The following is a 72,089-nucleotide window of genomic DNA, read 5'->3' on the forward strand; positions in this document are numbered from 1 at the left end:
TGGCATCGACACATAAGTTTAGGCCAATAAAGCAGAATAGATTACATTACCATCTGCAAAACAGATAGTTAGCAGGAAGTTTCTGTATAACACAGGGAACTCAACCAGGTGCTCTGTGACAGCTTAAAGGGGTGTCACAGAGGGAGGTTTCAGAGAGAGGGGACATATGTATACTTATGGCTGATTTACTTTGTATGGCAAAAACAAACAAAACATTGTAAAGCTATTATCAGCCAATTAAAAATAATTGCATTAATTAAAAAAGGGAGAGAGAATAGAGCCCTGAAGTAAATGCACTCATACATAGTCAGTATATTTTCAACAAAGCCATCAAAGAAATATAATGGGTGAAAAGCAAGTCTTTCAACCAATGATTATAAAACAGTTCAAGATCTGTATAAAGAGATGATCCTTACCTCCTCCTATCTCATACCATTTACAAGCATTAATTCAAGATGGATGATGTACCTAAGGGTAAAGGCAAAGAAAATCTAGCTTTAAATATAAACACCTGAGAAATTCCTCATGACACAGTGAGACAGGGGGGCTGGGGTGATATTTTTATAGATAAATATTTTTTAATTGGGAAGTAAAAAACAGCCATTTAAAAAGGGATACATTTCACTTTCTGCCCTTTGATGACACAATTATGACAATGGGAAGGTAAGTCAGAAACAGAGAGAAAATAGTTTCAAAACATATATACAACAGACTGTTATAAGTATAACTGCATATAAGTACAAACACCCAGAAGGGTAAGGCCAGGTGTCCTCTCCTCTCACTTTTCCTCAATAAATAGTGGAAATTTAAAATGATATGCCAGTGAAATGGAATATTGTAGAACCACACAGGAAAAAAAATAATTTCTTATTAATTTAAGTATATACTTTTCATTTAAATCTTAGGTATTTACCCAAAAGGAATGAAAACATATCAACAGGAATTGTAGAATCTATAACTTGTACATGAATATTAATAACATATTTTCATAGTAGTCCAAAACTTGGGGGAAAAATACTCAGCAGAATGGAAAAATAAATTCTGTATTACTGCAATGAACAATACAGTACAATTGTGATAATTAATCACTTATTAAAATATATAACAGTGTGGATAATCCTAGAAACATACTATCTAATGGAAGAAGAGATATATTTATTTTTGTATAAAGTGTATGATTATATAAATTCTAAACTATGACATGAGAAGTCAAAATGGCAGTTACCCTTTGAGAAGGCAGTTTGTAAAGAAGCATACTTCTGAAGTTACAATGATACTCTGTTTTTTTACTTGGATGCAGGATTCAGGGCTTTCTTAATTTTGTAAAAATCCATTCTGCCATAAACTGTGATTTGTGCTTTTATCATTGTCTGTATTATATTTTTTAAAAATTCCAAAAAATTTGTAGTATTTCAGGAATGGTTACATGAATTTGAGGTAAAACTAGTATTTAGTATGACTTTTGAAAATTGATGAGAATTACAGTATCCCAAATATTTTTATTCTAATGGTCATAATTTTATATATAATATCTAATGTTTGGGACATAGTAGGCACATAAAGAACTGCATTCATTTTTGTTTCAATAATGAAATGGAGTGACTACTATCTATAAAACCGAGTATGATATTTATTACTATTTTGACAAATAGGAAAAATATAATGAGAATAAAGACACTTAATAGTGATGAGAGCAATATATTTTCCTTAATGTATTAAATTCTAATATAAAAAGATATATAGATAATAAAACTTGCAGGAACGTCACACAATTTTTCACTTAGTTTTTGTTTTTGTTTTTGCAATAGCAGCTCTTTAAAAGTTGAACCATTTATTGACAATGGCTTCTTTTTTCAGTGCAATGAATTTTTAATCCTAAAACATTCTAAATAACTATACTACGAAAAGTGGTGTTTCCACATGACAATTCCAGGCAATGAAACACTCATTAATTTTCATGATACAATAGTTTATATTCAGAACATATCCTATAGAACAAAATTGAACTGTATACTATTCAATTCCAAATGATCCCAACATGCTTTTCTTTGTCTGTGTATGGTAAGTGAGAAGGATGCAGAGATAACTTTGTCTATAAATATTTATCTGTTTTACGTAGTTTCTGCACTTGTTTTGAAGTATCCAGATATTTGTCTGTAATTTTGCACCAAGAATACATTAACTTAATATTTAAGTATAAATTGAGTGCAAGACTAGTTTTCTGTGATTATGAGTTGGTGATGGACAGGGAGGCCTGGCGTGCTGCGATTCATGGGGGGTCACAAAGAGTCGGACATGACTGAGCAACTGAACTGAACTGAACTGAGGGCAAGATGACTGTGAGCCTGTAAAGTTAGTAAAACTGGTGAAGAAAATGAAGCAAAAAGAATGAATTTTCTTTCTGAAGAATGACTCCCTTACACACCTCTGCCAGTCACCAGCCACTATGACAACATCGCGTTTTGGCAAGTATAATACGTATTCAGTATGTTACATGTTAATTTATATAATTTCTACCTATAAAAGTGTGTATCTTGGATTAGGTTGGACTGCATTGTAATTTTTCTCATTAGAATTAAAGAAAGATATTTTCATGTTACTCTGTTTTTTCATAGCAGTAAGGTTTCTAGGAATAAATTGAAGCAAGCAAGGGAATGGGTATGTTTGATCTTTTAAGCAGACAGGTAACATTAATTACAATACAAATTTTAAGGAAATAGTTTTTTTTTTTTACAGACAAAGTACTACATTTTTCCTTAAAATGGATGTATCAGCTATTTCAGACTGTAGATTCTCCTTAATTTCTGCATTTGTTCACTTAAATCTTCTTAGAGTTTCCAAATTCTGCATATTCAAAAATAAACTTATGAGCCGTCCTCAAAAGGCAAACGCCCCCTCTTTTGTGCTTCCTATCTTATTTAATTTAATAACCTCAAACTCATTTAGCACCTTAAAACCATGATCAATCATCACCCGCCTCTGTGAAATGCTTCCTTCAAAGTGTTGTTGTTGTTTTTTTAATCTCACCAGCAGTTCAGACGTCTTTATAAATGAGTCTGACTTTTCCTCTGATTCATGAATGTACATTTAATATGCACATACTCAATGGCCAATACAACATATGCTTATATTTTCTATTCTCTGGGAAGTCACTGTCTAGTCAGATAGAGGGATCTTTTGCTTTCTTCATCTCTGCATATTCTTTTTTTCTTTCATTAATATTCTCATCATTAGAGAATATAGAATTATGGATCCTTCATCATTATTAAAAAACCTCGTGGGATGTGTCCTGGAAAAGCCAACATTCCCTTTAATTTATGCATATCTTCCCAAACAGTGAATTGTGTGTGTGTGTGTGTGTGTGTGTGTGGCTTATCAGGCTTGGTATACCAGTGGTATCATACAGTGATGATTAAGATGCAGGATATGCCCTGCAGAAATCAATTGTCCATGAGAAGAGAAAAAGTATTAAACAAATGAGTAAATAAAATATGATCAGGTCAACATATTACTTTGTGGGAATATTGTGGAGACCTCTAAACTTGTCTTTGACAGGAAAAAGAAGTTACCCTGGACAAATTGACTTTTAAACTATGAATAATCTGAGTTATCGAGTGAAAAACTGAGGGGAATATGCCTCACTTGAAAAATGTGAAAAGAATTGAATGCAAAAGGAGAGGACTGTTTTGTTTCTCTTACCCCCTTATGGAGCATTATAGATGCTGTTTATCAAGGGCCCAGCATTCAACACCTCAGAGCTGAATCCTCCTTTCAAACAGTACTTCTGTTAGTACTACACAATCCTACTCAATCCTCCCTTTCTAAAATAGTCAGATTTTCCTTTGGCTTTGCTCCCTTTCCTCAAAGCAACCGAGGGGAAAGTGACCCCATTTCAGGCTCTTGGGTTGGGCACTCATTTATTTAAGCGAATTAGCACTTTCTGACCCTCAACCTTAAATAGTCCAATCACAATGAACTTCATTTAGAGTCTCCTTCTGGATGGAATGATGTGCAAATGTGAAGACTGGAAATGGTGTAATGATTTTGCCATCATTGCAAGAAATCAGCCATGGAATGAAGCTGGCGCTGAAAGGAAGAATAGGAAAATTAATCGTAGCCTCCTAATCAAATGAACGTTGAAGGCAAAGTTATCTCTAAACTTTCAATTATGTGAGCCAGTAAATTCCCTTTATCATGCATGTTGAGCTTTCTGGGAAGTAAACTTTTAGTTGGAGATCAACCTGTAAGAAATTTATTATGCTGTATTCATGGGATAAACATCTATGGAAAGGAAGGAAAAAGGCAGGATTGAGCAGAGGAAGAAATTAAGCTTCAATGCTAATTGCTAATTTTTCTGAACTGACTATGTTCCTTTGGATCAGTCCTAAGTTAAGACAAGTAGACAGGATGTGGACTGCCCTAAGGTGATGTCATCTGGGTCACAGCAACTTGGTTGGTCAAGGCAATTCCCAATTCCCAAAGCATTTCTAGCAATTGGGAGACTGAGTCATTTGATCCTAAAGGGGATTAGGTGGTCCATTATAGTGGCTGCTACATTGTTGAGGTCAATTTGTGTTTGGCTTTCTTTTTTATCAGCTATAAACCAAAAGAATCCCCACTGATATAGGCAGCCATTGTGACTTAGAGGAAAGACCAAATATGTGTGTCTATGGACAACTTACTGAATCTCCTGGAACTTTATCTTTTATTATAAATAGAAAATTTTGTATAAGTTAAAGAATACATTATTCAGCATATATCTTGACAAAGCTATGAGAGTCTTTTTTTTCCCCTCTTTTTTTTTTTAGGTGGGGTGAGGTGACAGAGTGTATGTAATGGATGAAAGTGTCAACTGAGGAGACATTTCAGTTCAGTTCAGTTCAGTCACACATTCATGTCTGACTCTTTGAGACCCCATGGACTGCAGCATGCCAGGCTTCCCTGTCCATCACCAACTCCTGGAGTTTACTCAAACTCATGTCCATCATGTCAATGATGCCATCCAACCATCTCATCCTCCGTTGTCCACTTCTCCTCCCACCTTCAATCTTTCCTGGCATCAGGGTCTTTTCAAATGAGTCAGTTCTTTGCATCAGGTGGCCAAAGTATTGGAGTTTCAGCTTCAACATCAGTCCTTCCAATGAATATTCAGAACTGATCTCCTTTAGGATGGACTGATAGGATCTCCTTGTAGTCCAAGGGACTCTCAAGTGTCTTCTCCAACACCACAGTTCAAAAGCATCACTCACATCCATACATGACCACTGGAAAAACCATAGCTTTGACTAGACGGACCTTTGTTAGCAAAGTACATTTGGCCTGATGTCAGATCTCATCTCCACACACTTACTTGCTCTGTCATCTTGGATGTGCTGTTTACCATCTCTGTGGCTCAATTTCTTCATCCTTTAAATAGCAATAACAAAAAAATACATAAAATTTAAGGCCATTAACCAGCTAATACAGGCAAACAATAGTGCGTGGAAAATAGTAAGCTCTTTGTGGTGGTGGTAGTTTAGTCGCTCAGTTGTCTCTGACTCTTGTTACCCCATGACTGCAGCCAACTAGCTTTCTCTGTCCATGGAATTTCCCAGGCAAGAATACTGGAGTAGGTTGCCATTTCTTACTCCTGGGCATATTCCTAGCCTAGGAATCGAACCCATGTCTCCTGCATTGGAAGTAGAACTCAAGCTTCCCTGGTGGCTGAGTGGTAAAGAATCCACCTGCAGTTCAGGAGACCTGGGTTTGATCCCTGGGTTAGGAAGATCTGGAGAAGGAAATGACAACCCACTCCAGGATTCTTGCCTGCAGAATCTCACGGACAAAAGGAGCCTGATGGGCTACAGTCCATGGGGTCACAAGAGTCAGACCTGACTTAGTGACTAAAGAAACAATTTTCTCTGACATATTTTGGCCCATCTATGCAGTTTCAGTAAAGCTGTAAAATGACAGACAATCGCCCAACAGTCGTGCTTAAGGTTTTATTCCATAAGTGTGTCTCAGAGATAGTAATCAAATAATAAAACATGAAATAAATTTTGTACATTAAATTTCAGTACTTTTGGTAGATGTTTCAAAGCTTAATATGGAAATTGAATCACTATGCATGTGAATCTGAAGGGATGGGGGGAAACTTAGTGGGGGAAAAAAAAAAAAAAGAACTGAGAATCTTTACTATTTCAAGTGTGAATTTCTAGATTTGCCCATGGCAAATTGTTGATCAGATTCTTTAATGGCACTTGAAATATCAATTTTTGAATATATTATGAAAATATTCATTGCATTGACAGTTGGGCAGGGAGAGAAACAAGAGTAAATTACATGGAGGTAAAATTTATTCTTAAAATAAATCACAAAGCAATTTCTGCACATTCATTAAAACTCTTGACAGTGCTAATTTAAAGTAGCACTTTATCAAAAACCAAAATAAAGACTGATATATGTGTATATGAATGGTGATCCACATATGTCCACATAAATCACATTGCTAACGTAATGATTTAAAATTGACACTACACTGCTACAGAAAATCGGTCACATTGTTAGATTAATGAGAATATCTATTTTATGAAGAAGTGAAGACACTGTGTTATACTTCTAAAACTTAAGCTGTCTAAAAGAAATGAAATATAATTAATTGAGTTTGTTTCTATCTTAGTTCTTATTTTAAAGATTAAAATTTTCCCTAAAAAAACTACCATTACTGTATCTCCTGGATCTGTAAGGGATTAAGTTTCCTGTGCTTCTTAATCTTTAAAAATTTGATTTAAATTTGACTTTGGTATAAAATATAATTGTCAGAAGGAGATGCTGTAGAAAATTCTTTGAACAAGATTAATGCAATTCTATATTTATTATTCCTGCCTTAAGCATAAAATCCAGAACTCCATGATGACATGTACTATCTCAGAACACACTTTTTAATACATCTATTTTGAGTTATTTCAAAGTTTTCAAAGTATGAGTATTAAAGTAGGAATCTGATTCAAAGTGCAAGTCTCAGAAGTAAGATTTCAAACCGTTTTCTTATAAGGCAGAGATCAGAAGTGGTATGGACAAACTTGGATTCGGCTCAGAACATCCCTTGAGCTTTCTAAAACAAATGTTGTTCAATTAAGAAAGTACTGGGCTTGACAGTCCAATATATTAATGAAATGTACTGTATTTTTCAGTTTCGATTCCTCTTTGAAACTTGCTTTGGATAATTATTTTGCTTGTTATCTCTTTTCTTGAGGATAGTTAATTTTTTTTTTCTCTTGTCTGCTGTATCAGATGAGATTCTTTTGGTTACAAGCAATAGACACCTCAATCAGACTAGCTTGTGCTGAAAGAAAAAGACAAAGAATAGAATTTACAAAATAATAAGGGCCATCTCAGTCAAAGGTGGTGTAGTATAGTTCTTCTGAAAAGGAAAGCACAAAAGAACTGGAATGATAGGAAAGTATCTTAGTCTTCTCTGATGCTATATGCTCTTCAGTCTCTTCTTTGGACATGTGCTCATTTCATTCTCTACACACTGTTTTTTCTCTGCTTTGGTGCCCTGGTTTTAGAAAAATAAAGGCTCTTGTCACTACATAGAATCTCTTAATTCTAATTCCAAATAACAGGTAAGGAGACTACAATGATTTCATTTGAGTTAGGTGTTCATTCAGTGCAGGGAAGAGTGCTATTATTCATTCAACAGAAGTAATAGGATCAGAATTGAAGCAGGGCACTTGGGGGCAGTAGCTGTAGGTAAGGGTAGGTAATAAGCAGTTCTAAGGAAAGGAGACCACAGATCCAATATGCACACAGAAACATTGCCTACATTCACACTGAGAGTGTTCATTTATCTCTATACTTTCACACTAAGAATTCCTTGATTCCAAAATTTTACACTTATAATAAAAACTTACCCAATATGAAAACCTCATTCATATGAGGTTTTAATATGAATATGAATTTTATTATATCTTACTTTTCATGAATTTTTATTATACATTTTATTTATTATGAATTTTATCATGACATTATAATTTGATTCTATAAAATTTAAGAATTCTGAGACCTGTCAACATAAGTTCCTTAAGTACTTTTAATCATAACTGACATGCAAAAAATAATCTTAAATATTTATGAAATGATTAAGAGAAGGTAGTCTTAAAGTCACTGGGTACAAAATATAATTGACATAATTAAATATTATGGAAAAATATACAGGATATTATATAAAGTAGTGAATAGGCTTGTTTTTGTTTGACTTTTATGAACACCCTAAAATACTTGTTTCAAGATGAATCCAGATGCACTGGCATGGATCACCCAGGCTTCACTCAAATGTAACTTTCCATTTTTCCTTACTAGAAGGAGAACAGCAAAAATCCAACCTGGATTTGTTCAACTCCCTCTTCACCTCCTGAGACAATCAAAATGCCTCCAGGATCTCAGCAATACACAGAATGTTGCCAAATGAAAATGTCCGCAGGATTCTCATTCTCATTTTAGCTACTGGCTTTGAGGAGGCAGGTCCAGTGCAAATCCCCTGTTGCCTTCCCTGTGAGTTTTTCATTCTAAGGTAGTTGTGGGTCAAAAGTGGATCCAGCCCTCAGTGATGACAAAAGCAAGATAACAGTCTTTGGAGGATTGAATCAGGACTCTGCAGATTGTATCATCTTCCCCAACTACTCAATTTAAATTTTGAATCAAGAAACAAAAGGATGTGTTCTGTATTATTTTCCTTTTTACTATTAAGTGGTCAGAACCAAATATGCCTTGCTGGCTTCATCTTAAAATGCCATTAGAAGCAATAGGTTTCTTGCTCAGTAGTTGTCCAAGGATGAGAGGTGCTTCTCAAAGATGAAATTCTAAGTCCTGGTGACAGGAAAGAATATGATTGTGTAGGGCACTTTATTTTTCTTTCCATTTCCTGACACCTGCAAATAATTCTGAATAGCATGTTTATCTAATTTGAAAGAAGCATTTTATTCTTTTTTAAAAGCAATACAGTTAACACCTGAAAATATTATCTTGGTCTATGGCTGATACAGTTTCTCAGCTCAACTAATAATTAAAAAGCATGAAATAATTCCATATATGATATATACAGCATATCAAATATAACTATTTTTTCAGCAAGTGAAGGGAATATGAGCAAACATTTGACCGTTTTGAAAAATTAAGTTCTACCATCTAAACAATGCAACTCCTAAGTGAAGACCTATTTCTAAAAATCACTCGGTATGTGAAAGCAAATCTACCTTGGCCAAATCTCTGTCTTATTAACACCAACCATCTTGGTGAAAGAGATACTAAAGTAAATGGCAAGTTTGTTTATACATTATGAGTAAGTCAGAAAAGGTGACAAAATTCAGGACAGCTTAATGCATGAGAGAAGGAATTTATATAAAGACCTATAAATCATATAGGATCATCATGTTGGAGGGTCAAATGAACTTGAAAAAAAAAAAAGAAAACTAGTCAAATTTCCCTGCTTTTGCAAATAAGGAAGCAAAAAGGTTAAACATCTTGCCCTTAGTCTATTGTTTTCTCCTCTATTCCATATGCTTTCAGTTAATCCTACTCTAGGTATATTTGTATAAGGATTTGGGCAGAGTCAAAGCACTTAACCTCTCTAATAGTCAAGTTCTCTTAGTTGTCTAGAATTATGTGTCTCTTCTCATTTCCTTCCAAGTGGGAATCATGATATTCAAAGAAGTAGTAGAATGCTTGTCTCTGTAATAAGTGAAAGCTCCCAGTTAAAGTTATGTTTCACAATAATTACTTCCTAAGATGAAATCAGACAAGGGGGCTTAGAAAGAGGGGAAAAAACAGCTTTCATACTCTTTACTTGACTAGATTTCAGTTATTTTCTAAAGATTGTATGTACAGTGCTTGGGTTTTACTTTATTTTTTTTTTAATGACATAATAATATTGAAGTAGAACCCTGATGATCTTGAATAAAGAAACTCAATATCACCCTATATGAAAAGGAATTTGACAAACAGAATCATCTTGTTCACATGATGATATTTTAAACTTTTTCTTGAGTGAAGCTTTAAAGGAAGCACCAATTTATCTTTCAGTTTCAATGCTATATACAACAAGTCAACAGGCATTTATTTAATTCAAACAAGCTAAAACTGTAATACAATTACCTTTTCTAGAACACTTTCCATGAGTTTGTTTTTCTTTTTAGGTAAATTCTTACTGAGTAACTATGATATTACTAAATCTGTCTTTGTTTCTTTAAATTGAAAAACTAAATGCAAGTAAAACTACTGTAAAGGTACATGGATATTTTTTTGCAAGAACTATAAATCAGTTGTTTAAAAAACAAGCATATATTAGATTAGACATTTGAATCCACTACAAAGATTTTCATACCCCAATAATCAATATTTTAAAAATCAATGAACATTCTCTTAACATTGAGGACACTAGTTTTATTAGTTAAGACATTCCTGGAAGTTTATGAACCTTCATTAAAATTTATTTTTGTCACCTCCTAGAAAAATGCTTTTGCAAAACCGCCAGGTCTTTCTATGGCATCCTGGTAAGTCAGAGACACAGGTTGTCTCATTCTAATCATGACTATTTTCAAATAAAAGCTTCTTCCAGATGTGCTAAAGGAAACAGTAATCAAACCCAAGCCTCACCATCTCTAATATATGCTGCTCTACTTGGAGTTTTTGCCTTTGAATTCTTAATTAAAAAAAATCTTTTAATGAAAAGCAGCCTGAGTGTGAAGCTGACAGGTCTACCCTCGTCCTTGATGCATACCAAAAAAAAGGAGATTTCACTTTTAAAAGAAGCTCCGGTTTCTTGAGACATTTGTATTCAAACATGACTCTCTCTTTCTCCTTCTTTCTCCTGGGAGAACAGCTCTACTCTTCAAATGAAAAAGAAATAATAAAACACATCAGGAACAGCGGACCTCAGACCTAACGTTTCTCTCCTTGTCTTGGAATGTTATTTCCATATAGAAAGCTACTCTAATGGGACACTTGTAAATGGCAGGGAATTTAGCCCTTGTGGAGTCCTCTCCAGAAATTGGATTTTTGCTTAAGCAAACAGCAAACCATGCAGCGGGGGAAAAGCTATTTATTTGGCTGCCTATTGAAGAGCCTTACAAAAATACAATTCAGTCTGTGCTGACCATTGAGTCAGTCAGCATACATTGGAAAACAAAATCCAGTTACTCATGTCAGATAGCAGACGAGCCCTTTCATGTAACAGTTAATCTCCAATACACTTTAATGATATTTTTCTTGATTACCCTTTTCTTAGACATAACAGTGTTTGCAGTTTACTTTCACATTAAGGAAGGTTAAAAGGCTTATACAAGCTGCCAATGTCTACCCGGTCTTTTGAGAGATTATTTAGAATCTTTGCGGTTCAGAAACAAGCAAATTTGTACAGAGGGAAGTTAATCTCCAGTTTACGACATTTAATAATGTCATTCAAAATGCCTCATGACAACACGTTTACCTTCTTAAATCTGATTCAGTTTCTAAACAGTTCTTATGATTTATATGATAAATGTTTCATAATCTTTTCCCTTGCTCTGTCATTTAAGTATCAGACATCCTTCCACACATAGTGATGCTTTTCTTCTTTAGCAAATAACTTCCCCCACCAAAAAATATTTTCTAATGTCTCTGAGTGTCCTTCTAAAGGATAAGAGGACATATCTCTACTGAAGGATCTTTTATTAGGGATAAGAAAGATAAAGGTAATTCTTAAGAGGTGACAGATCTGCTAATTTAAGTTTTGCGAATATTCACTTATACTTGCTGACATTTTGGTGTGTCCTTTGCAGCAGGTAGAGCTTCTTTCACTGTATTTCCCAGAAACAGCTTTTTTATCCTAAAATGATTTCCTCCTTTCTACCAACAATTTCTATAGTCAAATATCAATGAAGAAAATGAACATTTCTCCCTGATTTTTCCTTCTCCTCACCTCCCAGCCTACGAAAACTTGATATTTCACTCTGCACTCTGAAAGTATAGAACAGTGACAGCTTTCTAGTCAAATATGTTTGTGATTTAGAGAGTGGAAGAGCCAGCTCTCTCCTGTAAGTCCAGGAATAATTTGCTCTCACAGAGTTCTTTGTTAGCGAAATGTGTTAGAACCTAGATCATTTTGAACCAGTATGGCTGGTCATTGCCTAAGCATTATGGTAGAATTTCCCAGGCAAATTTTTAGTTCAGACTCCTTTGATTGTAGACATGTCTTAAGTACTTGATATCACTGATGAACATATAAATCATTGTACAGATATTTTGCAGTAGTTTATATTATTTTCTCATTTTAAAGTACATGCATTTTTTTCATTGAAATGTTCATGACTATCCATAGTTAACATGCAAAAATCATAAAAAGTCTGCATAGGAGTATACATTTATTTAACATTATAGCAAGAGCCATAGTTTGAATTGGGAAAGGCAGGAGGAATAGTTCTGTCTACTTCTTTCTTTCCTCCCTCAGAAATAAATAATATCAAGCCTAAGCCTTCACATAATGTTTAAGAAATTTAAATAATTTCTTGTAAACAATTTCTGGCATTTCCAAATTATAATTAGTCTGGTCTAAATTATACGGAATGTAACAAGAATTGTTGTCCTTGTTTTTAAAGTTGTAATTTTATTTCTGAGATAAAGTGTATAAGCAACAATTGATTGCAGAAAAATTATTTGGTAACAAAGCAATAATACATTCACATTTGCTTAGAAATGTTTATTTGTAATTACTGGACTTTTACTTGTTCATAGTAGAGATAATTAAAAGAACAAAACATTATAAGGAAGCAAATAAAAATTACTTATAATTCTGTTTCACTCTTCATCAAAAATATGCTAATTAAAACTACAAAAAAAAAAATACTCCTACATGCCCACTAGAATCGAAGAACTAAAAAAAAAAAAAAAAAGCAGAACAATGTAAAATGCTGATCAGAATGTGGCAAACAGGAAATGTATTGATGGTAGTTGGAAAAACACTTTGAAAACACTTCTGCAGTGCTTAATAAGGTTGATCATAGTTGAGTTCTATGACTCCATTCCTAAGACTCTAACCTATAGAAATGTATAGATACATGCTCTGGAAGAAAGGAACCTTGAGGATCTTCATAGCCTTATTTGCAATAACTAATATTGGAAACTGAGCAAATATTTATCAATAGTAGAACTGATATAAATATACTATGATGTAGTCATAAGATGAAATATAATAAAGTGATGAAAATAAGTAAATTGTAGTTCCACAAAACATAGATACATTTCATGAATATAATTTTGACCCAGTGAAGCCAGACACAAGAACTTGTACATATTATATTATTCCATTTATAAAGCAATTAATGCCAATTCATGGTATCAAAAGTAATGATACTAACTTATTTTTTTTTTCTATGTAGTGACTGAAAGGGCATAGTTGGTTTCAGAGGGTTTATTAAATTTTATGCTTAGGATTTGGGCATTTTCCAACAAAAACAAATGTATTATTTTCAGCCATTTAAACTGCTAAAAAATTTGAACTTTTAACAATATTTTGACATAATCATTGGACTCATAGCATGAATTTTATTGTATTTTTAATTTAATAATGTAGTGTGTATTTATCTTTGTTTTTTTAAGGACACCATTTTTAATGGTTACATGGCATCCAAATATATAAGTAAAAACCAATTAACTTAAAATAATTTTTTTGTGGGTAGTTTGCTGTGCAGTTTCAGTAGCATAAACAATGCTGCAGCTATCATTCTTCTATATTGCTGATTTTCTTCAGGATTAAATCTAAATAGTGTGATAAGTCAAATAATATGATCACATTTGGGGCTTTTGATACATTTATCAAATTTATCTTAAAATATTCTATCAATTTTCACTCCCATCAACTGATAGGAACAAAATTATAAAATTTTAAGATCTTTTGTCAAATGGGCAAAATAATTTCATTATTTTAATTTGAATATTTATTTTCATATAGTTTGACTTTTTAATAAGCTTCAATAGATAATTATGCTTTTTATGTAGCTAACTTCCATGCTTAATCCACTTCCATTTTAGTTGGGAGATGTTTGTTTCTTTTTTACTTTTTCTTGATTTCAAAGCATTCTTTATCAATCATAGTAACACTTTGCTTCTTGCACATATTCTTTCAAGTTACTTTATTGCCCTTTCCTTTTGTAATTTTTTTTTAACTAGAAGAGTTTAAAATGTATAGATATAGTTTGCTGAATTTTTCTTTAAAGTTTTTAAAATTTATTTTGACAATATGTGCATTAGGTTTATCTGTTACAGTTGTCTTCCAATTGCATATTGCTTAAATTAAGGTATGCATTCTTGGCACATAATTATCACACTGGAGAAGGCGATGGCACCCCACTCCATTACTCTTGCCTGGAAAATCCCATGGACGGAGGAGCCTGGAAGACTGCAGTCCATGGAGTCCTGAAGAGTTGGACACGACTCAGCGACTTCACTTTCACTTTTCACCTTCATGCATTGGAGAAGGAAATGGCAACCCACTCCAGTGTTCTTGCCTGGAGAATCCCAGGGACGGGGGAGCCTGGTGGGCTGCCGTCTATGGGGTCGCACAGAGTCAGACACGACTGAAGAGCCTTAGCAGCAGCAGCAGTGTATTACTGAATGAAAGAACTGAAAGTTTTAAATAATAAACAAAGAATTTTATTCAGGAGCAAATGCAATTCCTAATAAGATCTGCAGAAGCTGAGTTTGAATGGAAATTTTATAATTATAAATTTTAATAATTTTTGAAATTACATTTAAGGCTTAGAAGCAAATTTATCTAGTTAAATCAATCACACGATGATTGAATCACTATGTAGTATTCTTCCGTTTGTCTTTACTTGAATTAGATTCAGAATTGTAAATAATGCTTCAGGTGTGCTCTCTGGCTCTACACATGTCTAGATCCTAGTTTCAGACATTGCTGTTAAGAGTAAGTGACTTTCCATTTCCCAGTTAGGCTTTCCTCTGTGCTGGTTGATTCTCAAGTAAGTTGTTCCCAAAGGTCACTAAAGTAGCTGCAGAAGCTCCGGGCAGCTCCAAGCTAACAGCTGAGCAACCTTAGTAGAAAGCTAGTCTTCTTTTTAATAGTACTTGTAAAATCTTGGAGATTATTTAATTCATTCAGCCTGGTTACTTTCCTATGTCTGAACCAGTCCTGTGGCTACAGGGATGCAGATTTCTCATTGCCCACACCTAAATTACATGCAAACATCCAGAAGTCTGGAAGTGGGATCAGACATTAAGAGCCAGATCATGGCTTGAGAGTTGAGAAAACTGGTTCTTTAATGGAAGCCATGTTGCTGTTACATGAGGAGTGAATGAGTTTAGGCATACAAAAAAGAAAAAGACCATGTGTTTTTTATGTATATGTACACACACATATATCTATGTAATTTAAACTATATGTATACAATTTTAATGATATAAAATGCATTATAAATATGTTTATATTTGTAGAAAAATATTTTCAAGTAACCCAAGCAGCTAAGAGTCAGACATGACTTAGTGACTGAATAACAAGAAGCCTCATCTGCTCTTTACTTTTACAGTTGCCTACTAAATAAATCAAAATGCAAAAATTACATTTACTGATGAAGTATCGTCATTAGATTTGGTCTATCATCCTTAATATTTTAGATCTTTATGGGTCATATCTTCCAAATTAGGGTCATATGCAAATTTAGATAATCAGCATTAGATTAATGTCCCCACGCGAGTCATCCAGAAAATGTTGAATGGTACAAGGTTAAGTTCATACAAACTTTAGATGTAGAGCTATATGCCACATCACTAGAGAATTTTCTCCAGGTTGTCACCTATCCTTTCATCAGGACCTCAAGATAAGGATTTAGTACCAATTGTAAATACATCTATATCATTATTAAAGCATACTTCTTTATCATGTCCTATAAGAATACCATGAAATATGTTGTTAAATGCTTTCTCAACTTCAGATTTACTGTGTTTAAATAATCTTTTAGTAGTCTAATTCTATTACCAAAAATACCCTAAGCCAGTCGTGATGCAAGCATTTGGTATTGAATACCATTTCTTGCTTTTCTAAATACTCATACATCATGCTTTTTGACATTTTCACAGAGTAAATTACAAGCTCCCTGGCCCACAGTTTATTTAATCCTAACTTATTCATATTTTAGAAAGAAAAGCCTTGTATATAATTCTTTAAATATTACCTATCTACCAAAAAAAATCACATTTTTAAGTTATTTCAGGACCTTGGAATGCAGCTCATCTGTATCTGAATCCATTTTAGATAGGCTCTTAAGAATAATTTACTCACTTAATTGACTTTCAATTATTCTACATTTTTTATTTGAAAATCTGTTTTGACAAAGAATATTGAGCAAAATTAGTATTGACTATATCATACCATATACCCTTCATAAAGCATCAGTTCTTTGCCTAGTTATTAGTCCTATTCTAAATACTACAATATTTCCAATTGTTACTTGTATTATTATTTACCAGCTTAATTCATTTAAAACTTTGGTTTCCTATTGCCATTTTTACAATCTAGCCAGACATTTCTTTTTATTCCTGAAGATTCTAATCCTTTTGTACCCTGTTGTGAATTTCTTTTTTACTGAGTTCCTGATTTCTTCCTCATTAGGACTTCTAATTGTACTGTGGGATGTTATCAGTAATTTTGTAAGTCTCTCAAAACTCTTGCAGTGGCATCCCTGTCTGAAAAAATGTTATCACTATTTTGTGTGTGTGTAATTTTTAAGAAATCAGATTTAAATATTGATAAATGTAGCTCTCCCCCAGGTTCCCTTACTTGAATACCATAACCTTAAGGTAACAAGTTTATTTGATGATGTACACTAAAGAAAAAGCTTATAGTGCAGTTTCAAGACCTAAATTCAAATTTTTGGTGGGTTTCCTGTTGGCTCTGTGTTCAGGGATATATCGCTGAATAACTAACTCCAGGTCTCAAGTTTTTTTCTCAGTTAAAGTTAAATCATATAGATAATGGAGTATGACAAAAATCCTGTGAGTACCAAAAAAATAAATAAATAAATAAAAGAAAGAAAGAGAACAAACATGATGTAGGAAGGGATTGAGAGCTAGATGAACTCTCCCATTTACTTCCCCAGCTAGTTCTGCATTGCTCAGAATAGGAGTTAACTGGTCATTTTATCTTTATTCTAAAAGGTAGAGTAGTTGGCAAGTCAATAGTTTATTATAAATGCCACTTAATTCAATTTAAAGTAGTTTTACTTCTCTGATCACAAAGTAACATTCTCATGATGCAAAATAAATGTAGACATTTCAGAAATACAATGCAGAAATTCAAAATCCTCTGTAATCTCACTACCTGAGACAGTCATTGCTAATTATTGCTGAAAACTCCCATGTATATTTTGCCTTATTTTTACCCTGTATATTCACTAATAAACATGCTTTCATAAAAATTAGACCAAGTTTAACCATGTACTTACTTACTTGCTTTATTTAATATACCTTGCATATTTTCCCATATCATAACTTGTTAATACACCCAGTCTTTTAAACAAGATTGTTTGCTGCTAGTAACAGGCATGGAAAGTTGAAGTACTCTATTCCACTGGCCAGTTTAGCCCCATGACAATTTAATGACATGCCCTATATAATGTTCCCATGTAAATAAAATTTCTGGTTCTCTATTCTTTATTCTGGTGTTTCTTTTCAGTAAAACCACCTGCAGTTGCTAATAGTGATTTTGGATCCACTACATAGCAGTTTCTTATATTTTGAACTAATATTACCAACTTTAGAGCCCACTTATGACTTCCTAAGACATTGCTAAACCAATCTCCAGTGTCTAATCGCACGGTGGTAGAATAAGCAGCAAGAAGAGAAGATGCTCAGACCTGGTTCTTTAAAAATCCAATCTCATGGAAAATGGCTGAGTTAATTTGTCCCCAAATTGAGATACTCTCTTCCTCACCAGTTACATCACTTCATAAAATTCAATGTTAGGAAGATGTATTCTTTTTCTTTCTCTTGCCTGCCCTCTCATCTCTTACAATAAGCTGATTTTTTTCACTTCAACAAGCCCCGCAACTTCAAAGTCTAAAGCTATTGGTCTCAGAGGCTCTGTTCAGTCACAGGTCACAGATCCTTCCACCCTGTCCAGGCTTGTACAGATCAGCTTCTTTGTAGGATTCCATTGCTTTGATCTTTGATGGATTACTGGCCAGATCAGGATTTCCATGGAAGCAGCCTTTTGCTGTGGGGAGAGAATTTGGCAAAGTGTTCTTTAAAATGTTGTTATAATAGACGGACATATCTACACTTGATAAAGTATTATGCCATATATCATTGGCCTCAATAAATGCCATCTAGATTATAATTTAATAATAATAATGAAAGTGAATTCTATATATTTAGAGAGAAAATACAGTATAGATCCTCATGCCATGCTAGTGTTACTTGACATAGAAAGAGAGTGTTACCCAATACTCCCTGACTGAGTGGAATAACTATTACTTATCTCTATCAAATCACGTCAACACTCCAGTGTCCTATAGGTGCAGAATTTGCTAATTCTTTTATAGTAAAAAATAGATTTAGCCTTTCTAGAACACATTTGTTTACTTCAGTCAAAAAAAGTAATTGACATTTTATTTGACTTTAAATTGCATTTCTTTTATAATTCTTAGTGTTGCTATGTTTTAATTTCCTGGTGGTCTTTTGATTTGTTTTTAGTAGAGCAGAAAACTTGCTTCTTTGTATATTATGCTAGTTTGAAAAACATAATTAAAAATTCATTTCATTCATTTTTCATTGTTTTATATTAAGCATCCCCTTTGGATTTGCATTTTGTGTTTCAAAACAGATTAGTGGAATGAGAATAATGGCAAAAATCTTGTTACGTTTCCAACTGTCCTTAAATTACTTATATTTCTGCCTTAAACATTTGTTGCAGTGGTGAGAAACCACGACATCCTTTATATTTCGTAGTTAAAACAGAAAATATTTTAATGGTTGGGATGAAGAAATATGTCCAAACGTTTCTGCCAGTTGTGGTATTTAAGTGCTGATTCAATTAGCACTAAGTGAATATTCACCAAGAGAGTAAATGAACTTTATAAACTTAACCAAGAGGCAAGTGATGATTAATTCTTTGACTTCATTCTCTTGCTTAATATTAAAATAATTCATGTGCAGTATAGAAGAAGAAGCAATCCATTGGAATTTCCTTTCTTTATGGAAGCTATGGTAAAAAAAAAAAAAAAAAGGTAGTATTCTCTAACCACTGGAGTCAAAAAGCATGATTTTGGCTCTTTTTCTTAGCATCCACTGCTGGTCTTGGGGGAATAAATTACAAATGGTCACTGAGCATGCCTATTAATTTGAAGACTGAATTTGGAAATAGCTTTTATTATGCTATTATCCATAGTATTGAATATGAGAACACCTTTATAATTTTTTACAGCATTTACAGAGAAATCTAAATTTTAAGAATGTGTTCTCAGTCATTTCAGTTGTATTCGACTCTGTTCGACCCTGTGGACTGTAGCCTGCCAGGCTCCTCTGTCCATGGGATTTTCCAGGCGAGAACACTGGAGTGGGTGGCCATGCCCTCCTCCAGGGGATCTTCCTGAACCAGGGATCGAACCAATGGCTTCTCCTGTGTCTTCTACATTGCAGATGAACTCTATACCAATAAGCCACCTGGGGAGCCCAAATTTAAGTATAATACTTAATAAATGAAGTATTCCTAGTGTGGAGAAGTATATTTATTTTTTCTTTCAACTAGTTTCCCTGGTAGTTTTCCATGGAAACTGGATCATTGTACATATTATACCTTAGCCTGGCTATAATCCCTTAAATATCAAAAATATTTTAATTGCATTATATGTTTCATGAAAGAGAGGTTTCTAGATAGTAAAATGCCAAGCCAGATTGCCTCAAGTCACTGTTTCTTTAAACATATTCAAACCTAATGAAAGGGCAAGTTCATGTTCAAACTCTCTTGAAAGGGCAAATTGTATTCTTTTACTTTCTTCTTTTCAACTGAAGTAACATTGGTCTTTAGCATAAGAAGTTTCACGTGTACAACACTGTGTTTTGACTTTTGTATCTACTACACCATACGCACACCAAAAGTGTAGTTTCCGTCTGTCAACATACAGTAGACCATTTTCACCAATTTTCCTTCCCTGCCCCTTCTCCTTTGGTAACCAGCACTCTGTTCTATTTATTTGTTTTGGTTTGTTAATGTATGCATGTTTTCATATTTCACATATGAGTAACATCATATGATATTTCTCTTTTTCTGTCTGAATTATTTGGCTTAGCATAATACCCTCAAGTCCACTCATAGTGTCACAAATACCAAGATGTCATTTTTTTTTATGACAGAGAAGCAGTATTCTGTTAATTTTTGAGGGGTTGGCAGTTAGATTTGACCCAATAGCAGTAACAGTGAGTGGGTGTGAGGTACTTAATATTTTCTGTGCCCCTTTGCTAAGTGCTATACGTCCATCGTCTCCTTTAATCCTTACAGTAACTTTATGCAGTTGATGTCATTTTATATTCACATGTCCAACTAAAAGACTAAAATATAAAAATAAAATAAAATAAAATAAAATACTGCATTTCCAAAGATGATAAGGCTAGTTCACAATGGATCTGGGATTCATATCCAGGAAACGTGATTCTAGATCCTGGATTCTTAACTACTGTATTAAAAGAGGCCTCCCCACCCAGATTGCTCCATATAAAACAGTATCACTCCCTACAGAGCATGCCATCAAGTTGGCATTCTACATCCTCTTATCCTGTCTTTTTCCCTACAGCTTTTATAAGCCTTTGCATGTACTATATTATATATTTAATACTTTGCCTATTTTATCCTCCCTCTGTTGAGTATGGGTCCTTATGGGTAGGAGCATTGCCTCTTTGGTTCTTGGTTATAGCCCATATTCCTAGAACAATGTCTGACTGAAGTAGCCCCTCCTCCCTCAAATCTTTGGGAAATTCCAGCTGGAGTGAAACTGAGATGATTCAAGAATTCAAAGCTCTCAGAATGAGGAGGATGGCATGGATAAAAAGATGACGAAGTGATACAAGAGAGGAATTTCAAGACTAATATCATATGCATGGACAGCAAGTAGGATCAGACCAAAAAAAGGCAAGGATCTTGAGCCAGAGCTAAGAAGTGAGAGTGATAGCTGGTGTGGCAGGCCAGAATTCTGCTTCTTTGGCAAGCAGTATAGATGTTCTAGGAAATCCCTTTGCTTGCACAAGATCTGAAGTTAATGATACTCTTTATCCTAGGTCCTTGTAATCTGTTTGGCCAGCTCTAAGCTAGACAAATTCTTCACCATCCTGAAGAGCTCCCTCTTAGCAAAGCTACACCTTCAGTAACAAGGGCCTCTTGTTTTACACTGGAAAAATCAGAGTTAATCTTCAGTATCCTCTGGTTCTTCTTGAAGTCCTCCTTTGCCAAGGGTCTGACATGCTTCTAGGAATAGATTTAGGTCAGTCACATTCTTTCTTTTCTACCAACACTATTAGTTGATTTCTACAAAGCAAGGTAGAAAGTGTCTGTGGCAATCAGCAATTAGGCTACAATATTTGTCTGAGGTTATAGATTGAAGGACTGATTGCTCTCCAGTTAATATACTTTACACAGTTCCTATTCCAGATATTGACAGGAACTTGAACAAGGACACAAGAGACTATCTTGACTTGCTCTCAATAATGTTATAAGTTAAATTTTAAAAGAAAGTATAGGCAATATATAAATTAGTCACTCCATGATGAAATAGAGCATAATTTCTCTAGGAATATTCAGTGTAAAAATTTTGTTTTGACGGGAGTACCCTTTCAAGGAAATAAATTCCTGGAGTTTGAACTAGGCCTTTAAAAATAGGGTAGAAATCAATAGGCAGAGAACAAGGAGGGAGGCAGTCCAACTGAGAGAGAGCAAGAACATAGTATGAGGGTGTGGATGTTTACTGGCAATTCTTATTAATAATGTCTGCATTTGTTTTAGATTGCAGTGACATAAAGGCATGGTATGGTCCCTTTTTGTTTTTTATGCCTCTAAACTGGTATTGTATATATTATACAAATTAGACACTCAATAAATAGCTGTTGAAAGAATTAACGATGAAAGAAATGTTCAAAAAGCTTAAGAAATATTACATAGTATTTCATAGACCAGTTTGATCAAAACTGAGAAAATAGTTAATAATACTAATAAATTTTATTGAGTCCTTATTTTGAGTCATACACTAACCTGAACACTTGACATTTATTAACTCTTTTAACTCTCAGAAAATTCCTCTATGGTAAGTACTTTTATTATCTCTATTTCATAGTAGAGGAAATGAAACATAAAAATGAAGTAAATTGACCAGGGTCACACAGCAATTACTCGTAAATAGGCAATTCCAAACACTCTATCTTTGTGTTATGTGCTTTCAACCCTGTAGTGTACCTTCTACTTTTTAAATTAATTTGTAAACATGGCTTGGAAGTACTTTATTTTTTGAAAGTCATTGGATGCCAAGTTAAGAGAATTTTAGGGTTTATTGTATTCCTTGTTAAAATTTTATTTCTCTAGCTTTATTGGGATATAATTGATAAATAGAAATTGTTATATACACACAAGCTGGAATCAAGATTGCCAGGAGAAATATCAATAACCTCAGATACACAGATGACACTACCCTTATGGAAGAAAGTGAAGAATAACTAAAGAGCCTCTTGATGAAAGTGAATGAGGAGAATGAAAAAGTTAGCTTAAAGATCAACATTCAGAAAACTAAGATCATGGCATCTGGTCCCATCACTTCATGGGAAATAGATGGGAAAACAGTGGAAACAGTGACAGACTTTATTTTTTTTGGCTCCAAAATCACTGCAGATGGTGACTACAGCCATGAAATTAAAAGACGCCTGTTCCTTGGAAGAAAAGTTATGACCAACCTAGACAGCATATTAAAAAGCAGAGACAGTACTTGACCAACAAAGGTCCATCTAGTCAAAGCTATGGTTTTTCCATCTATGGATGTGAGAGTTGGACTATAAAGAAAACAAGCACCAAAGAATTGATGCTTTTGAACTGTGGTGTTGGAGAAGACTCTTGAGAGTCCCTTGGACTGCAAGGAGATCCAACCAGGCCATCCTAAAGGAAATCAGTCCTGAATATTCATTGGAAGGACTGATGCTGACACTGAAGCTCCAATACTTTGGCCACCTGACACAAAGAACTGTCTCACTGGAAAAAACCCTGATGCTGGGAAAGAATGAGGGCAGGAGGAGAAGGGGATGGCAGAGGATGAGATGGTTGGATGGCATCTCTTACTCGATGGACATGAGTTTGAGGAAGATCCAGATGTTGGTGATGGACAGGGAAGCCTGGTGTGCTGCAATCCTTTGGGTCACAAAAAGTTTGACACAAGTTGGCTACTGAACTGAACCGAAGATGTACAACTTGATGTTTTTGTGTACCTGTGCACTGTGAAGTAATTACCATATTAAACCAGTAAACATTTCCAGAACCTCACGTAGTTACCTGGTGTGTGTGTGTGTGTGGAAATGCTTTTTTAAAAAAACATTTGTTTATTCCCTGTTTTTACTGGAGGAAATTCCATAAAAAGATGAAGTGGAAAGGTACCTTGCAGCAGTATGTACAGTGGGTCGGGGGCAAAGAATGGCTCCTTGGTTTCATAGGCACCATGGATGAAGTGCATGATCCCAGGTGATGACGATAACTGGAAATGCATGAAGGAAAGTGTGATGTGATAAAAGTGGAAGAATATGACTCCAAAATGATTCTTGCTCTCAGAATTGATTGTCGGGGAAAATAATGATATTCTTCTGATCTAGGCAATGTATTTCTTGGGGCCAATTTTAGGAGAAATATTATAGGTGGATAAGACCGTGAGTCTGCAATACCTTCATAAAATCTAAGCAGATGCGAATAGCAGATAGTGCATAAGGAGAAGATTATTCCCATAGATAAAAGGGAAATTCCTGTTCCTTCAGGGAACCTAATTCTTATTTTTAGGAAACTGATCATTACACCCCAGACACAAGAATTGCAGATTAACTAAACAATTTGTTTGTGGAGAGAAAAAAGGAATTATTCTAGGGAGAAAATTCTGGTTAATGAACCATAATTTAAAAGTGACAGTCCACCATAAAGACAATCTGGTCCACAACATAGATTTTTACTAATGAGATTTGTGAGATCTAAAAAAGTTAAGAAACATTTAATGAAAGAAAACATTAGTATTGGACTTGAAGAAGAAGCTAGTTCCATCCTGTAGATTACAGGTAGTCACACTGGAAAACCAATTACGCTGAAGATGTCATGTTTCAACCAGACTCCTATCTTCTCTTCCTCCTTATAGAAGGCACTGTCATGCCCTTCCCACATCCTGTTTCCTGGACAGGACAACTTTTCCCCCAGCTACTGTGATTATTACTGAATGGCTCATAGAAACACTTTTCTCTGGAGAATTACCCTTGCCCAATGGGAGTCACTACACACAGAGATATCTGCAAGTATACTCCCCTCCCTACTCCCCCTACCCCCAACCATGGTGCCCAATAGTCAATATGACTGTTAATGCCCAGCCCCCTCCTGTCAAGGTGGAAAAACTATGGTATTCCTTGTGCTCCAGAGCTCCCTCTGGAATCAATTCTGAGATGAGATTTTCATAATTTCCATATCTTTACTTGGCTTCATTCCTTGCTTCTTTTTTTCTGCTCCTCCCTTTTCTCTATCAGTCTGTGGATGATGGTTTTGCTCTCAGAGCACTTCCTCAGTAGATCACCTACAGAGGCCCCTTGTCTTAGATGCTACTTCTCAGAAGCCCCATCTAAGATGGTAACCAACCCTGAGACTCAAAGCATCACTCCTAGCTGCCAAATTCAAACACAGAACCATTTGGTGATACAATTTGAGCTGTTTTTGTTGGAGTCTGAACAGCTGATCATGGAGTCTCCCCAGAGGCAGCTTGGCTGAAGAGTAGTTCCCTGAGAGCTTGAGGTCAGATGGGAGTAAGTGTGGGTTCAAGTTCCAGTGGGAACAAATTAACTCTGTGTTTAAAATAATCTACTTGCCTCAAATAATTCATATGAGGATAATTAATAGAAAAAAAAATAAACAACAGCAACAGCAATATAGTTTAGCCATATAATATATATAGTTTAGCAATATAGTTTAGTGACTTTGAGCAAAAAACTAAGTAACAAAAAGTAACATTTCTATCTAGGTTATAGTATTAACAAAATAACTATAGCACATTTCAGTCAGTTCAGTTTAGTTCAGTCGCTCAGTCCTGTCTGACTCTTTGTGAACCCATGAATCGCAGCACATTAGGCCTCCCTATCTATCACCAACTCCCAGAGTTCACTCAAACTCACGTCCATCAAGTTGGTGATGCCATCCAGCCATCTCATCCTCTGTTGTCCCCTTCTCCTGCCCCCAATCCCTCCCAGCATCAGAGTCTTTTCCAAGGAGTCAATTCTTCACATCAGGTGGCCAGAGTATTGGAGTTTCAGCTTTAGCATCAGTCCTTCCAATGAACACCCAGGACTGATCTCCTTTAGAATGGACTGGCTGGATCTCCTTGCAGTCCAAGGGACTCTCAAGAGTCTTCTCCAACACCACAGTTCAAAAGCATCAGTTCTTCAGCACTCAGCATTCTTCACAGTCCAACTCTCACATCCATGCATGACCACTGGAAAAACCATAGCCTTGACTAGATGAACCTTTGTTGGCAAAGTAATGTCTCTGATTTTCAATATGCTATCTAGATTGGTCACAACTTTTCTTCCAAGGAGTAAGCATCTTTTAATTTCATGGCTGCAATCTCCATCTGCAGTGATTTTGGAGACCCCCAAAATAAAGTTTGACACTGTTTCCACCGTTTTCCCATCTAATTCCCAAGAAGTGATGGGACCAGATGCCATGATCTTCGTTTTCTGAATGTTGAGCTTTAAGCCAACTTTTTCACTCTCCTCTTTCACTTTCATCAAGAGGTTTTTTAGCTCCGCTTCACTTTCTGCCATAAGGGTGGTATCATCTGCATATCTGAGGTTATTGATATTTCTCCCAGCAATCTTGATTCCAGCTTGTGCTTCTTCCAACCCAGTGTTTCTCATGATGTACTCTGCATATAAGTTAAATAAGCAGGGTGACAATATACAGCCTTGACATACTCCTTTTCCTATTTGGAACCAGTCTGTTATTCCATGTCCAGTTCTAACTGTTGTTTCCTGACCTGCATATAGGTTTCTCAAGAGGCAGGTCAGGTAGTCTAGTATTCCCATCTCTTTCAGAATTTTCCACAGTTTATTGTGATCCACACAGTCAAAGGCTTTGGCATAGTCAATAAAGCAGAAATAGATGCTTTTCTGGAACTCTCTTGCTTTTTCGATGACCCAGCAGACGTTGGCAGTTTGATCTCTGGTTCCTCTGCCTTTTCTAAAACCAGCTTGAATAACTAGAAGTTCACGGTTCACGTATTGCTGAAGCCTGGCTTGGAGAATTTTGAGCATTACTTTACTAGTGTGTGAGATGAGTGCAATTGTGAAGTAGTTTGAGCATTCTTTGGCATTACCTTTCTTTGGGATTGGAATGAAAACTGACCTTTTCCAGTCCTGTGGCCACTGCTGAGTTTTCCAAATTTGTTGGCATATTGAGTGCAGCACTTCCACAGCATCATCTTTCAGGATTTAAAATAGCTCAATTGGAATTCCATCACCTCCACTAGCTTTGTTCATAGTGATGCTTACCTAACATTAAAAAAATAATCCTATAAATATTAGTTGATGATTTTATTTTTAAGACATTACCCTGATGGAATAGGGAGATTTAACGGAGTGGGGAACAACAGAAAAAAATACTTTCTTTATCACTCACTCCACCAAAAAAAAAAAAAAATTTGCTTGCCTTTGATGAGTGAGTAGGTTGATATTTTCAAGCATAGTTTAATTATAAATTTTCCAAAAGCAGCTCAATTGAGAACTGAAACACTTCCAATTTTGGAGAGCAGATTTTATAAATGCAAGTACATGTTATTTTGCTTATTTGTTTGATTTTTCCCAATCTACTAAGTAAGAAATTTTCATCCACAACTAATGGATATTTCTGTGTTTAAGATTCAGAGATGAGAAAACAAAAGTATTGGCAGTAAGTGACCTAAAATGTTAACCTCTGATTTGTACATTGGTGCTACCATGGTGATTTTTTACAGTCATGAATAATTTTCTAGCTTGAATTGAGATACACAAATATTTTTTTAAAGAAAAAAAAAGAAAGCAAAAAAAAAAAACAACACTATCAATGAATATGATATAAGTACTCATCTGGTCAGAAGATTAAATAAAATGTATTTAGAAAAATTGTCATCTAATCAGCTCTCCCAGGTGATTTATTTTTAGTCACCCTATGCCTTTACTATATGGTACCTGGTGCCTGATCAATTATTAGTTTGAACGTGGAGTGCTGCTTTTTAGAGAGCTATCAACCCCCTTGAAGTAAATTGTATCCTGTGGCTAAAATTTGACATGGTTCAGGAAACACATACATAGTATACTCTTCAGCGGTGGGTTGCTATTTCTCAGACCCCTCAGAGGCATTTACATCCTCAGTGTTTGAGCCAAACTTTTCAGGGCTTGAATTCTTTGAAAACTTCAAATGCTCTGTACTGTTATCAGACCGGTGGTGAAGCTGATCTCAAAGTCCACTATTAAAACTCCCCTCAAGGACATTTTCATTAGAACTTTGTACATGGGCAGTTCAAAAGATCCAGCTATTGATTTTTGTTCAGAAGTCCTATCTCCACTTTCATATTACGCAACTTTTTTGACAGACTTTCAAAAACCACAAACTGTAGGCTGCCTGCGATTCCAGCCAGGATTTTATGCTGCTCATTTGATTTCCTCAGGCCACATCCTTCTCGTGTCCTTGTCAACACTGCAAGGAGAAGAGCTGTCTTAGAAGATTTGCTAAAAAGCAGAAGCAATTTCACAGCCATGGAAGAAAAAAATCTGACCTTTCAATGCACACAAAAAATCTCACTTAAGTAAATAACCTTTTGAGCTGTAAAATTTTGTTGCAGCATTCATTTATCAGACACATAGATAATCAGAGTGTTTATCTCTTTTTGCCATTTAAATTTCATAAAAGAAGTCAGGAGCCAACGTGTATAAATTGTAGCAAAGAGCCTCTAACATATGTGCTCAGCACATATTTAATGGAATTATCTATTGGAGAGTAGGTGGCAGAGGCAGCTGAGGAATTAATTATTAGGATAGATATTTTGTATCTATCTGCCAGTGCCATGTGAAATAAGACTTGTCTCCATATTACTTCTGTCACTTTGTGTGGCCTTTCAAAAGTGGCAGTTTCTCAAAAGATAAGAGAATTTAATCATGTGTTTGGTCCTGAACCACACTGTGAACATTTCATGGCCCACCAGTTCATTCCAAACAGAACAATTTTGCTAGAGTGTGTGTCGAGTTCAGTTGTGAGGCAGCTAAGGGAAAGCAGTGAAAACAGGTAGGACCCTTGTTGATTTCAGCTTTCACAAATCATACCAATTGAGCGCTCTTCATCAGAATAAATGGCAGACTCTGTAGGAAAATCTCTGTCGCTTTTTTTTTTTTTTTTCACATATATGAGTTTTCAAATAATATTACTGTTACTTATTCTTAGAGTAAGCTTTTTACTGAGTATTTACTCTTGTTTGGCATTGTTCAATGAATTTCACCTATATTATCCGATTTAGTTCTCATAGCAACCCCTTGAAATAAGTGGTGTTAGATATTCCCGTTTTATGAATGAGGAAACCATGACTAAGAGAAAGGAAGAAAAGTGTTCATAGAGAACAGACTCTGGACACAGCAGGGGGAGAGTCAATTGAGAGAGTAACACTGAAACATATACACTACCATATGTAAGACAGATAGCCAGTGGGAATTTGGTTTGACACAGGGAGCTCAACCCTGTGCTTTATGACAACCTAGAGTAGGTGGGATGGAGGTTCAAGGCCAAGGGCGCATATATATACTTTGAGGTATGGCAGAAACCAGCACAACATTGTAAAGCAATTATCCTCCAATTAGAAATATTTTTTTAAAAAGAAAATCATTCAAAATCTAGTGAATTTTGAATGTGAGGCAAGGTGAAAATTTTGCTCTGCTCGTTCTGTTTAAAAGAAAGAGCCAGAGGATGTGTGCCATCCAAAGATGGATTCCGGCACAAGTGCAGAAATTCCAACTCCGAAAGGAGATCCTGGTTATAATATTGCATTCCACTAGGGGGCAACATAGACTCTTCATCTACTTGAGCCCCTTTGTTTCCAAAATGTCTAAAAGACAAGTGGAACAAAAACCAACCAAACAAAAAAACACTGATAAAAGCACATAAATCAAGCACTTCAGTATTTAAAACAGAAATAATACTTTATTAAAATATCATTTGTCCCTTATTAATGATAAAAAATGTCACTTTATATATCAAAGAAAAATAGTCTTTTCTTATCGATATGAGTGCTTTCATCAAATGCTTTATCTTTTTCTTTCCTGACCCCATTCCCCCCACGAACTCAACTTGCAATCTGTTGTACAGTGACAACCAGACAGTGAAACATGGTCTCATTTGGGTTTTCTTGTCAACCTTTTCAAGGAAGGATTGGGAGTACAGTAGGTTTGCCTCACACAAAACATTGGTATCCAAGGCCAGTTTTTAAATGTCAGACAGTGAAGAGTTCCATGCTGCCACAATTCAGGATGCTAGTGGACACTGGTGAACACTCAGATATGTCTCTTTTAGATCAAATGTAGAAAGCACACTGTTCCTATAAAAAGCTGTTAGCAAGTTCATGAACCTGACAGCTCAGGGCAACAGCTTCCTATTGTAGGAGGAAATGAAAGCGTAAGATACTTGGTTTCCCTGATACTTCTCTCCTATTTGATCCTTTTGAATTCATTTTCATACTCCCCCTGCTGGATTTAATCAGGCCTAAACAAATGAGTTTGGGTGGTTGCAGTCTGTTGACCTGTGGATGACACATTTCATATCAAGTTGCCCAGGAGTTCTGTTCCTTTATGCCTTGTTGAGTAGAAATCAGTCGTTTGAGGCCAACAGCCATCTCACCCCTTCACTACTGTATGCTGAAACTTATAAAAGAAGGGCTAAATTCAGTACTCTGTGAATTAAGCTGTCTAAGTTCTGATAAAATGTCAGAAACAAATGAACTACTCCTGTAAAATATCACAACAGCACTCAGATTGAAGAAATTTGTGAAATGACTGGTTCTGTTGACATTGGGGGACCAAAAATTGACACAGAATATATGAAAGATAGGATTATGTGATAACTAAAGAAAAGTGGTATCTAGCATACTTATAGTGCCTTAAAATACATATTAACACATCTCTCTCTCTCTCTCTCTCTCTATATATATATATATACACACACACACACACACACACACACATATATCTTCAATATTGAAAATAAGCACAAATAGAGATATCTTTATTCCTGAATTATGATAATTACTAGCTTTTTATTGAATAGTCTCTGGGAGTCAGGCTCCAAACTATGCCTTCAAAAATAAAGAGCTGCAAATCTTGTAAGTAGAAGTTGGGAAGATGGTTTTTTCATGGTATGGTTCTTGGACATCTCTTGCCCTAGATCAAGAATGGATCAAGAATGAACAAGTTCATGGTCATGTTTGAGTCCTTCTAGTTCCCACAGCTTCCTGGCAGAATGATGACAAGAGAATTGGGAGGCAGGGAGTCATCAGCTTGAAAATTTTCCCTTGAAAGCCTCCTATCTCATCCTCATAAACCTGTGGCACCATATTTATATACTCATACAATGATTGATGGATTTTAGCCTATTTCTTGTGCTCCTCAGATTTTGGGAGGTCTTCATTTAGCTTCAGTGAGTGTGGCAAATGCCAAAATCCCATTGATCCTATGTATCAACTAGGAAGAACAAGACTAAATATTATAAGACAAATAGAGTGCAGTTTATCCAGGTTTTTCTGTTTCAAAAATTAGTAATACAGAAAGATAGAGAACTTAGCACTTGGAGAGGGAGGAGAAATGTGATATTAATAGAAAAAACTTAGACTTAATGCCCCTCTATTAAATGGGTCTAGATTAGCTCTCTCCATTTTCCTGAAGACAAGATCAACACATTGCCTCATGTAATCTTCAAGCACATTTTATAGGACTCATATTCATTGGAATATCAATAACTATCCTCTTCAGAATGCCTCAAAGAGACCCCTCCTGGCCATTCTATTTGAAAGACCACTACTTTCATGTTTTAAGTGTTTTAAATTATTTGACATGATTCAGATATTGTTTATAAATTGTATGGTTAGACTAGTTCTGAAATAGTGTTTTTGTTTGCTTGCTTTTTTATGTTTTGTTGGATAAGTTCTATCTTTTTTCCCCTTTATTTTTTCTAATTTTATTTAGATATAAGTAACACATAACTTTGTATTAGCTTCGGTGTGCAAAATAATGAATGTGTATATGTGTGTGTGTGTGTGTGTGTGTGTGTGTGTGTGTGTGTAGTCTTCCCAGGTGGCACTAGTGGCAGGTAAAGAATCTGCTTGCCAATGTAAGAGACACAAGAGATGTGGGTTGGGTCCTTGAATTAGAAAGATCCCCTAGAGTAGGAGATGGTAACAGACCCTAGTATTCTTGCCTGGAAGATTCCATGGACAGAGGAGATTGGTAGGCTACAGTCCATGGGGTCATGGACATGACTGAGCATACACAACACAGTATATATACACATATACACATATATACAATACAGCATACACACCAACATATACATATATAAGTGTATATATATATATATATATATATATATATATACTGTACACAGTATATATTACCCCAGAAAACTAAACTGATCACATGGACCACAGCCTTGTCTAACACAATGAAACTATGAGCCATGCCGTGTAGGGCCACCCAAGACGGATGAGTCATGGTGGAGAGTTCTGACACAACATGGTCCACTGGAGAAGGAAATGGCAAACCACTTCAGTATTCCTACCTTGAGAACCCCATGAACAGTATAAAATGGCAAAAAGATATGACAATGAAAGATGAACTCTCCAGTCGGTAGGTGCCCAATATGCTACTAGAGAAGAGTGGAGAAATAATTCCAGAAAGAATGAAGAGATGGAGCCAAAGCAAAAACAACACCCAGTTTTGAATGTGACTGGTGATGGTAGTGAGGTCCAAAGCTTTGAAAACAATATTACATAGGAACCTAGAATTTTAGGTCCATGAATCAAGGTAAATTGGAAGTGGTCAAACAGGAGATGGCAAGAGTGAAATCAACATTTTAGGAATCAGTTAACTAAAATGGACCAGAATGGGCAAATTCAATTCAGATGACCATTATATCTACTACTGTGGGCAAGAATCCCTTAGAAAAAAATGGAGTAGCCATCACAGTCAACAAAAGAGCCCAAAATGCAGTATTGGGAGCAATCTCAAATTAACAGAATGATCTCTGTTCGTTTCCAAGTCAAACCATTCAATATCACAGTAATCCAAGTCTATGCCCCAACCACTAATGCTGAAGAATGTAAAGTTGAGCGGTTCTATGATGACCTACAACCTTCTAGAACTAACACACAAAAAAATGTTCTTTTCATTTTAGGGTACTCAAAGTAAAAATAGGAAGACAAGAGATACCTGGAGTAACAGGCAAGTTTAGTTTTGGAGTACAAAATGAAGCAGGGGAAAAACTAACAGTTTTTCCAAGAGAACACACTGGTCATAGTAAACACCCTCTTCCAACAACACAAGAGATGACTCTACACATGGACATCATCAGATGGTCAGTACCAAAGTCAAGTTGATTACATTCTTTGCAGCCAAATATGGAGAAGCTCCATACAGTCAGCAAAAACGAGTGGGAGCCAACAGTGGCTCAGATCATGAACTCCCTATTGCAAAATTCAGACTTAAATTGAAGTAGGGAAATCCAGTAGACCATTCAGGTATGACCTAAAAAATTATACAGTGGAAGTGACAAATAGATTCAAGGGATTAGGCCTGATAGACAGAGTGCCTGAAGAACTATGGACAGAGGTTCATGATCTTGTGCAGGAGGCAGTGATCAAGACCATCCCCAAGAAAAAGAAATGCAAAAAGGCAAAATGGTTGTTGGAGGAGGCCTTACAAATAGCTTAAAAAAGAAGAGAAGATAAAGGCAAAATATAAAAGGAGAGATATACCCATTTGAATGCAGAGTTCCAAAGAATAGCAAGGCGAGATAAGAAAGCCTTCCTCAGTGATCAAAGCAAATAAATGAGGAAAACAATAGAATGGGCACAACTAGAGATCTCTTCAAGAAAATTAAAGATACCAAGGAAATATTTCATGCAGAAAAGGGCACAGTAAAGGACAGGAACAATATGGACCTAACAGAAACAGAAGATATTAAAACAAAGTGGCAAGGATACCCAGAAAAACTATACAAGAAAGATATTAATGACCTAGATAACCACAATAGTGTGACCACTCACGTAGAGTCAGACATCCTGGTCTACAGTGTCAAGTGGGCCTTAGGAAGCACCACTACAAACAAAGCTAGTGGAGGTGATGGAATTCCAGCTGAGCTATTTCAAGCCCTAATAGATGTTGCTGTTAAAGTGCTGCAGTAAATATGCCAGCAACTTTGGAAAACTCAGCAGTGGCCACAGAACTGGAAAAGGTCAGTTTTCATTCCAATCCCAAAGAAGGGCAATGCCAAAGAATGCCCTAAACTACCATACAGTTGCACTCATCTCACACGCTAGCAAAGTAATGCTCAAAATTTTCCAAGCGAGACTTCAATAGTATGTGAACTGAAAACTTCCAGATGTTCAAGCTGGATTTAGAAAAGGCAGAGGAACCAGAAATAAAGTTGCCAACATCTGTTGGATCATAGAAAAAGCAATAGAGTTCCAGAGAAACATCTACTTCTGCTTTATTGAGTATACCAAAGCCTTTAACTGTGTGGATCACAACAAACTGTGGAAAATCCTTCAAGGGATGGGAATACCAGACCATCTGATCTGCTTCCTCAGAAATCTGTATGTAGGTCAAGAAGCAACAGTTAGATACAGACATGGAACAATGGACTGATTCCAAATTGGGAAAGGAATACATCAAGGCTGTATATTGTCATCCTGCTTATTTAACATATTCAGAGTACATCATGTGAAGTGCTGGGCTGGATGAAGCACAAGCTGGAATCAAGATTGCCAGGAGAAATATTAACCTCAGCTATGCAGATGACATCACCCTTATGGCAGAAAGTGAAGAGGAACTAAAGTGTGTCTTGATAAAAGTGAAAGAGGAGAGTGAAAATCTGGCTTAAAACTCAACATTCAAAAAACGAATATCATGGCATCCAGTTCCATCATTTCATCGCAGTTAGATGGGGAAACAATGGAAACAGTGAAAAATTTTATTTTCTTGGGCTTCAAAATCACTGCAGATGGTGATTTAGCCATAAAATTAAAACTCACTTGCACCTTGGAAGAAAAGCTATGACCAACATAAACGGCATATTAAAAAGCATAGACATTGCTTTGTCAACAAAGGTCCATCTAGTCAAAGCTATGGTTTTTCCAGTAGTCATTTATGGATGAGAGAATTGGACTATAAAGAAATCTGAGCGCCAAAGAATTGATACTTTTGAACTGTTGTTTTGGAGAAGATTCTTGAGAGTCCCTTGGACTGCAAGGAGATCAAACCAGTCCATCCTAAAGGAAATCAGTCCTGAATATTCATCGGAAGGACTGATGCTGAAGCTGAAACTCCAGTACTTTGGCCGCCTGATTTGAAGAACTGACTCATTGGAAAAGACCCTGATGCTGGGAAAGATTGAAGACGGGAAGAGAAGGGGACAACGAAGATGAGATGGTTGGATGGCATCACTGATTCGATGGACATGCATTTGAGCAAGCTCCAGGAGTTAGTGATGGACAGAAAGCCTGGCATGCTGCAGTCCATGGTGTTTCAAAGGGTTGGACCAACTGAGCGACTCAATTTGCTGATATCTATATCTATATCTATATAGTGTTATGATTGCTACAGTAAGTTTAGTTAACATTCATCAGTTCATCTGGTTACACTTTTTTTTTTTTTTTTTTTGCTGTGGTAAGGGCTTAAAAGATTTATCCATTTAGCAATTTTCAAATATATCATACAGTATCATTAGCTATTATCAACTTGTTGTGCATTACATTCCAAGAACTTATTAATTCTGAAACTAGAAGTTTATACCTTATGACTACTTTCTCTCATTTCCTTCATCCTCCACCTCCCACCTGTTGCAACCACCAAGCTGCCAGTTGTTTCTATGAGTTCTTTTTTTTTCCTTTTAAGATTACACATATAAGTGAGATCACATAGTATTTGTCTTTATTTTATTTCTCTCACTGTAATGCCCTCAAAGTCCATCCATGTTATCACAAATAACCAGATTTCCTTCTTTGTTGTTGTTGATTAATATCTCATTGTATAGTATACATATATACCACATTATCTTTATTCATTAATTCGTGGATGGACTTTTAGGTTGTTTCCGTGTTTTGAGTACTGTATATGATACTTTAGTGAACCTAGGCATGTGCATATCTCTGCAACAGTGATTTTGTTTCCTATGGATATACACCCAAAGTGGAATTGCTGGATCATACAGTAATTTTTAATATTTTGAGGAATCTCCTTGCTGTTTTCCATAGTTGTTGCACCAATTTACATTCCCACCAAGCGTGCACAAGTGTTCCTTTTTTCCCACGTCCTCAACACTTGTTATCTCTTGTCTTTTTGCTAATAGCGATTTTAAGAGGTGTGAAGTGATAACTCACTGTGGTTTTGATCTGTATTTCCCTGATGATTAGTGATATTGAACACATTTTCAGGTACCTGTTGGCCATATGCATGTCTCCCTTAGTTTTAAAAAAGAGTCTATTCATTTTCTCTGTCCTTTTTTTTTTTTTTTTTTTGAGTCTTGCCCTTTTAATGTAGGTGTCCTGAAAAGGGTACCAGACATGTATTTGGACTTGAGTAAATATTTGTTAAATCCACTGCAACCCATCATTTGGAGCAATAAAGGAAGGAGGATTGTTATGTGCAGGTCTAGATAGTCACATCTAATATACTAGAAAAGCAAAGGTCAACCCCTTGGCATAAAGAATGGGGGATCTTATGACTTTACATAAAATATTGGCCTCTGAGCCAATAATGATAGTATTAAAGGTTTAATGAACACTTAATAGTGTGCCAGATACTATACAACACATTTTAAGACATTTGAGTACTCACAAAAACATTTGTTTTAATCAGGAGACTGGGTCTTAGGTGAAGAAACATGTCTATAATTACTTGACAGGTGCTTTGTTTGCAAATATTTTCTTCTGTTCTGAGGGTTGTGTTTTTGTCTTGTGTATGGTTTCCTTTGCTGTGCAAAATCTTTTTTAGTTATTTCCCATTTGTTTATTTTGTTTTTATTTTCATTGCTTTAGGAGGTGAATTAAAAAAGGTCCTGCTGTGATTTATGTCAAAGTGTTCTGCCTACGTTTTCTTCTGAGTTTTATAGTGGTCTTACATTTGACTCTTTAATCCATTTTAAGATTATTTTTGTGTGTGGTATTAAAGAGGGTTCTAACTTCATTCTTTTACCTGTAGCTGTCCATCTTTCCCCTGGAGAAGGCAATGGCACCCCACTCCAGTACTCTTGCCTGGAAAATCCCATGAACAGAGGTGCCTGGTAGGCTGCAGTCCATGGGGTCACTAAGAATCGGACACGACTGAGCATCTTCACTTTCACTTTTCACTTTCATGCATTGGAGAGGGAAATGGCAACTGTTCTTGCCTGGAGAATCCCAGGGATGGGGAAGCCTGGTGGGCTGCCGTCTATGGGGTCGCACAGAGTTGGATACGACTGAAGCGCCTTAGCAGCAGCAGCAGCAGTCCAGCTTTCCCAGCACCACGTGTTGAAGAGATTGTCTTTTCTTCATTGTATACTCTTGCCTCCTTTGTCATAGATTAGGTGACCACAGGTGCATGGTTTTATTTCTGAGACACGGGTTGGGGAGCGGGGTGAATTGGGAGATTGGAATTGATGTATGTGTACTGCCACATGTGAAACAGATAGCTAGTAGAAACCAACTATATAGCTCAGGGAGTTTAGCTCAGTGGTCTGTGGTAACCTAGACAGATGGGATGGGAGCATGGGAGGAAGGACCAAGAGAGAGGGGTGTTTGTATACATTTAGCTGACTCACTTCATTGTATAGCAGCAACTAACAACATTTTAAAGCAGTTATGCCCCAATAAACATAAATTTTAAAAAATCACTTGAGTAGCAAATGAGATTGAGTCAGTGCACAAACCTAGGTCTGTCTCCTAAATTATCTCTATCGCCTCTCTATGACCCTGCAGGATTTCCTTTCAAGTAAGATTACTTAAAATCATACTTTTCTCATCTTTGCTACTCACAACCAGTCACAAATTTCTATATAACCTGTTTCAGAAATCGCTCATCAGTTTATTCTGCATTCTGTACCCTTATGGTACACTTCTTATGATCTAAGGCCTCCTTAATTCTCATCTGTGTTATTTCCATAGTGTTATATGGTGCCCTTAACATAAAACCTAACAATGAACTCTTCTATCTCCCAGTTCAGTGTTGGGTTACTTTTTTTTTCTCTCTCTCTTTTTTCTTTCATAATATTCTTGAAACCTACATTTCTTCAAAATATGCTCCCACAAATTACCTTTTCAAATGTATTTCTTTCAACATAACATCACATATTCTAGAATTTGGCCACAGGGAATTTTTCACAATCTGTCCACGTTCTTCAACATGAATTGTTCGTCTTCAACTATGTTCTTTTCATGAATTGGTTTTAAATACCCTTGCATACTGTCTTTACTTTGAAGTCCTCTATTTATCCATCAGAACATGCTCAGATTTGAAGTTTTTAGTTATTTTTCCAAGGTAGCATTATTCCTATATTTCCACAGCACTTTGCACATAATAACTCTAATATATCATCAATGAAATTTACATGTGTCTCCTATTTTCAACAGTCATGTTTTATTCATCTTCTATTCCTGTTAAGTATCACATTACTAGCCACAAAATTTATGTTTATAAACACTATAGGAAAGAAATAATGAGTTTAAGTATTTAATCAAATATTTGAAAGAAAAGAAAGTTTAGTCACTCAGTCTTGTCCGACTCTTTGCGACACCATGGACTGTAGCCTACCAGGCTCCTACGTCCATGGGATTTTCCAGGCAAGAGTACTGGAGTGGGTTGCCATTTCCTTCTCCAGAGGATCTTCCTGACCCAGGGATCGAACCTGGGTCTCACATTGTAGGCAGACACTTTACTGTCTGAGCTACCAGCGAAGTCAAATATTTAATTTCTCTCAAATCCTTTAGAGGAAAAAAAAAAAATAGATTAGTGGTAGAAACTCTTTACCAAGAAAATTTTTACATTTAAAGTTCAGTATAAAAAAAAAGATGAAAATATACTAGGAGGAGTAAGACCACCTCACTGAGTCCTCCTCTTAAACCCTAGAGTGGTCTGCAAATAACCCCGAGATTCTACGCAACTTCGTTTTAAAAAGCATAGGCACGTGACACCAAAATCTTGCATGCATTTTCATTTTTTTTGTTATTGTTTTGGCAGCTCATATTTGAAACCCAGTTCACTTAAAAGAAATACTCCCATTCTTGGCAAAATGCATTCGTGTGATATTCTTAATTTGAATTTCTGTAAAATGTTTTCTTTTCATTACTGACTTTATCATCTTCTTCTGTGTGGACACTTTATCATGGGAATTCCAAGCAATGTACCTGAGAAAATACTAAAACAATGTTGAAAGGATCCTTCTAACATGTACTTGGATCCAATTAGAAAAGTCGAAAGCAATTTGGGAAAGATTTTATGAAAGAAAGAAACCACCTCTGGTGAGTTAAAAAAAAAAAAAAGTGTCTTTATTTTCATAGCTTACTGGTTCAAACACAGTCATTTCTATGGGGGCTCTGGCTGTTTTCATTAAACCTATTTGAGTTTTAATTATCTTTCACTTAAAAGCAGCTGTTGTAATTAAAATACTTCAAAAAAGTTATTTTAAACATGTATAAATATTTTGTCACCTATCAATGTATACAAGTTTTATCCTCATTAATGAAATTAAAAATTATGATTTGCTAGATATGTACTAGGCACTAGGAATCCACTATTACAGGTGCTTCTGGTTGCTGTGATGAGCAAGAAAGCTATCTTCCTTTCTTCAGAATGATTAGAATCTTTTAGAAAAGACTGATATTAAACATGTAACATCTAAAAACACCAAAGAGAAGTACTGTGGAAGTACCTAATTGTGGGAGTCACCTATAATGGAGAGTCTCAGAGCTGGGCTCCCTAAGGAAGTGATATTTTAGGCTCAGGCTTAGAGAAAAATTTCAAGTTAGATTAACTAAGAAAATGGGTCTAGGAGTGCACCAGGGAGAGGGAAAAACAAGTGATAATTCATGACTACATGGATTTGTAATTACTTTAGATTTATGCACAATTTCATTATCTAGAAATGAAAATCATCTTATATATAGAAAAAAGTTTCTCAGACTTGCTAATTGAACCAACTTTTTAATTAATAAATTGTTGTAAACCTTCTATATGTCCAACACTATGAAATAAACTAGAAAATGTGGATAGTTCCTCTTGATAATTACACCATTTTAACATTCCCTGGTGGCTTAGACAGTTAAGAATCTGTCTGCAATGCAGGAGACCTGGATTCAGTCCCTGGGTTGGGAAGATCCCCTGGAGAAGGGAATGGTTACCCACTCCAGTATTCTGGCCTGGAGAATCCCATGGACAGAGGAGCCTGGTAGGCTACAGTCCAAGGGGTTGCAAAGAGTTGGACAGGACTGAGCAGCTTTCACTTTCAACCATTCAAATAGTAATTGCATTGAGGATTGTGAGGCAACATAGAAAACACTTAATTCATAATATGTGGAAATATGAAATGATAGTATACAGTTCCTCATGATTGTATTGGAGAAGGCAATGGCACCCCACTCCAGTACTCTTGCCTGGAAAATCCCATGGGCGGAGGAGCCTGGTAGGCTGAAGTCCATGGGGTTGCTAACAGCCAGACATGACTAAGCAACTTCACTTTCACTTTTCACTTTCATGCATTGGAGAAAGAAATGGCAACCCACTCCAGTGTTCTTGCCTGGAGAATCCCAGGGACGGGGGAGCCTGGTGGGCTGCCGTCTATGGGGTCGCACAGAGTCGGACACAACTGAAGCAACAGCAGCAGCAGCAGCATGATTGTATATAAAATGGATATGAAAGACCCTGGAAAATATATTAAAATTATTTTTGCATTTGTACTAAAAATGTGGGTTTCCATGCCCACAAATTTATTTTCCAACTTTCCACAGTGCAGTAATATAAACTTTTTTTAAAGATTAATGAAAGAAAACATTGAGTTAAGGAAGTTCTGCTTTAAAACTAACTACAACAAAGCAAAGTAAATTTCATTTTAAAATGAACGTCATGAAAGATTTTTTCAGAAACTAAAAATTCCAGCTTCAATAAAAAGAGTAAAAATGATTTATTATGTTCTTTATAATGAATCCAAGTAATGGCATATACTCTATTTTATTGATTTGATAGAGCATCTCATAGAATGGTAGAGCTGGAAGGTTACCTTACGTTAATCTCACTCTCCTCTCTTTGCAGTTGAGAAAACAGAGAAGGTCATATATGCATATTGAACGGGCATTATGAACCTCTGTTTTGGGTTATCAATGAGCCAGACATATTAAATGGAGAAATGCAAAACTGTAAACTCCTTCTCCTATCCTCTTTGAGATTAAAATTTATAACAAGAGGAAAGATATAACACTTATCTCCTAACTCTCATTTCCTAGGCTCTTTTCACTTTCATTTCCATCATGATTGTAAAAATGCATAAGAGTTTTTAGAAAGCAAGCCACACATTTTCTATTTGTCTAACTATCATTTCTCTCATCATAGGACAAACTGGCAATCTGTGCAGAGTGTTACAGATTCCTCACTGCCACAATAACAAATGGCTCTAAAAATGCCATACGAGTCTTCTTCCTGCTCTCCTTGTTGGGAACAAAACCGATACAGAAGGTTTGGGCTGTGAGTCAAGAAAGTAGATAAACAAACCAAACTAGCAGTTGGGAGTAGGATTAGAGAAAATGTTCTCCTGAGATTTCTATTGTTAGAAGAATGGATAAGGCTGCTAACAATAACGGGAAATAAAGGAGTACATACACACAAAAAGGCAAAACTCCAAACATGTTGCCAGCAAATAGGGCAAGAGACAAAATTGGGTTCAGCAGGGATGGACAGGTTTGTTTTTTACCCCTTGAAAAGTATTGGCTCAGCTTGTATTTTTTTTTTTTCCTATTTTCCTCTTTTAAAGTTATATGTTAATTTGGTTTACAGAGCCACTATTTATTCATGGTTTTCCCTCGACATCTAGTTGTTTATGGAGTCACATATTGTTCAGACACAATTTTTTTCCTACCTTTGGCCCTTTTTGAGGCAGGTTAAATGAAGTGGGAAGTTATCATTTACTAGAGAGATTGATAAATCTGAGAGCCAAAAAAAAATAGATAATTTAAGCTCTGTGAACATTTTCTGCAAGATCTCTTTTAGATGATGATAGAGTAATTGTTGATATGTTTTTCCAGATTTGTTTGAATATTGACTACAAATTAGTCAATTCAAATAGGTAGTTGAATGTAGAAAAATCAGTCAAATAAAATATTTGAAATCTTGTAAATATCAATACCAGCACCTGCTAGATTAACATGTAAATTGTATTTTGCAAGAGGTAAGATTCTGATCATTGAAGGTTTTTGTTTCCCATTCTGTCAAATGATGTTGTGGGGTTAGATTATCTGCAAGGTCTTTCACACCCCTAAATTTTGTAATTTTTTAATTAAAACACATTTTGACTACTGCTAGGATAAGAAAATGATTTGACTAGCAAAACTGGATTTCTCACAGCAGGATTTGACATATTCCTCATTGAGTAGCCTTACAAATTTGACCACAACTGCTAAATTTGTAATTTATAGTGCATTTCATGCTATAATATATTATTTCTAATTTAATTTCGTTGTTCACTTACTGTTTTAATGTTTGCAAATACATACTCCTAAGATGTCTTTGTCTTCCCTCTTCCAAAAAGGAGCAATTCAGCCATAAATCAGTTAAAATATCAGTTAAATGTAATTTAAAACAGCAATAGGGAAAAATACAAATTCTGCTTCTTCAGTGAAATGCTCTATAAAGTCATAAATGTATGTCAAAATGCTGAATATTTTAACCAAATGTGATTTTAAACTTCAGAATAATACATTTCTACTACAACTTACAAGGAGTTAAAGAAGTACTAGACCTAATTTATTACCTAAGTTTCTGGTTCTAAAAAGCTCCTGGAAATCACTCAAGACTAACTGTAAAACTGCCCCGAGGGTTTTAATTTCTGTCCTTATAAAGTCTAATGCCATCTTTGCCTTCCATATCCTTTCACTTTCTGAAAGGAAAAGAAATTTTGCAGATTTCATGGAATGGAAAAACACCAATAAAAGGAAAATAGTTGGCAATGTTAAGTCTAAGCAGAAAGCCAAACATTTGCTCTTTTACTTTATCATAGGACTGAATGGGGTAAATCAGGCATTAGTCTCTGAGAAGTGAATCTTTGTTTTTTATTTAGAAAATGAGAAAGCCAGCTTGTTAGTAGGAAAAAAAAATTTAGTAACTTAAGGGGTTATATGGATTATGGGTCGTGTGTATGTGTGTGCACGTGACCTTTCTTCTGGCAACCTGTACTTTTGAACTGAAAGGGAATCCCAAGTTGTTAATGCCTGATGGAGTGTTTCAAGTTTTGCAAACAGACATAAGAAGAGAGTTACGATTTAAACTGAACGTTTCATACTTTTGAGGGTTTTATCCAGATCCTTCACCTTTCTATAATGCAGCTTTCAAAGTGTCAATATAATTAATGCTTCTCCAAAATAATGTTCTTGTTGTTGCCTAAATTACCATCCATTTGCCACCTAACTCTCAGACGTGTTACTTGATCGCCTAATTGTCTTATCCTTTTTTCTGATTTTCTTTCACATCAAGGAGGAAGTGGGCTCAGTTTTATAGACTCCCCTTTGCTTGTCAAAGATATACCTCATCAGCATTTCTTGATGTATTCTCCTTGGTAAAATTGTTAAATTTACTTGTCTCCTTTTTATTATGTAGATCTATCATCTGTTTTAATTTGACAAGATAAAAATGCTTCTTTCTCATCTTCAAAATATTATTTATTAATCCAAGTCCAAGTACACCACATTTTTTTTTATCAGCCAGTATGTGAAGCACCTGAATAAATTTTAATGGCTTAAAGTGTAATCCTTTTGAAAATTAACATCTACTTTATAGAGAAAAGCAAGGTAATATGTTTCATAAAAAGACATTGAACAATCCAACGATGATAGAAGTGGAACTCTCTGATACTATTCTGATATGTAATTTTTTACTGTGATCATTTTTATCTATTATACTTTATTTGTTTACAAACTGGAAAAATTTAAGACTTTTTCTTTATTCCTTCTTTCTCTGATATTTCCTAATAACATGCTTTAGCATACACCTTTTTCAATTCAATCTGTAAGTTTGTATCCTTTGCTTCTGACAAATTATGTTTTATTATTATTTTCTGTTAATTTACTTCATTCCCATTCTAATATTAATAGCTATCCCTTTCGATTTGGCATAGACCTTCCTTGTTAATCCTTTCCTTTCATAGTGGTGGTGTTGTTTTTTTTTTTTTTTTAATGAGACTTTGGGGCTCTCTTATTTTCTATCTCTTTGTCTTTAAGTTCTATTTGGGAGTAAATTTCTATTTTGCTTCTAAGCCTTTAATCTACTTAGATTATATTTATGCTATTATTTTAATTCATACAAAACTCCTTGTGTTGTATTCATAATGTTCTTCTCTATAAAGTTATTTTTGTTGTCATTCATATGGAATACTTTTTCTGTGTGTTTCTCTGAGTAAACTGGTTTTGAAGTATTTAGCTTACCCTGCTTTATTTGGTTCCTCCAGTGTCTTTGAATTTTCTTGTTTTTTTTTTCTTTTCCCAAGTAGGAGATTTTAAATTTTGATAATTGATTTACACTTAACAGTGAAAAACTATATAAAAAGTTGAATCTGCTATGTGCAGGTACAACCCTTAATTACTGGCATGGATTCATGTGGAGACACGGCCACTTTCTTGGGAATCATCCATGCTTTGGTCTCTGAAAAGCTTGTATATGGGGCTTCTCAGCTTCCAAAGAGAAGGAAAGTACAGTATCCTTCCTTGAGGCTAGGGGGGATGTGAAAGCCAGTGTTCCAAGTGTCCCCTGTGTTTCAGAGGTCTTTCTTTGGCGGAAATCTCCCCTTTAGGTCTTGGGCCACTTGGGGCTAGTAGAATTTTCCAGAAAGATTCAGGAATGGGTAAAGTCCTGAGCCTAAACTTTATATATATATTCAATTTCTTCACTTTGGGGCACTTTCCTTACCCACTGACGTGAGGTCAACCAGGTATACTGTGGAAGTCTCTGTGGCTGACTTCAATTCCAAAAGAGCAGTGAGTCTGTGACTCATTCCCACTGAGATATTTCATTATTTTTAAAATCATGTGAGTTCAGGCCACCGGAATGTTACCAAAATATTACTTTGTGGCGACTCTTACTCATATCAGACACAAGATGAGATCAGGTCTCTTGGCTACTGATGGTTTATCACTGACCTGTGAGCTTGAGCCTGTGGGTGAGCTCATGTGTTGCCTGTGGTCATCCATGTTCCCCCCAGAGCCCTGCATCTGTTCTATGGACTCCAATGGTGTTAGGGTGGCAGAAGGTATTCTTTATTTTATTCATACTTTGTCAGTGTCATCAGCCTGCTGCAGAAACTATATCTCATGTCTGGTGGCCTTCTAGTGTCTGTGTCTATTTCCTCCCAAAATACTTAAGGCCATTTTTTTTTTTTTTTTTTTTTTTTACAGTTCTAATCTTTCGCCTCTATCTAACATGGTGAGGTTGCATTGCCCTAGTTTGGTGTTCAACCGTATTGAACAGAAGATGGACATTCCTTGTGCTGATAGCTCTTCTCACTCTGCACATGGGCCCCAACCCTCTCCTTTTTAGTGATTATAGCCAATAGAGCCCAAGAGAAGACAGAGTTGAAAAGAGTGTTTTGTTACCTTTATGCTAAAATGATGAGAAAAAAATATCATTCACACATTCCAATGTGCTCTGGTCAGACTTATACTTGTGTTCATCATCAACAAAGTATCGTTATAGCCTTTGAGAAAGTCAATAATATCTGTTATTCCTGAGCAACACAGTGGGCATGAGAAATGGTCTAACCTTAAATAAACGATAGTAGTAACTTCAGAAGCCAGACGATTTATATTGTTTTAATAGAAAAGCAACAGCATTGCTACATTTTTCACTAAGTGAAATATATGAATTACCCAGAAATGATGTATTTGACAGTCTAGAATATGAATATATGATTCTGGAGTTGAAGAAGAAAAGGTAGTGCCTTAAGGCTATGAAGAATCTTCATGTGTACTGAACGGATAATAAACAAGTATGTGCATGTATTTTCTCTACTCCACTGTTCAAAATATTAATCAATCGATCAATATGGCCTACTTGAGTTCATATAGCTCTATTAAAAATATTGCCCAGGCCCCACTCATATGAGAGCACAAAAACTTACCTTCTTTCCTGAAGGGAGAAAACTCTGTAGGGACATTCACACTCTACAGCTTCCTATGGCATCAGGCTGAGATTAGATTTCAGCAAACCACATTTGGTTCAGCTTCTTCCTCTGCTCTATCCTGTATCCTTATAGATTTCTCCTGAAAATGTTTCTCAATGAATCACCCGCATATGAATCCTCATCTTATAACCAACGGAAATGTACTGTATGACTCAGGCAACTCAAACCAGGGCTTTGTAACAACCTATGCTGTGCTTAGTCACTCAGTCATGTCTGACTGTTTGTGACCCCATGGACTACCTGCCAGGCTCCTCTGTCCATGGGACTCTTCAGAAAAGAACACTAGAGTGGGTTGCCATTGCCTTTGCCAAGGAATCTCCCTGACCCAGGGATCAAAGCCAGGTATCCCGCATTGCAGGTGGATTCTTTACCATCTCAGCCAACAGAGAAGCCCCTTGTAACCACCTAGAGGGGTGGAAAAGGGTAAAAGGTGGGAAAGAGGTTCAAGAGGGAGGGGACACATGTACACCTATGGCTAATCCACATGTTGAGGTATGACAGAAATGAAACCAATATTGTAAAGCAATTATCCTTCAATTAAAAATAAATAAATTAAAAAGGAAGAATCCTCATCTTAGGTTATTCTCCTTAAAATTCGTCCTTGCCTAAGGCAAGGTCTAACCTCTCTTTTACTCAGACATTCAACCAATCCCTCTGTTTCCACCTCTACTCCAGATTTGCCTTAAGCTTTTGGGTCTTGAATCCAGAGTCTTGTCATAGCTCTGCAACACATTTAGCCCACTACTTAGCTCTTCCCACTCTCTTGACACACTTGAAAGAACTTCATTTTTAGCCTTCTTCACTCTGTTATATCAGATATCAATCCATATTGATATCTCTCAAAATTTGTCTAGCTTCTATTATCTGGTTTTGCTTCCTCTGCATTATTTTTCTGTGATTAAAAAAATATCCCTTATTTTAGTGCGTCTAGTCCTATTTGATACAAACATCTCTGATTTTTTAAAAATATATAGTTGTTAAATTTATGTAGATCTTTTATAGTTGTTTCAACATAGTTTCAACATTCATCAGTTGTTTCAAAATTCATCAGTTCAGTTCAGTTCAGTCGCTCACTCGTGTCCGACTCTTTCTGACCCCATGAATCGCAGCACGCCAGACCTCCCTGTCCATCACCAACTTCCGGAGTTCACTCAGACTCACATCCATCGAGTCAGTGATGCCATCCAGCCATCTCATCCTCTGTCGTCCCCTTCTCCTCCTGCCCCCAATCCCTCCCAGCATCAGAGTCTTTTCCAATGAGTCAACCCTTCGCATGAGGTGGCCAAAGTACTGGAGTTTCAGCTTTAGCATCATTCCTTCCAAAGAAATCCCAGGGCTGATCTCCTTCAGAATGGACTGGTTGGATCTCCTTGCAGCCCAAGAGACTCTCAAGAATCTTCTCCAACACCACAGTTCAAAAGCATCAATTCTTCGGCGCTCAGCCTTCTTCACGGTCCAACTCTCACATCCATACATGACCACAGGAAAAACCATAGCCTTGACTAGGCAGACCTTTGTTGGCAAAGTAATGTCTCTACTTTTGAATATGTTATCTAGGTTGGTCATAACTTTCCTTCCAAGGAGTAAGCGTCTTTTAATTTCACGGCTACAGTCACCATCTGCAGTGATTTTGGAGCCCCCAAAAATAAAGTCTACACTGTTTCCCCTTCTATTTCCCATGAAGTGATGGGACCGGATGCCATGATCTTCGTTTTCTGAATGTTTAGCTTTAAGCCAACTTTTTCACTCTCCTCTTTCACTTTCAACAAGAGGCTTTTTAGTTCCTCTTCATTTTCTGCCATAAGGGTGGTGTCATCTGCATATCTGAGGTTATTGATATTTCTCCCGGCAATCTTGATTCCAGCCTGTGTTTCTTCCAGTCCAGCATTTCTCATGATGTGCTCTGCATATAAGTTTAATAAGCAGGGTGACAATATACAGCCTTGACGTACTCCTTTTCCTATTTGGAACCAGTCTGTTGTTCCATGTCCAGTTCTCACTGTTGCTTCCTGACTTGCATACAGATTTCTCAAGAGGGAGGTCAGGTGGTCTGGTATTCCCATCTCTTTCAGAATTTGCCACAGTTTATTGTGATCCACACAGTCAAAGGTTTTGGCATAGTCAATAAAGCAGAAATAGATGTTTTTCTGGAACTGTCTTGCTTTTTCGATGATCCAGCCAATGTTGGCAGTTTGATCTCTGGTTCCTCTGCCTTTTCTAAAACCAGCTTGAACATCAGGAAGTTCACGGTTCACATATTGCTGAAGCCTGGCTTGGAGAATTTTGAGCATTACTTTACTAGCATGTGAGATGAGTGCAATTGTGTGGTAGTTTGAGCATTCTTTGGCATTGCCTTTCTTTGGGATTGGAATGAAAACTGACCTTTTCCAGTCTTGTGGCCACTGGTGAGTTTTCCAAATTTGCTGGAAACTGAAAGTTGCATTTACTGTATTTTAGCAGCAATTGCTTTCCATCTTAAACAAAATGTTTTAGAAGTTGAAAAGCTTATTTTAAGACTGATAAGGAAGAGCTTACTAAGAAAGTGACCTTAAGCCGAGTTCAAAAATGAGGGATAAACTATTGCTACCTGGGATAGGAGACTTGCAGATAGAAGGAACAGCAAGTGTGGATTTCTGAGGTGACAGTGGTCCTCGAATTTTGTAGGAATAGCCAGGGGAGAGTGTGCCTGGAGCACAGTAAGAAAAGGGGAAAATATAAAGATATGTATGGTCAGACATGACAATAATGATAATGGGGTTAGTATTGGATGGCACAAATAGCCTCATAGATCTCAGGAACACCAGAGTCCTAAGGCTTTTTGAAATAAACCTAATCTAACCTAACCATTTTATAGCACTGCAATATAGGAACAAAGAGGAAAACACAGTCATACGGTTTTGTTTTTCTTTTTTCTTGAAAGATGTATTAAATATAACTAACTCTACTTCCACATAGGATTCCCAACAAAATCACCTCTCCTATTTAATTTAGTAAGGAGCCTCCTTTGACTGAGCTTCCTTGGTGACTCAATCAGTAAAGAATCCACCTGCAAAACAGGAATCTAAGTCAGAGATGACTTAGCAACTAAACTACCACCACCACCTTTTTTTGACTATTCAGAAACAAATTTATCTGACAATCTAGCTACAAAACATATTTGCTTTTTGCAGTTCACTTTAATTTTTAGTACAGTGGCCTTTTTCAGCAAGAGCAAAACCATATAATGTGCACAGTCTAATGAGCACTGATAAATATTACATTCCCTTACAGTGAACAAAATCTTGCCCCCTGCTGTTTCCTTAATAGCTTACATTAGCAGGCCATGATTACTGCAGTTTCATTGCTCTTCATCAAAGAAACGGCTGTGATTGTCTTTTTCCCACACTCTGCATATTCATTCATCACAGAGACTCTGAGCTGTAAATATAAGGCATTTCTATTACTAAATGGCACAGTCGATCTTGTAGTAACTGTCTTCCAATTTAGCAATGTATCCTGAGGTCTTTTTTACTGAGATCATTGGCAATGGTATTGTGTACTGTGACAGTCTCTACAGTACATGCTTTATATGCTTTAATTCTTCATTTAATTCTCACAACCGATCTACAAGTTACACATTTTCATACTAATTTTGCAAATAAGGAATGTAAGGTCTTAGAGAAGGCTGAATGCCAAAGAATTGGTGCTTTCAAATTGTGATGCTGGAGAAGACTCCTGAGAGTCCCTTGGACAGCAAGATCAAACCAGTCAATACTAAAAGAAATCTACCCTGAATATCCATTGAAAGGACTGATACCGAAGCTGAAGCTCCAATACTTTGACCACATGATGTGAAGAGCCGACTCATTGATAAAGAGGTGGGCAAAGATTAAGGGGTAGCAGAGGAAAAGATGGTTAGATAGCATCACTGACTTGAAAAACACGAGTTTGAGCAAACTCTGGGAGATAGTGAAAGACAGGGAAGTCTGGGATGTTGCATACAGTACATAGGGTCGCAAAGAGTCAGACAAGACTTAATTACTGAATGATAACAACAGCAAAAACAAGGTCCTTAGAGACTTAGTTTGGTACAAAGTCACAAAGATTTTACTCTTTCTCCAAACCCACACTTTCCGGTCCTCCATATTGCTGTATTCCTATTCAATTCTCAAGACTTTCTTCTTTAGGGGGTGAATTCTTTAGAATAGGAAATGTCAATTCTAAAGTATCCCGTTCATCTACATCCTGTAATTTTGGGTCATATCATTACTCAATGGGAAAATGGTTGTGGAATCCTAATTTGGGCCCAAGAGGCTAAGGGAAAGGGGTATCATATTCAAAATTAGATTGATATTGATAATGAAGCAAAAAACTAAAATAATTAATGTACTATGTCAATCAAAAACTTTTCTTCAAAATTTTTTTTTGTGAATTATACCAAAAATAGTGAGTTTTTCCTTTTTATCTTTACTTGTGGAAAATCCTTTCTGCTACTCTTCAGATTGTTTCCAGAAATAGTTTCTCTATATTTAGTCATAAATTTTGGTATCTGTAGAAGGAGACAAAACTGGGATTTTTCTTACTCCACCATCTTGCCATGCCCTCTGTCATGATCAGTTTCTGAAGTTCACTTTCTCTAAGTCACAACTGGAATAAAACATTTCTCCAAGAAGAATTGATTTCTCGTAACTTTGTGTGGTATGTAGAAAACAAGACCTGGGCACTCAGTATATTCACTGATACTGAGCTGTCATTGCTCTGGGCTTTTTCAATCAACAGGAGGAAAAATAAAATACATTGCCAGCACTATGATTATCTCTATCTATATGTAGACTATTTGATGAGGACAAAGTATTTAATTTTGATAAGATTTAATTTAAGGTTTTCTTCTCTGTGTCCTGTCCAAAAAAGTATATTACTCACAAGTCATGCTGACATTTTCCAGTATATTATTCTAATAGGTTTATGATTTTAGACCTTATGTTTAAGTCTATATCCATCTCTAATTAATTCATGTTTGTATATGGAGTAAGTGGAGTTGGAGTTTATTTTCTTACAGATACCGTTATTCTAGAATAATTTCTTGTAATTTTGTTGTTGTTGCTGTTCTCCATTGGATTGCTAATGTAGTTTTATTAAAAATATATATATATATATATATGGGAAGTTCTATTTTTAAACTTTTCATATTGTGTCATTGATATATTTGTCAAAACTTGTTACAGAGTCACACTACCTTGATTACTGTAGCATTATAAGAAGTCTTGAAATCAAGTAGTGCAAATTCTCAAACTTTATTCTTTTAAAGATTACTTTGGCTAGTCTAGTTTCTTTGCATTTACATATAGATTTTAGAGTGAGATTTTTCACTTCTAAAATACAGGCTTGAAGGGATTCTAGTTAGAGTTGAATCAAATCTACACATGATTTTGGGAATATATGATATCTTAACAACACTGAGTTTTCTTCATTAACAATCTCTCAGGAATGTTTTTTAATCTTCATTGTAGAGTTCTTCCATGCCTCTTGAAATTTCTTTCTTATTCTTTTGTTTATTTATTAACTTTTAAAAATAGCACCTTTTAAAAATTTAATTTTCCGAATTTTTGCTGCTTGTATATAAAAATACAGTGGATCTTGTATATTAAATGTGTATCCTGCAATCTTGCTGAATTTCAGTTCAGTTCAGTCACTCAGTTTTATCCAATTCTTTGTGACCCAGGGACTGCAGCACTTGAGGCTTCCCGGTCCAACACCACTCCAGGAGTTTGCTCAAACTCATGTCCATCAAGTTGGTGATACCATTCAACAATCTCATCCTCTGTTGTCCCCTTTTCCCACACTCTGCATTCATTCATCACAGAGAGCTGTAAATATAAGGCATTTCTATTACTAATGGTCTTTTCCACTGAGTAAGTACTTTGCATCAGATGGCCAAAGTATTGGAGCTTCAGCTTCAGCATCAGTCCTTCCAGTGAATATTCAAGACTGATTTCCTTTAGGATGGCCTGGTTGGAACTCCTTGCAGTCCAAGGGGATATAAAGAGTCTTCTCCAACATCACAGTACAAAAACATCATTTCTTTATTGCTCGGCTTTCTTTATGGTCCAATTTCTCACATCCGTTCATGGCTACTGGAAAAATCATAGCTTTGACTAGATGGACCTTTGTTGGTCAAGTAATGTCTCTGCTTTTTAATATGCTGTCTAGGTTGGCCATAGCTTTGCTTTCAAGAAGTGAGTGTCTTTTAGTTTCATGACTGTATCACCATCTGCAGTGATTTTGGAGCCTAAGAAAATAAAGTCTTTCGTTATTTCCATTGTTTTCCTATCTATTTGCCATGAAATGATGTGATCAGATGCCATGATCTTTGGTTTTTGAATGCTGTTTTAAGCCAGCTTTTTCAATCTCTTCTTTCACTTTCTTCAAAAGGTTCTTTAGTTCCTCTTCACTTTCTGCCATAAGGATTGTGCCATTTGCATATCTGTGGTTATTTATATTTCTCCTGGCATCCTGATTCCAGCTTGTGTTCATCCACCCTGACATTTAGCATGATGTACTCTGCATATACAGAGAAGGCAATGACATCCCACTCCAGTATTGTTGCCTGGAAAATCCCATGGGCAATGGGAATGGAGGAGCCTGGTAGGCTGTAGTCCATGGGATCGCTAAGAGTTGGACACGACTGAGTGACTTCACTTTCACTTTTCACTTTCATGCATTGGAGAAGGAAATGGCAACCCACTCCAGTGTTCTTGCCTGGAGAATCCCAGGGATAGGGGAGTGTGGTGGGCTGCCTAGAATCAGACACGACTGAAGTGACTTAGCAGCAGCAGCTGCAACTCTGCATGTAAGTTAAATAAGCAGGGTGACAACATACAGCCATAATGCACTCTTTTCCCAATTTGGAACCAGTCTGTTCCATGTCCAGTTCTAACTGTTGCTTCTTGACCTGCATACAGATTTCTCAAGAGGCAGGTCAGGTGGTCTGGTATTCCCATCTCTTTCAGAATTTTCCATAGTTTGTTGTGATCTACACAGTCAAAGGATTTGACGTAGTCAAAAAAGCAGAAGATGTTTTTCTGGAACTCTCTTGCTTTTTCTGTGATCCAATGGATGTCAGCAATTTGATCTCTAGTTTCTCTGCCTTGTCTCATCCACCTTGATCATCTTGAAGTTCTCAATTCATATACTTTTGGAGCCTGGCTTGGAGAATCTTGAGCATCACTTTGCTAATGTGTGAGATGAGTACAATTGTGCAATGGTTTGAACATTCTTTGGCATTGCCTTTCTTTAGATTTGGAATGAAACTGATGTTTTCCAGTCCTGTGGCCACTGCTGAGTTTTCCAAATATAATGGCATATTGAGTGTGGAACTTTAACAGCATCATCTTTTAGGATTTGAAATAGTTCAACTGGAATCTCATCACTTCCCCTAGCTTTGTTTATAGTGATGCTTCCTAAGGCCCACTTGACTTCTCATTCCAGGATGTCTAGCTCTAGGTGAGTGGTCACATTATCATGGTTATCTGGGTCATGAAGATCTTTTTTGTATAGTTCTTCTGTGTATTCTTGCCACCTCTTTTTAATATCCTCTGCTTCTGTTAGGTCCATACCATTTCTGTCCTTTATTGTGCCCATCTTTGCATGAAATATTCCCTTGATATCCCTAATTTTTTTAAAGAGATCTTTAGTATTTTTCGTTCTATTATTTTACTCCATTTCTTTGCATTGATCACTAAGGAAGGCTTTCTTATCTCAACTTGCTATTCTTTGGAACTCTGTATTCAAATGGGTATATCTTTCCTTTTCTATTTTGCCTTTAGCTTCTCTTCTTTTCTCAGCTATTTGTAAGGACTTCTCAGACAATCATTTTGCCTCTTTCATTCTTTTTTGAGAGGTTGGTCTTGATCCCTGCCTCCTGTACAATGTTACAAACTTCTGTCCATAGTTCTTCAGGCACTCTGTCTATCAGATCTAATCCCTTGAATCTATTTGTCACTTCTACTGTATAATCATCAGATCAGATCAGATCAGTCGCTCAGTCGTGTCTGACTCTTTGCGACCCCATGAATCGCAGCACGCCAGGCCTCCCTGTCCATCACCAACTCCTGGAGTTCACTCAGACTCACGTCCATCAAGTCAGTGATGCCATCCAGCCATCTCATCCTCTGTCGTCCCCTTCTCCTCTTGCCCCCAATCCCTCCCAGCATCAGAGTCTTTTACAATGAGTCAACTCTTCACATGAGGTGGCCAAAGTACTGGAGTTTCAGCTTAAGCATCATTCCTTCCAAAGAAATCCCAGGGCTGATCTCCTTCAGAATGGACTGGTTGGATCTCCTTGCAGTCCAAGGGACTCTCAAGAGTCTTCTCCAACACCACAGTTCAAAAGCATCAATTCTTTGGCACTCAGCCTTCTTCACAGTCCAACTCTCACATCCATACATGACCACAGGAAAAACCATAGCCTTGACTAGGCAGAACTTTGTTGGCAAAGTAATGTCTCTGCTTTTGAATATGCTATCTAGGTTGGTCATAACTTTCCTTCCAAGGAGTAAGTGTCTTTTAATTTCATGGCTGCAGTCACCATCTGTAGTGATTTTGGAGCCCAGAAAAATAAAGTCTGACACTGTTTCCACTGTTTCCCCTTCTATTTCCCATGAAGTGGTGGGACTGGATGCCATGATCTTCATTTTCTGAATGTTGAGCTTTAAGCCAACTTTTTCACTCTCCGCTTTCATCAAGAGGCTTTTGAGTTCCTCTTCACTTTCTGCCATAAGGGTGGTAGGGGATTTGATTTAGGTCATAACTGAATGGTCTACTGGTTTTCCCTACTTTCTTTAATTTAAGTCTAAATTTTACAGTAAGGATTTCATGATCTGAGCCACAGTAAGCTCCCGGTCTTGTTTTTGCTAATTGTATAGAGCTTCTCCATCTTTGATTGCAAAGAATGTAATCAATCTTATTTCAGTATTGACCATCTGGTGATGTCCATGTGTAGAGTCATCTCTTGTGTTGTTGGAAGAGGGTGTTTGCTATGACCAGTGTGTTCTCTTGGCAAAACTCTTTTATCCTTTTCCCTGCTTCATTTTGTACTACTAGGTAAAACTTGCCTGTTATTCCAGGTATCTTTTGACTTTCTACTTTTCCATTCCAGACCCCTATGATGAAAAGACACCTTTTTTTTTTTTTTTTTTTTTGGTGTTTTTTTTAAAAGGTCTTGTAGGTCATCATAGAATCATTCAACTTCAGCTACTTTGGCATTAGTGGTTGAGGCATAGACTGGGATTACTGTGATGCTGAATGGCTTGCCTTGGAAATGAAGAGAAATCATTCTGTCGTTTTTGAGATTGCACCCAAGTACTGCATTTTGGACTGGTTTTTGACTATGATAGCTACTCTTTTTCTTCTAAGGGACTCTTGCCCACAGTAGTAGATATAATGGTCATCTGATTTAAATTTGCCCATTCTGGTCCATTTTTAGTTCATTGGTTACTAAAATGTCAAAGTTCACTCTTGCCATCTCCTGTTTGACCACTTCCAATTTACCTTGATTCATGGACCTAACCTTCCAGATTCCTATGCAATATTGTTCTTTACAGCATCAAACTTTACTTCCATCACCTGTCACATCCACAACCGGGCAATGTTTTCGTTTTGGCTGCGTCTCTTCAATCTTTCTGGAGTTATTTCTCCACTCTTCCGGTAGTATATTGGGCATCTTCCACCTGGGGAGTTTACCTTTCATTGTCATATCTTTTTGCCTTTTCATACTGTTCATGAGGTTCTCAAGGCAAGAATTCTGAAGTGGTTTGCTATTCCCTTCTCCAGTGGACCACATTTTGTCAGAACTCATTGAATTAGACAAGGCTGTGATTCATGCTAAATTTAGGTGGTGGCTAGTTTTCCTAGTTATTTTGTAGATTGCTTAGGATTCTTAAACAATGAAATCATAGACAGATAATGGTGATGGACAGGGAGGCCTGGCATGCTGCAATTCATGGGGTCGCAAAGAGTTGGACATAATTGAGCGACTGAACTGAACTGAATGATATCTTTCTTTTTTCTTTCCAAACTATTATATTTTATTTCTTTATCTTGTTATAAATTCATTTTCTGTCACTTCCAACAATGATGAATCAAGATAATTAGTGTGGGGATTCTTTGTTTCTAATCTTAGGAGAAGACTGTATACCATTATCTATAAAAACTTTGGTATCTACCTGTATGGGGTGTATTACAGAATAACTTCTTTTTCTTGTTCTTCTTCTTCTTTTTTTTTTTTTAATTCTTTTTTCACCAGGATTTGTATTTGGATGATACTCTCTCATGAATGAAATGTCTTACATAGTTTAAGATTAGTATCATTTCCTCTTTAAATATTTAAAAAAATCCACCAATTAAGAGAGTATTTAAAGAATCTGCCTGCAATACAGGACACTCGGGTTCGATTCCAGTGTTGGGAAAATCTCCTGGAGAAGGGAATGGTAACCAACTCAAGTTTTTGCCAGAGAATCCCATGGACAGTGGAGCCTGGCAGGCTACAGTTGATGGGGTTGCAAAGAACCAGAAAAGACTGAGCAACTAACACTTAACTAGTTAAACCAAAAGGACTTGGCTTTTTCCTTTTGTGGCTATTTTGTTGTACTTTGGGAGGAAGTTTTTACCTTCAGTTCAGTTCAGTTCAGTCGCTCAGTCGTGTCCAACTCTTTGTGACCCCACGAACCGCAGCATGCCAGGCTTCCCTGTCCATCATCAACTCCTGGAGTCTACCCAAACTTACGTCCATTCAGTCGGTGATGCCATCCAACCATCTCATCCTCTCTAGTCCCCTTCTCCTCCTGCCCTCAGTCTTTCCCAGCATCAGGGTCTTTTCCAGTGAGTCAGCTCTTCGCATTAGGTGGCCAAAGTATTGGAGTTTCAGCTTCAACATCAGTCCTTCCAAAGAACACCCAGGACTGAGCTCCTTTAGGATGGACTGGTTGGTTCTTCTTGCAGTCCAAGGGACTCTCAAGAGTCTTCTGCAACACCACAGTTCAAAAGCATCAATTCTTCAGCATTCAACTTTCTTTATAGTCTAACTCTCATATCCATACATGACTACTAGAAAAACCATAGCCTTGACTAAACAGATATAGTCAAATTAAGTATAAAATTCCTTATTACTTCCCTAGTATATAAAGGATTTGTAATAAGAACAATTGTTTTTGTTCCTTATTTGATAATCTGTGTTCTAATTTTTTTTTTATTGATCAATATGGAGATTTGTTGATTTCATTGATTCTTTTTAAATGTTTTCACTTTTTATTTTCTTACTGTCAAATATTTTACTGATCTAGTGTTATCTTTTCTCCTACTGTGCATTTACTGTGCTGTTTTCTTTCTGGCTTATTAAGATAGGCTCTTAGGTGATTGAGTCTAGACCTTTCATTTCTAATAAAAGCCCATAAAACTATATATTTCCTCATTGCTACTTTAATCCCTTATTTTGCATATGTTGCATGTTTTTATTTTTCAATTCAAAGTATTTTCCATGTTCCCTTGAGATTGACTTCATAGTTTTTATATTTAGAGGTCCGTTGATTTATTTCCAAATACATGGGTTTTTTCTAAATATCTTACTGTTTTTGTTTTTTTAATTTCTAACTTTACTCTATTGAAAACCTTAGGATATACTCCCCATGAATTTATTCTTAGTAGTCTTATTGAAGTATAATTAATATTCAGTAATTATATACATTGAAATTATGTGGTTTGATATGTGTTTGGCATAGGTAAAAACTAGGAAACCATTGATAAAATTAAGACAGTGAGGATTCTGAGGGGTTCTTAACCCCTAATCTCAACCCATCCATAATCCAAGATAAACATTAATATACTCTGTCATTATAGATGAAGTTACATTTTTTAAAAGAATTATATAAAGACTATATAGTGTATACTTTTAAAACTCTGGTGAAAATCTGCTTTACTCATATTTTATTCATCATTTACTAATTATTGAATCTTATATCTTCTTTATATATTCTGGATATAATTCCTTTATTACCTTTATGATGCAAATGTTTTCTACTAAAGTTTGGCTCTTAACAATATCCTAAAAAACAAAAATTGTGTGTATACAATTTTAGCAAAGTCAAATTAATCAATTTTTTTTAGATTGTGTCTGGGTATTTTCTTTGAGATACATTTGCCTAATCCAAAGTTATGTTTTCTCCTATTTATTTTTACTCTACTATACCATACCATACCATACTATACTATACTATAGTCTTTCTAAGTGTCTCTGCAGTAAAGAATCTACCTACCATTGCAGGAGACATGGGTTCCATCCTTGGGTTGGGAAGATCCCCTGGAGGAGAAAATGGCAATCTAGTCCAGCATTCTTGCCTGGGAAATCCCATGGACAGAGGAGCCTGATGGGCTTCAGTCCATGTGGTCCCAAAGAGACACAATTTAACTACTAAAAAACAACAGCATATTATATTATTTTGCATTATATAACAATATATTATATTAATCATGGTACTATAGAAGTTTTGTAGTTTTAGATTTTCCATGTTAAATACCACTGCTCAATTTTGAGTAAATTTTTGTATGTAGTTGAAGAATGGATCAAAGTTTATATATTTGCATAGCACTGAAGAATAATGCTTTTGAACTGTGGTGTTGGAGAAGACTCTTGAGGGTCCCTTGGACTGCAAGGAGACCCAACCAGTCCATTATAAAGGAGATCAGTCCTGGGTGTTTTTTGGAAGGAATGATGCTAAAGTTGAAACTCCAGTACTTTGGCCACCTCATGCAAAGAGTTGACTCATTGGAAAAGACTCTGATGCTGGGAGGGATTGGGGGCAGGAAGAGAGGGGACGACTGAAGATGAGATGGCTGGATGGCATCATCGACTCAATGGACATAAGTTTGAGTGAACTCCGGGAGTTGGTGATGGACAGGGAGGCCTGGTGTGCTGCAATTCATGGGGTCGCAAAGAGTCGGACACAACTGAGCAACTGAACTGAACTGAACTGAACAGTTATCCTAGACTATTTGTTTAAAAGGCTATATTTTCTATCTAGATAGGACTAAAAACATATAGGTGTAGATATGCATATAGATGTGTATACACACACACACACAGATAGAAGACAGACCCATTTATCAAAGAGAAATGGATAAGAAAGCACTATATCAATAAAATAACAGCAAATATTTTTTGGTGGTGAGATTATGGTTGAATTTTCTTTTTTTTTAATATTTTATTCTATTTTAGAAATGTTCTGTAGTGAATAGAGACTATAATCAGAAAAAGATAAGGATTCATTGTCAAGAACATTTTTTTCTCAAATAGTGTCTCAAATACAATTATATATATTTGCATTTAGTTCAGGCTTCATTAAGATTAATTCAGTTTGATCCACAATTTTGGTATTTTTATTTTTTTCCAGTTTTACTGAGATACAGTTGGCATACAGCACTCTGTTTTTTGTCATTCTTTCTAGCATATCTTTCCAAAAGTATTTGTATTATTATGCTTTTTCACTATGTTAACTTTACTCTACCTATTTTTGATACTTTTTTAAAAAGAACAAGCTTTTAAAACTTCTTTATCCCATTTACTTATGTTTATCATTTATTATTTCTACTTGTATATTTATTGTTTCCTTCATTTCTCCTGTTTACTTTGCTCTTCTTTACACACTTTTGAGATGAATAATTTTTTTGACATCAAACATTTTCCAGTACATGTACTTTTAAGGGTCTATATTTTCCTATGATTTTTGCTTTATTTATGTATATAAGATTCTGATGTAGGGATTTTTAAAATTATCATTAGCTTTAATAAATATGCAATTTTGTTCTGTACTTCTTTTGGATAAGTTATTTAGTGGAGCATTTAAAAGTTTACAGGTATAATGTTGTTTATAAAATTTTTAATTCACTTCTAGTTTTACTGCATTTTTATCAGAAAATATTATTCATATTATTCCAATGTTATAGAACTTATCATGATTTTTAGAATTGGTTAGCTTAAATAAATTCCTCATATATCCCTGGAAGTGTTGTATTATCTACATATTATTGGTATGCCATATTCTCTCCCTAAATAATTATCTTCCCCCCAATACATCCATATATATCCAAAATATTTTTGCTGTCTAGTTCTCTATATTCTTAATAAAATGTGTCCTATTGATTAATCAATTTAAAAAATGAATCTAACTCTGCCCTTACATGATATTCATAGTTTCTGCTTTTCATACTTTTACTGGTTTATTCTACAGCATATATTCAGCACTTACTATGTTCTGCAAACATGCCAGAGTCTGATAACATAGTTATTAAAAAGACCATCATTTTCCCTTCTTTTCTGGGACTTTTCTGGGACATGAGTCATGTGATTCTGTGGCATCTGCATCTTCACAGTGATGGGTGGCTTTCTTTTTCTCATAAAAAGCTGTCAGAATAATGGATCTTAAGCAAAAGTCTTCAGTCTAAGAACTATTGCAATCTCCATGAAACAGGACCACAGAAAAATGGAAAATATTCTCCATTTTAATCAAACCTCAAAACTTGTCCCACAGAAAGCATATGAGCAGTTTGCAAAATGCTAATTATTAAACAGTTTGATAACATTTTATAAGCTGAAAATGACTTGGAAACAATACTTTAGAAAAATATTAGGGTTCATAAATCCTGATCTCTTTGATATAATTTATCTCTCCCACTTATTTGTTGTTTTCTGATTTTATGAATGTTACACAGCTACCATTGAAAAAAGAGACTTTACCCCAAAACTCTGTAATGAGAGATGCTTAAATATGAAACATATTGAGCATGTCATTGTCATTTAATCTTTGGATTAAATCCCAGGTCATCGTTCATTTTTGAAATGTCATTTGATTACATCATTAGATTCTAATATCATTACACCATCATAAAACCTAATTAAATTTTTAAAATGTAGAGTACTTCCTCCATTTTTAAATCATATCAGCACCACAAGATTATCTATAGACCTACCAGTTTTCTAGAAATTTGATGATTTTCATAATTAAAGCCTGCAAGAAAATATATGTTGAGCACAATCACTCTATTTATTTGATTGATAATAAGTTTCCATTTCAAAATCAGTTTGCTTATGATGTGGTTCATAATGTAAGAACATCTCACAATTGTCATCAATGAGGGATCAATGATACCAAATCAGATATCATTGATCAAAATGGCTTTGGAATTTACATTAAGAAAAAATTTAAAACAATTTTCAAAGAAGTTGCATGTGTGTGTGTGTGCATGTGTGATATTAAATATTCTTACTTGGAATATATAAAAAATGTACTACTACAGTAGGTCAGTACATAGATTTGTCATTGAAGCCTCTTCAATCTGGATAAGAGCAACCATGTAGCATGCCCAGATAATGGGAGTCTCTAATGATAATTTCTGACTTTATAATTGTTCTCTAAATTTCCATTTGGTGACAACCTTTGTGAGATAATTACACATCATCAATGTTCTAATGAACTATGAGACACTTAATGCCTGGACATGAGGCAGAGTAGCTAAGAAACATGTGTCACAGACAGTTCTGCAGGAGCTAACATACAAAAATGTAGGCTTCATTAACAGTGCTCTGAAAGACAGATGAGTCTCCATCCTGCCTAACCTAGTGGTTAATTTATTGACTGACTTTAACACTGCCGTCCCTTTGGAGGGCTTTTAATAGTTTCTAAGTTGCTTGCTGAGGTTTTAATAGACATTTGCCTCACTGAGCTCAATAAATATAGAGTGCAGTTTGAAATCTTGCAACGTAAAATGTAAGCAACTGACTGAATGAGGTTAGAAAGGATTTATATTTCTTCTAAATATACTTCTGAGCCGAAGTTCAAGTGAAAATGCATTCTAAAATATCTACCTACTTTTTGGAAAACTTTCTCCTATTTTATGTTAAGACCTTTGGTGCTATAAAACAGAGAGAAAAATGTGTCAGGGATAGAAATAAAGAATGACTAAGCAATTTCTTTCAGTTGGCTCCAGAATGGATGTTGGAAAGCTGTATAGAAATTCAAGACTTAGATGTAACCATTCAGGTTAAGTCAAAATAAGTGGCAAATAATTCATTTCCCATGTTTTAATTGCTTGGAATCAGAGGCATTCTATTATACAAGGACACTCCATCATTTATGCAATGCTGCAGTTTACCTATTTGGTCATTTGCAAAGAGTGGTTTTGGCTACAATATTTTTAAGTACATGAAAAATAATAATAGTTAATAGGCATTAAATACTTCCTCTGCTAGGCACAGTATGCTACTTACAAGATTATAAACTCACTGATACCTCAGAAGAATCCTACAAGGCAGTTTAGGTATATTTTGCAAGATCATAGAACTAATAAACTTCAAAATTTAGGGTTGAAACTACATAATTTATCTTCAGGACCAGAACTCCAAAACATCAAATTACTATGTGGAAATATCTCCTTTTCAGGAAAAAAGGGTGTTTTTTTTTTTTTTTTTGGTTGGTTGGTTTGGCATGTTTTTTATTAAATCCAATCAATTTTGCATATAGTTCTCAAGTACCTTTCGATAATAATGTGTGTGTTAGTCACTAAGTCATGTCCAGCTTTTTGTGACCAAATGGATTGTAGCCCACCGGGCTCCTCTGTCCATGGAATTCTCCAGGCAAGGATACTGGAGTGGGTTGCCATTCCCATCTCCAGGGGATCTTCCCAAATCTGGGATTGAACACAGTCCTCCTGCATTGCAGGCAAAGTCTTTACCATCACAACTACCATAAACTGGACTCCAATTATAAGTGAACCTGAAAAACTATAAACCAAAGATCAAATCTTTTCATTGCTTGTAATTTTAATGTGTTGTGCATTTTAAGATATTAATTTCTGATCATGATTTTTTTTATTTTTACTAATGCAATATATAAAATCAAAGCTTTAGCAAATAAAACAATATAACTTTATAGTATAACTATCTCAGATATTGTATATTCTCTATTTTTATTATTAATTTCCAGAAATTAAATTGTCATAGCCATTTATATATCATATCAACCAGGGATTTAATGATAAAAATCATGAAAATATCATTGTCAGATTTTACTTTACCTATATGGAGAAAGAGACTGTGAGTTATAATTTTAAAATAACCAAAAATAATGTATGTCAATGAAATGATTAATTTTGAGATGATTGGACTACTATTTGGAGAAAACAGAAAAAAATGTGATTACCTTGAAACTGTTAAGTTACAATCAATGTTCTCTAGACTAATCATTATAAATCAGATCTGTATTTAAATAGCATCTATCTAATATGAGAATTGTATTATAAAATTATAATTTTGATATTCATGGTTATAACTGCACTTTTAAATTTGTGTAGAATGTTTTCAAGTTTAAGACTTCAGAAGGCTGTGATTTTGTCTATATCCTGGAACTTCATGTTATTAATATACTGACTATATGAACTACCATTTTCTTGGAAAATACTTGGACTATCTTTTTGACTCTATCATGTGCGATTACATTGAATATTTTTTGGATATTTTCTTGGTGAGTTCTTTATAGTGTACTGGCAAAATGAAGAACATACATTAAAATAGGAGATTTTGTAGCCCATTTCTTCAGAGGTTTATTCAAAGTGCTATGTGTGTCTTGGTCAAGCTACCTAATCTAATAGAATTATTGTGAAGAGTCAGTGACTTAATCCGGTAAACCTGTTGTCCCAGTTCCTGGCATACTCTGAACATTCAGTTATGGTTTGGTGGTATAGTTGCTAAGTCATGTCTGACTCTTTGCAACCCCATGGACTATAGCTTGCCAGACTCCTCTGTCCATGGAATTTCCCTGACAATACTGGAGTGGGCTGCCAGGACCTTCTCTGGGGGATCTTCTTGACCCAAGGATCCAATCCTTGTCTCCTACAGTATAGGCAGATTCTTTATTGCTGAGTCACCAGGGAAATGATTGCTCGGTATCAGGGTAAAGTGTCACTTCTCTCTCATTTCTTTGCTCTGCCTACCAAGCATTCCATAGTTTCCAAAATTTGAGAAAAGCTGTCTCTTCCTCAAGCCTATTTAAGTAAAGTCACACATTTATGATGTATGTAACTTAAAGACAGAATATCCCTTCTTCTCAAACTAATATACATTTCCAGTACTATGAGTTTTTCTCTGGGAATACATCTAAAAATAATCAGAATTTGATGTTTATGTTCAAATACTCAGGTCTTGGAAATATAGCCAGGGTCTTTTTCCTCTATTTCCCTAGAAATCTAGCACATCTTAAAACATGATGTGGGGAGAACATAGCTATTTATTCCTTCTCATTTTTTTTGTTAAATATTTTCATGTATATTGCCTTTTGTACTCTTTATAGCAACCCTAAAGCAAGCTATTATTACCTTTCTTGCTGCCCCACCCTCCATCTCCACCCCTATAGCTCAGCTGGTAAAGAAGACACCGGTTCGATTCCTGGGTCAGAAAGATCCACTGGAGAAGAGATAGGCTACCCACTCCAGTATTCTTGGGCTTTCCTGGAAGTTCCGCTGGTAAGGAAACCGCCTGCAATGTGGGAGACCTGGGTTTAATCCCTGGGTTGGGAAAATCCCCTGGAGAAGGAAACGGTTACCCACTCCAGTATTCTTGCCTGGAGAATTACATGGACTGTGTAGTCCATGGGAGTTGCAAAAAGTAGTACAAGACTGAGTGACTTTCACTTTCACTTCACACACTCACTCCCCGCTCCCCTTCCCCACATGAGTGACTGAGCAAAGAAGAAATGTTGGTTCAGAGAGATGAGCCAACATACTCAAAATCACACAGCTGAAAACAGTACCAGGGTATTTTCTCTATATTGCAACATTGAAAACAATGTTTGGCACATAGAAGTTGCTCATAAAATGATTATTAAACTAAATTGAACATCTAATGAAAGAGAGTAATTATTCTATTAGATATACCTAGGTAAATATCTATTTAACTTTACAAAAAGTCTATTATTATTACTATATGTGAACATGTAGTAATAATATATCAACCACTTATACAAAGATTTACAAAGTTCTTAAAAACAATGAAGAAATGACAAACAGGTTACCAATACAGTTTATAAAATTGGCCTTTCAACCTCAACTACATCTCAGTTTTTAGAGCCAACAATTCATGGCAACATTAACAAAATTATCCTTGGGCAGTACTCACAAGGTGCTTGAAGTTTGCTATGCTATGAAACTATGTATTTCAGAGTTCTCATCCTCAGATCCTTTCCTCAGTGGCATGTGGTGATATCACTAGGCAGACTCTCCACATTATACAATCCTTACATAATTGTCATTTTCTTCTAAATGCTAATATGCATACACCCGCTGCAGACACAAATCCTCTTTGTATCTTTCTCATTATCTATCTTGCTTTGTCTACTCGTGTTCCTGTGCTTAATGCCCACACTGTGTTTCTGATACACTATATGATTTTAACAAAGAAGATGCATGGGACAAAGTCTCTTGTTCTCTAATAGACAATTTTCTGTGTACTCCCTCATACTTAACCCCACGGATTAAAGGATCTTACACAATAATAACAACCATCACAAATACATAGCATTGCAAATTATATGAGTTCATTTCTCCTAAACAAAAGTGGAGGATTTCATCTCAACCTTGGCCTCCAAGGATAAGTCTCTTGTAAGTTATAGCTGCAGTGTGTACTGGTGACCACATTCACCGATAATAGGAAAACAGTCATTCTTCCTTACCAAATGGTACACATAATCAGGTTGCCAAAGGAGAACAATTATCTTTCATACTAATTGGCAACTTGTGTTTAACCTTTAATTAGCTGTGAATTTATAATGGCTCTACATGGCCTTTTTCTTTTCTTGTAGAAGGTCATAGAAGCACTCTCTGTTCTTTCTCTGCTCTCACTCTCAGCCTCCCAAGATAGGATAATAACAGTTTTAATGGAAAACAGAGGCTCTGCAGCTTTAGGGTTGTTGTCCTTGTGCATGCTCTGAGCTGCCACATGCATGACAAACTTAAAATGTTGAAAGGCAGGAATCCCTTGTTACTTCTGGCTTCAAAGGAAAATTCAAATAGATTTTTCTTTTCCTTTTTCTTTTTTCCATTTGTTTCTCTTGGCACAGTTTGATGCAATCAGTTTTCTTTTTTTTCCACTTGAAAGGTGTAGGACTGATTAGCATAGAGACTGTCTTCTTTGAGGGTCATTCTGTTCTTAGTTTGGCAAAGATTACTCTGGTTGAAAGAAGCAGGGCGGCATTTCCTTCTTCTGTGATGAACACTTCAAATATTGTGTAGGGTATGCTACTTTCTTTTGGGGTGAATAATTTATCTTTTGATGTCCAGGGTCCTATAAAGAAGGAACTTAGTAGTGATGAGTGCACTACTTTTTCCTTGTTAAAATGTTTATGAGTAGAAATACGCTTTGGCTCTTACAGAAAAAAATGCCACAAAAATCCTCAAAGGAAGGAGATATTCTTCAACCTGCTTCTTGCTGTAGTGACCCTGCAAGATATTACTTGCCATTGTTTGATTGAAGACTGTTTTTTGTGTGTGTGAATGAATTTTATATGCTGGCTGGTTAAACTACTGTGTGATTGAATAATTGAATATTATGAAAAGTGAAAGAAATTAGAAAACATATAGCTTAAAAATCATAAATCAATTAAACATAAAAAGAATATAAATATAAATGGCTGAGTTACTATTTTCTCTGAAGAGTGTTAGATCTATTCTCAGAAAACAATGAAAGTATTGCTATTTACAAAGATAAGCCATTCTTCTAGTGGAATTTATAAACAGTCCTAAAATAATCCTACAGTTTTAATCTTCTTTTATTTTCCTTTTGTGGTCCATCCCTTCAGTTCCAACTAACTTCTGCTACAGATAGGTTAGCTCTGTTTCTCCAAAGCCATCCATCCCCTCTGAGTTGTGGTAATATGCAAAGATCTCTGTGGCAAACATGAGTGATGCTCTTCTATATCCCCAGCCCTTTCAGTTCGGTTCAGTCACACAGTTGGGTCCAACTCTTTGTGACCCCATGGGCTGTAGCACACCAGAGACTTCCCTGTCCATCACCAACTCCCGGAGCTTGCTCAGACTCATGTCTATTGAGCCAGCGATGCCATCCAACCATCTCATCCTCTGTCATCCCTTTCTCCTCCTGCCTTCAATCTTTCCCAGCACCAGGGTCTTTTCCAGTTAGTCAGTTCCTCACATCAGGTGGCCAAAATATTGAAACTTCAGCTTCAGCATCAGTCCTTCTAATGAATATTCAGGACTGATTTCCTTTTGGATTGACTGGTTTGATCTTGCAGTCCAAGTGACACTCAAGAGTCTTCTCCAACACCACAGTTTAAAAGCAATTCATCGGCACTCAGCTTTCTTTATGGTCCAACTCTCACAAGCATACAGGACTATTGGAATATCCCCAGCTCTTAGCACTTAAGAACTAACTAGCCAGATATTTTTTTTTTCCTTGCTGCTGGAGGCTGCTTTGTCATTATCAGTCCAGATTGCAGGAAATTTACATAACAACATCCTAGGAGCAGCCCTCAACCAATGACATGTGGAGACTTGAGGATTAACTACCCTAAATCCTCACCCAAGTAAGAGCACTCTTGGGTCTGAGTTTTACAGTGACTCCCAGGTTATCTCTAGCAAACAGCAATCCTTTGTTCATTGCTACATCTGCCTTGATAATGCCTTTCCTGGTGGTCTTGTTTTTGTTTTAACTCTTCATTCAACTAGCTGTAGTTTTTTCACCTTCCAAATAAACCACTGAATTGGAATCATTTTTTCAGGGCATATTCTTATGGAATGCCAAACTAACTTTTTTTCCACTCATCTTTATTATAATTTCTCTATTAGGATTGAGAAGCAAAATTATGGACAATTTATATAACATTTAAAACTATGGGCTCATAAAATACTTAAAAAACACTTTAAACTGGGGCTTCCAGGTGGTGCTACCGGTGGAGAATCTGCCTGCCAATGCAGAAAACTCAAGAGACGCAGGTTCGATCCCTGGGTCAGGAAGATTCCCTGGGGTAGGAGATGGCAACCCGCTCCAGTATTCTTGCCTGGAAAATTCCATGGACAGAGGAGTGTGAGGGGCTACAGTCAATGGGGTCACAAAGAGTGGAACACGACTGAGTGAGCTGAGCTGAGTCTGTATCTATGACAAATGAGCTAAAACTATTGGACACAATTATTTTAAATACTTAGAGCTGTGTAACCTTACACTTTCTGAATCTCAGTTTCTCTTCTATAAAATGGCTAGCACATGGTCAAATCTCCCATGTAACAAGAGTTTGTGAAAATTAAATGAGATAATGTGGAAATGCCTAGAATATTGTGGGGGAAAAAAACAAACAGTGAGCTGGTAAAATTTGCAACCTGATAAAATAGGACATTTTACAGCAGGCTACACAATAAACTGTGAAAGTTCTTCAAGAGATGGGAATACCAGACCACCTGATCTGCCTCTTGAGAAATTTGTATGCAGGTCAGGAAGCAACAGTTAGAACTGGACATGGAACAACAGACTGGTTCCAAATAGGAAAAGGAGTTCGTCAAGGCTGTATATTGTCACCCTGTTTATTTAACTTATATGCAGAGTACATCATGAAAAAACTGGGCTGGAAGAAGCACAAGCTGGAATCAAGATTGCCGGGAGAAATATCAATAACCTCAGATATGCAGATGACACCACCCTTATGGCAGAAAGTGAAGAGGAACTCAAAAGCCTCTTGATGAAAGTGAAAGTGGAGAGTACAAAAGTTGGCTTAAAGCTCAACATTCAGAAAACGAAGATCATGGCATCCAGTCCCACCACTTCATGGGAAATAGATGGGGAAACAGTGGAAACAGTGTCAGACTTTATTTTTCTGGGCTCCAAAATCACTACAGATGGTGACTGCAGCCATGAAATTAGAAGATGCTTACTCCTTGGAAGGAAAGTTATGACCAACCTAGATAGCATATTCAAAAGCAGAGACATTACTTTGCCAACAAAGTTCTGCCTAGTCAAGGCTATGGTTTTTCCTGTGGTCATGTATGGATGTGAGAGTTGGACTGTGAAGAAGGCTGAGCACCGAAGAATTGATGCTTTTGAACTGCGGTGCTGGAGAAGACTCTTGAGAGTCCCTTGGGCTGCAAGGAGATCCAACCAGTCCATTCTGAAGGAGATCAGCCCTGGGATTTCTTTGGAAGGAATGATGCTAAAGCTGAAACTCCAGTACTTTGGCCACCTCATGTGAAGAGTTGACTCATTGGAAAAGCCTCTGATGCTGGGAGGGATTGGGGGCAGGAGGAGAAGGGGACGACAGAGGATGAGATGGCTGGATGGCATCACTGACTCGATGGACGTGAGTCTGAGTGAACTCCAGGAGTTGGTGATGGACAGGGAGGCCTGGCGTGCTGTGATTCATGGGGTCTCAAAGAGTCGGACACGACTGAGTGGCTGATCTGACACATTCTTTGCCTCATCATTCTGGTATACAGTAGGCACCTCACAGAAGGATAAGGACATCTGCTTACTTTTCCTCTGTGCCTATAACAAGCATATAAGGTGCACTTATGGGAGAAAATTTTCTGATACCATCAGTTATTGAAGTTTTTAAGGGAATCCATTTTCTTATTCTTTTTGTGCCCAAATGAACACATTGTTCACAAATGCAGAGGTGGCAATTTATGCTCATTTTAAAGTCTGTGTTATAGGTTTCTAGGATCCTATAATATGTTTTGGGGCTTCCCAGGTGATGCCGTAGTAAAGAATCCACCTACAAATGCAGGAGACACAAACGTTGATCCCTGTGTCAGGAAAATCCCCTGGACTAGGAAATGACAACCGACTCCAGTATTCTTACATAGGAAATCCTATGGACAGAGGAGCCTGGTAGGCTGCAGTCCATGGGATGAAAAGAGTTGGCAGATTCCAAGTTCAAGACAGTAACACAAGAACCTACTGACCTCATTTTTCATGGACACACCAATTCTAAATATACACACAAAACAGTTCCCTCTCAAAGGAATCCCGAAATTAGCTGAGTGACTCTTACACATCTGGAAGAAGAAAAGCAGCTCATCAAAACAGGCAGGAGAGGTGGAGATATAGTCTCATCACAAACCCCACCCCACCCTGGCACAGTGACACAAGATCAGAAGGAGTAAATCCCAGCTTCTCCCTGAGGAGTAAAGAGTTTAGACCTAATATCTAGCGCCTGAATGTTTAAAACTTCTATCTATCTGAAAGATGAACCCCCAAAACTCCTAGCTCTGAAAGCCAACAGCTTTTGTGTCCGAGACCTCCTCCCAAGACAAAGAAACGATTCTTAATAGGCTAAGGAGGACTCTCTATGACTATATGACTGTCCCGTAGGTCTCACTGCAGAAGCAGCAGATGGAAATGCCTATCTTCTAGTCTTTCCGGGAAAGACTTCCATTTATGAATCTTAAAAGCTGCAACCTGGGGCTTTCTTCATGGTCCAAGGGCTAAGGCACTGTGCTCCCAATGCAAGGGACCTGGGTTCAATCCCTGGTCATGGAACTAGATTCCACATGCTGCAACTAAGGATCCTTCATGTTGTGACTGAGACCCATGGAGCCAAATATATATATAAAAAAGCTGTAGCTGGAGAGTCAGACTCCAGATTTAATAAAAAACTATGCGGTAACTGCAAGGCTCACCAGATACTGAGAAGGCGATAGGTAGCATTATTGCACTAACTCTCTGCTGTGCTCTGACTCACTGGTATCTCACTGAAAGAAGCTTGTATACACATCAGGCACCCCAGCTTTTTTATCTACCAGCCAGAGGGGCTTCCATTCATAGGTCCAACAGGATTTTAGTAAACAAAGACAATGTTTTTAATAAACTGTCTCCCCGCGAGCACAACAGAGAGGAAACAGACAGAAACACCTATCTTCCAGTCTTCCAAGAAAGAGGCAGATTTGCATAAAAGCTGCAGCATGACTATCAATATTCTACTATAACACACAGTTAGGATTTGAATCCATTCCTCTCTGGAGACAAGGGAAGTTAGCACAGCCTCCATGTTCTCCCACTGGCCCCCTGTAAGACATAATTTTCTCACTCAGTTCAGTTCAGTCGCTCAGTCATGTCTGACTCATTGCGACCATGTGGACTGCAGTCCACAAGGCTTCCCTGTCCATCACCAACTCCTAGAGCCTACTCAAACTCATGTCCATTGAGTCAGTGATACCATTCAACCATCTCATCCTCTGTTGTCCCCTTTTCCTCCTGCCTTTAATCTGTCCCAGCATCAGGGTCTTTTCTATGAGTCAGCTATTCCCATCAAGTGTCCAAAGTATTGGAGTTTCAGCTTCAGCATCAGTCCTTCCAATGAATATTCAGGACTGATTTCCTTTAGGATGGATGAGTTGGATCTCCTTGCAGTCCAAGGGACTCTCAAGAGTCTTCTCCAATACCACAGTTCAAAAGGATCAATTCTTCGGCACTCAGTTTTCTCTGTAGTCCAGCTCTCACATTCATACATGACCACTGGAAAAACCAGAGCTTTGACCAGACAGACTTTTGTTGGCAATGTAATGTCTCTGTTTTTTAATAGGCTATGCAGGTTGGTCATAGATTTTCTTCCAAGGAACAAACGTCTTTTCATTTCATGGCTGCTGTCACCATCTGCAGTGATTTTGGAGTCCAAAACAATAAAGTCTGTCACTATTTCCATAATTCCCCCATCTATTTGCCATGAAGTGATGGGACTGGATGCCATGATCTTTGTTTTTTGAATGTTGAGTTTTAAGCCAACTTTTTCACTCTCTTCTTTCACTTTCACCAAGAAGCTTTTTAGTTCTTCACTTTCTGCCATAAGGGTGGTGTCATCTGTGTATCTGAGGTTATTGAATTTCTCCCAGCAATCTTGATTTCAGCTTGTGCTTCATCCAGCCTTGCATTTCACATGATGTACTCTACATATGTGAAAAGACGGGAAGCAAAATCAAAGGAGAAAAGGAAAGATATACCCAATTGAATGCAGAGTTCCAAAGAATAGCAAGGAGAGATAAGAAAGCCTTCCTCAGCAATTAGTGCAAAGAAATAGAGGAAAACAATAGAATGGGAAAGACTAAAGATCTCTTTAAGAAAAGTAGAGATACCAAGGGAACATTT

At 36.3% G+C, this 72,089-nt stretch overlaps 1 long non-coding RNA gene across 1 annotated transcript; it reads right to left on the reverse strand.

Annotated features, from left to right (window-relative positions):
* Positions 1–18,075: 18,075 nt before the first annotated feature.
* Positions 18,076–48,614, reverse strand: LOC129637970 (uncharacterized). The gene is made up of 3 exons (XR_008707651.1): positions 48,516–48,614; positions 48,311–48,351; positions 18,076–18,244 (listed from the first exon to the last, which is right to left on the reverse strand). It is a non-coding gene; the product is annotated as an uncharacterized LOC129637970 (long non-coding RNA).
* Between the last annotated feature and the right edge of the window lie 23,475 nt (positions 48,615–72,089).

This window comes from Bubalus kerabau, chromosome 1, assembly GCF_029407905.1.
Source record: "Bubalus kerabau isolate K-KA32 ecotype Philippines breed swamp buffalo chromosome 1, PCC_UOA_SB_1v2, whole genome shotgun sequence".
In the NCBI taxonomy this organism is placed as follows: domain Eukaryota; kingdom Metazoa; phylum Chordata; class Mammalia; order Artiodactyla; family Bovidae; genus Bubalus; species Bubalus kerabau.